The sequence below is a fragment of the Lissotriton vulgaris genome, chromosome 10 (assembly GCF_964263255.1).
Source record: "Lissotriton vulgaris chromosome 10, aLisVul1.2, whole genome shotgun sequence".
NCBI classification, from domain to species: Eukaryota; Metazoa; Chordata; class Amphibia; order Caudata; family Salamandridae; genus Lissotriton; species Lissotriton vulgaris.
Window position 1 is genome coordinate 1,151,105,568 of NC_141698.1, and position 72,089 is coordinate 1,151,177,656.

The window sequence follows — 72,089 nt, forward strand, 5'->3', positions numbered from 1 at the left end:
GTACAGAGTGACCTTCCACGGAAGGGGCGGGCTCTGTATTGACCAGTTCGAATCCTTTTTCGAGGGACTCATAGGGCGGCAGAGGTCACCGCCATCTGTAATCATAGTACACCTGGGGGGCAATGACATGTTGACACTCAGTAGGCGAGTATTACTCGAGCGTGTTTTATCCACCGTTAGCTGGCTGGCGAAGAGAATCCCGGGGTGCACGATTGCATGGTCTCACATGATTCCCAGGAAGGTATGGCGGGGGGGCCTTTCGGTATCAGCACTGAACCATTCAGTGAAGAAGGTCAACAACAAAATTGGTAGGTTGTTTCGCTCTGCGCAGTTGCACAGTATTCCGCATGGGTGTATTCGGGGTGATTGCATGTATCTAGATGATGGGGTTCACTTGTCCCGGGAGGGGAATGTCTTACTCATAGGAGACTTCATAGCTTGGCTAAGGTGTTTGAGGAAGCATGACCTTTAGGAGGAGTTTGTGGGGGGGCCGGATAGCCGGTCAACTATCCGGCCTGTGGCGGTAAGGTCATGATCGGTGAGCAGTAATTTCAAGGTCCCTAGAGGGGGGCGCCACCCACTATGGATGGGAGCGCCCGGGGGGAGGCAGCCATTGGCCCCTCCCACGGGGAGGCGGCACCCACTAAGTATGGGTCGCCTAGGGGAAGACGGCCACAGGCCCCTTCCAGGGGAGGAGGCGGTTAGATGCCCCTCCTACGAATTTCCCGGGGCCCGGATATCCGCGACGGCAGATGTGATAGACAGTGTGGGGTGGGGGGGGAGTCCACGCTGCCTTCTTACAGACACCTCGCACGGGTCCTCGGACGGCTTTTAAGATGGCATCGAGTTGAAATGGGGGGCCCCCAACAAGACAAGGGAAATTGGAGTTGGCACAGAGGGTACAGTCCTCTGCGCGGCCGGCCACTCACACCATGAGGGCGGGTGTTTTGGTAGTAGGGATCTGACACCGGTTGCGACCTTGCCGTTGGCCCGTAATGCTAGGATGTACAATTTTAATTTAGAAAGTATGCATTGCAGGATGTTAGACTCGGCTAGGAAAACCTTTGTATTAGAGATTTGTTAAGGTTAGCCAATGGAAATGTCTTCATCGGATGTAATAAATGAAAATTGTACCTGATATGAAACTTTTATTTAATGTTTTCATTTTGTTTCATATTTTAATAAATACGGCCGGGAGGGTAACTCCCTCCCGCCTTCCAAAAGTTCAGAACTGCGTCCGTCTTCCCATCCTTGGGGATTGTGTTGGGAGGGGGTGACAGGCATCCCGGCCATATGGAAAGGGGCGACCACTCGGTCCCCCCGAACGTATGGTTGGGGGCCCGGATCCCTCCGGGAAACCATTTTGGGCGGGGGGCGTGTCACGGCTGGTATGCCCAAAGCGGCGTAGCCGGGGACGCGCCTTTTCCCGCCCAAGAGGGGTTGTCCTAGACACCTACACCGATGACCACGCCCAGTAGGCGTACCGGAGGAGGGTACACGCCCTCCTGAAGAGGAATAAAGAGAGCGGGAATCCGAAGAAGCATCCTCTTGTTCCCGTGCTTGGAAGCTGCACCCACTCGTTGCACGTGAGCCCTCGACGGAACAAGGAGCAATTTTGACACACCCACCAGCCCCTTATGGCAATGTTAGTTATGCAATAAAGTCTTTTTTCTCTGATTAACATCTTCTTCCCCCTGTGTTGCGGTATATGAGGTCTAGTCTATTAGATGATGTCTGTCCGAAGGGACTGTATTCTCTTGTAGTAGGGACAACTATTGCAAGTAGACAATATGTTTTTTCCCAAGTAGGTAATCAAATGTCGTATTTATTTTGGTCGGGCGGTAAGGTCATGATCGGTGAGCAGTAATTTCAAGGTCCCTAGAGGGGGGCGCCACCCACTATGGATGGAAGCGCCCGGGGGGAGGCGGCCATTGGCCCCTCCCACGGGGAGGCGGCACCCACTAAGTATGGGACGCCTAGGGGAAGACGGCCATAGGCCCCTTCCAGGGGAGGAGGCGGTTAGATGCCCCTCCTTTGAATTTCCCAGGGCCCGGATATCCGCGACGGCGAATGTGATAGACAGTGTGGGGTGGGGGGGGGGCCACGCTGCCTTCTTACAGACACCTCGCACGGGTCCTCGGACGGCCTTTAAGATGGCGTCGAGTTGAAATGGGGGGCCCCCAACAAGACAAGGGAAATTGGAGTTGGCACAGAGGGTACAGTCCTCTGCGCGGCCGGCCACTCACACCGTGAGGGCGGGAGTTTTGGTAGTAGGGATCTGACACCGGTTGCGACCTTGCCGTTGGCCCGTAATGCTAGGATGTACAATTTTAATTTAGAAAGTATGCATTGCAGGATGTTAGACTCGGCTACGAAAACCTTTGTATTAGAGATTTGTTAAGGTTAGCCAATGGACATGTCTTCATCAAATGTAATAAATGAAAATTGTACCTGATATGAAACTTTTATTTAATGTTTTCATTTTGTTTCATATTTTAATAAATACGGCCGGGAGGGTAACTCCCTCCCGCCTTCCAAAAGTTCAGAACTGCGTCCGTCTTCCCATCCTTGGGGATTGTGTTGGGAGGGGGTGACAGGCATCCCGGCCATATGATCAGGCTTTCGAAATTAAGCGAAAGTTATTCATTTTGTAATCAATAGAATTAGGAAACTAAACAAGGTAATTTATGATTTCAAATCAAATATTAGATGGAAGAGAGTAGTTAATCGTAGTAATTGTTGTGAAGTTTTCGCAGGAGAATGGATGCATAGTTAAAGTTGTGAGGCATTTTTTAATGAGGAGAGTTATTTTCAGGACAATGATTTGGTGCATGCAGTTGACACCAGTGGTCGAGCATATGAGGTAAAAGATGGTCGTCCGGTTGAAAAAGAAAAACTTGTGTCTGCAGATGCAGAAGAGGTGTTAAGTGATGAGGTTTTAGGGAGACGTCCTAAGGGACCAGTGTACACCTGGAAGTGTAGTTCTATTTGCAGTGTGCGACAGGATTCCATCAATTTGCTTTGTGATTTTGTACGGACATTTAATAAGAAATGTTTTAAACAAAAAATAAAGTTGTTGCAAGAATTAGATCCTTGCAGAGTGAGAGAAGTGACAGGTTTGCATCGTCATTCACTGGCTTGTCTTTCCAGGAGAGTATGCCAGAGTGTTTTTCATCATTTCAGGATGCTAGCAGTGCATCATAATAAAGTGAGGAAATTAGTGAGAATGTTGTATTATGCTAAGAGTCCAGCATTTATGCTTAAACAATTAAGCACTGCTCTTTTGCATGGTTCTGAAGTAGATGTGAAGAATATTTGTCAAGAAATTGAGCTCTGTTACTTTGCTGGTAAAGAGAACAATGTTGAAATTGACCCACTAGAAGAAGGTAATGTGGAAGAGAGTGTACTGATTTCTAATATAGATAAGTTTCACAAGTAAATTTTCAACTTTCAGGTGAAATCAAGTGAGAGGCCTAATTTCACTTGTGTGTGTTGTCGGCGGACTTATTATAAGAATCAGACTAAGTTAGTGGATTTATATGCAAAAAGTGAAATGGAAAACAATAGTGAATGGAAGGATTTTGCCACATACTTGATGGTAGAAAATTGTTTTGATTTGGGATCGGACCAACGTATGTGTACTTATTGTTTTAACCAATTAAACCAAAACCGGATGCCCTCCTAGAGCGGTTCATAATAATCTGGAATTGGTTGACATTCCTTCTGAATTGAAGGATTTAAATACTTATGAATCTATTTTGATTCAAAGTGTCCATCCCTTTCAGGCTATTGTAAGAATGGAGCCAAAGACAGGGAAATTGCCTCCATCAGATTTACAGAGAGGATTAAAGGGAAGAGTTGTTTATTTGCCTTTAGATTTGAAGAAAAACATTAATACAATTGGAGTAGAGAAAGTGGAAGAGGAACCTCTGGTTATCCTAGTTAATGGGGTTCCGACAAAGAGTAAGAAAATCTGGCAAGATTTAGTGGATGTTAGGAAAGTCAAAAAGGCAACATTGTATTTGATAAAAATTAATAAGTACTACAAGAATGTATGTGTTGCAGAAGAGGAAGCAAGTGAAGAAGAGGACAGCGATTTGTGTGCTTGTCAAATTGAGAAAGTAGAAGCCTCTAAAAGTGAAGAAATATATGAACATTATAGTGTTAATCCAAGAGGTGTGGCGCCACGGCTAGGGCCACTGACTCCGGAATCTGGGGATCACGGTTCGATCCCCGGGGCCGGCGGCAGATTAGCCCAGCACCTTGTGACTCTGGGCAATAGCTTGCTTAATCTTCCCGACGGCCCCCAGCGCCTAGAGAACCTTACGGGTGATCGTGCGCTATACAAATGTGGATTATTATTATTATTTATTATCCTTTGCATTCCAAGGAAGTCATGGGGAATGCTATTGAGTTGTTTCAAATGAAACAAGCCAAAGGGAGTCCCATTAGTGTTTGGGAGGAAAGTTTGGAAGCTCGGTGTTTCCCACAGTTATTTCCAACAGGTCGAGGAGGACGATATGATGAGCGACCTGATCAAATTCCTGCTTCAGAATACCGGACTTTACAATTGTATTCAGAAGATCCTAGGTTTCGTCAATGCATTCCCTATTTATTTCATCTAATGTTTGAAAGTGATCTGTCTGAACTGTCTTATGCAGTGAACCACATCTTGGAAAGTGGTGTACAACTGCGAAATATCTCGGCAAGGGACTTTATGGATAAAGTCAATGTGCAAGACAGTATTTTGGATTCTCACCTGATTAATCTGATGGCATGTCAGCGTGGTACTAATGAGTATTGGTACCGTCGTCATGTTGACTTAAAATGTATGCTGAGGAACTTAGGAACTCCCACATGGTTCCTCACTCTCAGCTGTGCCGAGTATGGCTGGGAAGACTTACTTGAATTTTTTACGAGAGGCAAATGGAAACATTGAAAATATCGAATTAAAGACACCCGGAGAACTGTGCTCTTTGGATCCAGTGAATGTATGCAGGTACTTCAATCATAGATTTGAAGCTATGATGTCTTTCATCACGAACAAGAAAAATCCACCTCTTGGAGAGGTGTTGGATTTCTTCCGGAGAAAGGAGTATCAAGCAAGAGGTGCACCTCATATACAAATGCTGCTAAGGATCAAAGATGCACCCAAATTTGGAACAGATCCGGATGACTTAGTGATGAGTTTCATAGAACAGTATTCTACATGTGCTGTTCCAAAGACAAGGGAAGATAAAAGTCTAAGAGAACAAGTTTTACGGTTTCAAAGCCATCGTTGTGGAAAGTACTGTCGTCGTAAATTCAGAAACAAGGAGAAGTACTACACCAAATGTCGTTTTGGATTTCCACGATCGGTGATATCTAAAGGAAGAGTGAACACTTTAATGTCTTCGCTGCGACATAATGTGACGAGAAAATCACCCAAAAACACATACAATTTGAAAAGAAACGAAGAGTCCAAGTACATTTAACAACTACAACCCAGTGATTTTGTCCATGTGGAATGCTAACATGGATATACAGTTTGTGGCTGACAACTGTATGGCTGTGGCTCGGTATGTGACGTCTTACATCACAAAAAAAGAAAAGACAGAACTGAAGGATATGTGGGAGGATATTTCCCATGAAAAGAGCCTCAGTAAGAAGTTGTACAGTTTCAGTCTGAAGATGTTGTCGCATCGAGAAATCGGAGCTTACGAATGTTCTGACCAGTTATCTTCAGTAAGTCTCTATGCCAAATCTAGGAGTATCATTTGGGCGAGTCTTGGTCTTGCTGCAACGCGTAATCGAGTTCTGAAACCTGTACGGGAAATTGAGTATTTGGCGGAGAAGGAGCCAAGCAGTACAGATATTTTGAAGACCAACATGTTGGATACATATTATCCAAATAGAAGCAGTCACCTGGAGAATGTTTGTCTGTATGAGGTTCTACAAAATTACATTTTCAAGAGGAACATCAAAGAAGATATTGATAAAGGAGTGTATGCTGTAATTGGAAGTGAGGGATGTCTGGTCAAGCAAAGAAAATGTCAATTGGTAAATCATCAAAAATTGAATTGCGAATCTCAAGAAAGAAAAGAGTTTTTCTATTTAGCAATTTTGCAACTTTTCAAGCCTTGGCGTGCAGAAGAGGAACTGCTTGGGAATTTCCTCTGTTACGAAGACTCTTTCAATGCAGCCAAGGAGTCCATAGAATGTCCTGTTTTTCCAAAATATCTAGAAATGTTGAATTCAGAAATCGAGCAGGAAGCAACAATTGCAGCTGAGATTGCTAGAGACAGTTCTCAGGACAGTCAGAGTTCTGTTTCATTGAGTCAGGATCCACTAGGAGAACCAGTTATCGAAAATGAAGCTGCCACTGCCATGATTGAAGTGGAAAGAGCCATGGCACATGCGCAGGAGGATGCGGTTAACTTAGAAGATTTGGAAAGACAACTCAACGTTGAGCAAAGGAAAATATATGACGAAGTTACCAAACAAATTAATCATGGATTCATTCATGAGAAGAAAGAGTGCTCATGTACGTCGTTGAAGCCTGTCAGACTGTACGTGAGTGGAGAAGCAGGAACTGGAAAAAGCTTCCTCATTAAAACAATTTCATGTTATCTGCAGAAAAGGACTGAGTCATCGCTGTCTTGTGTTGTCACCGCTCCAACTGGACTGGCAGCACATAACATTAAAGGTATTACTTTGCATCGGCTACTGATGCTGCCAGTGGAGCATGATAACAAATTACAATACCACAAGTTATCTGGAGATGCTTGTTGGGAAGTATCTAGAGTCCTGAAGAAGATGAAACTTCTTATCATTGACGAAGTAAGCATGGTTTCCAATGTCATGCTTGCCTTTGTGCATTTGAGAATGCAGGAAGTTCTTAAAACAGAGTATGATGTGTTATTTGGTAGCAAACACATCATTGTTTTCGGTGATCTTCTGCAGCTGACACCAGTGAAAGCACAACCAGTGTTTAAACTGCTTACGCATGACGACACCAGGAAGTGCCTAGGGAGCATAGGCAACGTTAACATATGGTTAAACTTCAATTATGCTGAGCTGCGTGAAAATATGCGTCAGGCGAAGGACGAAGATTACAAGAATATTCTACAAGATGTTAGAATCGGAAAAGTTACTGAGCGTGGAAAAGAAGCTTTACATGCACGATTACTGTCAAATTTGTATCCAGAAGAAGACGTTCTGCCAGAGGATATTTTTCAGAAAATTACTGAGAATAAATCTGGAATATGTTTGATGCCAACTCTTGCAGAATGTTACATCTTCAACAACAAAATGTTGAATTTAGAAAACCAAGAGATTGTGAAACTGGAAGCTATTGACAGAATATAGCATATGGGAGCAACAATTATTTTGTCAGAGAATTTGAAATCTAAATTGGATTCATTAGAGAAGACAATATCTAAAACAGCGGGTTTTGAAAAGACTTTGAATGTGTGCTTAAATTGCCGTATCATTTTGAGAAGGAATTTACATGTTGAAAGAGGTCTGGTAAATGGATCAATGGGTAATGTTGTTGATTTTGAGAAATACAGAAATAGAGATAAAATTGAATTTTTAAAAATTAAATTTGATGGTATTGAGGAAGTACAGCTAATGGGTCATTGCTCTGTTAGGTTTTTGCTTGTAAAAGGCTTATATGTTCGCCGTAAGCAGTTTCCTGTTTGCTTGGCATATGCGGTGACAATCCATAAATCACAAGGTTTAAGTGTAGACAGTCCTTTGGTGAATATTGGCAGTTCTGTGTTCAAAGAGGGTATGGCTTATGTAGCATTGTCACGAGTCAGAACTTTATCGGGATTGTACTTGATTGAGTGTTATGTCACAAACATTTGTGCAGATCTAGGTTGTGTTAAGGAATACAATAGGTTGAGAAGAGAGTATGCACCACATTTGCCTCAATATCCTTTGTTTGAGAAACGTGTGGTAAGCCGGAAACGAAGAAATATCAGTAATAGTAGGGAGGTTGTAGCAAAAATACCAAAAGTCGATGAACCGAAAATTGTAAGCAGAAAGAAAATGAATTCTGTTGAAGATGTTGTTGATTTTCAATTTGAAAATAGTTCTGGTGTCAACTGCTATGCTAATGTAGTGGTTAATGTTGTCTTTTCACTAGACACTTTAAAAGAACAGATTGTGATCAATTCGGAACAAAGTTTATGCTGTTTGTTGAATTCTGTGTTAGAGAAATGTAGCGCTGATAGAACAAGAGTAGAAAGTGTGTCTGAAATTCGTAATCTGTTAGATAAATGTTCAGGTCAAACGCAATTCTCTCAAAATATTCAGCAGGATTGTCAGGAGTTATTAATTTATATGCTTGATGTATTGCAAGATGAAGGTGTAGAAGTAGATTATCTGTTTGGCCTTTCTTATCAATGGCAGAATGATTGCGAGAACTGTAGGCTATCAAGTACTACTAGTGTAGACTCAAAAAGATTTATATATTTAACTTTGCCTGACAGTAAATCAGTATCCTTCAATAAGCTAGTAAAAGCAGCCGATCAAAACATGGAGTGTAGCCAATGTAAGTCTGCAATGCTGTCCACGTTAATTATACGAAGTTATGGCCAGTATGTCATTTTAATGTTCCAACGATGTAGGTCTGATGGAACTAAATTGACAACTTTAATTAAAAATTTAGTGGCTTTGCAGTTGTCAATATCAGGAAGGACTTTTCTAACTACAGCAATTATATATCATGACGGTCCTTCAACAACTTCAGGACATTACACAGCTTATTTAAAATCTGGAAACGGCTGGTCATTCTGCAATGATTCTGTTTTAACTTTCAAAAAAAGATTGCCTTTCCACCTTCAAAATTCTTACCTGTTGTTCTTACAACCAAAATTTTAGGAAAGGAATCTCGGGATTTGTTCAGAGGAATTTCAAGAGGTTCGAATGGCTCCTACTCTATATGGCCTTGTGGATAAGTGTAGTACAGAGCGAAAATTGTTTTTTTAAATACAAGCAGCAGATCAAAAGAAGGAGTAGAGGTGATGTAAGTCTGCAATGCTGTCCACATTATTTATAGAAACTTATCCGTGAAATGTCATTTTACAATTCCAACTATATAAACCGGATGTAAATAAGTTGTCAAGTCTAATTAAAAATGTTTTGGCGGCACAGTCGTCGATTTCAGGAAGAACATTTGTATCTGCAGCTATTATTTGACATGATGGTCCTTTGACAACTTCAAGATTTTACACAGCTTATTCGAAATTTAAAAAAGGCAGGTCTTTCGGCATTGATTAGAATTTCACTATGAAGCAATGTTGCCTTTTGACTTGTTTTCAGAAGTGAGAATTTAGGGTAGGTAACTGGATTATAATGATTCTAGGTGTTGCTGTAATTTAGTGTGCTGATTTAAATTGCTTTGTATGTCTCATTTTTCTTAAAACGATGGAGCTTATCTTTCAGAAAGTGGCGGGCAGAAAATAATAACAGCACAACAGAGTATAAGCTGTTTATAGGACATCCTTTGATGTCATGGAAAGTAAGTTACTTTTGAGGAGTTCCCTTTTCTGATTGATTATATTATATGGTTTTTTTTAAACACAATCATTTTGATTGTGTTTTTTTTTCCCGCTGTTTTATGATGAATACTTTCAACTCACTGTTTTCAGTGAAATTTGATATATTCTGAGAACAGCAAAAATAAACCATTTAATATGTATAATTAATTCTGTACTTTGAATTGTGATTTTTAATATATACTCATCTTGTCTCATGCTCACTCATCTTTTACTACTTTCTATCAATTTAAAAATGTTTGTTCTCTCATTCACAGATTGAAAGTATAAAAATAACACGTGACTAAATTAACGATAATTATAAGGTAAGTGTTTAGTACTCATTCTGTTACATCTCTTTTACATTTAACTTTTATTAGTTCCACTGCTTCATTTCTTTAACCCTCAGTTTCCTGCCTTTGCTACTTCCCTCATTCCTTTTTCTATTACTTTTTTACTCTACTCTTTCCACTCCTGTTCTCAGTCCCTCTTTAAACAGTATCTCAGTGTTACTCCCTCTAACTGTGTTTCTTTTAACATAACTCTCAATTTACTTACTCTTCTTTTTTAAAAAAAAAAAAACATTTTGAGTTCGCTGCCGGTTCGTGTACCGGCGCGCGAACCGGGAAGCAAACCAAAGGAAATAGAGGTTGTCAGAGTGCTAAACATTCTATCAAATTCTTATAAAGGGGAGGTAGTTCTGAAAAGAATTTTTTTTTATTATTTTTGTTGTTTTATATTTTTTTAATTAATTTTCTGAACATTTTTTTTTTATTTTTTGAATGGTTTTATATTTTTTTTGTTTTTTTGATGGGGGGAGAAACAAAAATGATTCATTATGAAGGGCTCAACAGGAGCAACAAAAAAAAAAGATAATTTATTTTTTGGGGCGTTTTGCACATTTGTGATTGTCGATTGCTTCATTAATTAAATTAATGCTGCTCTCTCTGAAGCAAATGAGTTGCCCACAAAAAATGCAGACGTGCTTGACATTGCCAAATTTCATTTGAATATTTGGGACCATCTCCCTCACCTCTGGTCCCGTCACTGCCTCTTCATTGGTGGATGTACTGGCCACAGGTCGAGGGTTATCCACCAGATCACGAACTTGTGCAGCACTGTAATTTATCGGGTGCCACCTTTCCATATGGCGATGCATGGTATAATTACCATAACTGTATTTCTTGTCTGTTCCTCTGGACAGTTCATCTTTACAGATCAAGCAGGTAACATACCGGGCATTTACCTTCTTTTGTCCTGCGGGAAATGAAAAAAATTGCCATATATAATTTTCTTTTATATGGGACTTCCTTGGCTGTTCAGGCAAAAATCTCACTGTCCCATGCTCCTCTTCCTCTTCTTCCTCTTCTTCCTCCTCTTGTTGTAGGATGACCTGAGGAGGTGGTCCTCTCTTCCTAGGAGGTGGTGGTGGTGGTGGGGGTCCACCAGCTGCAGCAATCATTGAAGCCATTTCAAGAGGAATAGAAAATAGGTCTTTCTCTCATAAAAATGAAAGTCAGAGTGAGGAAAAAAGGTGGAGCTTTCATCATTTGGGAAAAAAAAATGTTCTAAACCAATGAAAAGTGTTATTTTTAGGTCATACGACCAAGCCTTCCATCATTAGGAAACCAAAAGTAAAATGAACCAAAGAAAAGTTTTATAAACAAGTCACATGACCTGTTATGCTTACGTTACATGCTCCGCGCCGCGCCCCGGATCGCTTCCGGGGCGCTGAGCTTCGCGCCTCGGTTCGCGCCTCGGTTCGCGTTCTGGAGCGCTTCCGGGTGCGCTAACGCGACGCGTCATAAGACGCATTACGCGGTAACGTGATACGTTGCGCTTATGCAACGCGTCACGATGTTGCTTTCTAATGCGGTACTTGCGCTAACAGAACGTTTACCGGTTCGCGGACCGGGTCGCGGAACAAATTGAAGCTAACGGGAAGCTGCCCGGTTCGCGGACCAGCAGCGAAACAAAAAAAAATAATTAAAAAAAATATATAAATAAAATAATTATATTACAAAAATATAAAATATATTTTTGAATTAGAATAAGAATACATTTTACAGCTTTTAATATTTGCCATTAAAAAACCATTGAAATTCACTGAAAAAACTATAGGTTATAGACTATATTTAGTTAGGAATTAGCATTTACAAAACCTTGAAAATTCACTGAAAAAACCATAGGTTATAGACCATATATAGTTAGGGATTAGCATTTACAAAACCATATTTTACTCGCACAAAACCATTGAAATTCGCATATATAGTTAGTTGCACTAACTATAAATCGCGCACCCGCAATCCACTGCTGACCATGTCACATATTACATCATTCATGACATGGTCAGTGACATCACGGATGACATCATCCAGTGATTGTATGTTTCTGTAAAGTTAAAATATGTCTTACATATTGAAGAATGAGTGGATGTATAAGTGTCTAGATGGAGGATTTAGTAGGTGCATGACTGACTGTATGAGAGAGTGATTAAATGTGTCTCACTGAGTGCATGGGTTAATGACTAAACTGTCTTAATTTGTGCATCATTATGTCTGTTGTTCTGTAAACTGCTGCATGTGTTAATCAGTACCTATATGAGTAACTATATGGGTTATTGATTGGTTGCCCAAGTATTTGTATGGGAGACTGAGTATGTGTGTGTGGGTGGCTGGGAGGTGTGTGACTCTGTGCAAAGATGTGTGAACAGTTGATTCACTAGATGTATGGGTTCAAAACTGCATGTGGAAACAGCTGTATGAGTGGTTGACTGTGTGCATGAGTGTATTGGTGAGTGAATGGATATTTTAGTGCTACATATCAAAGTAAGTACATATGTAAAACACAGTACATGTGAAAGTTGACATATATAAATTACTGTGTATAAGAGCCAGTGAATGTGTGACTGGCTGCATGGATCATTGAAAAATTGTATCAGCGATTGTATAAGAGAGTAAATATGTGTTAGAATATGTTTGAATAAGTAAGGTGTGTATAACTGTATAGTTGAGGAAATGGATGTGTGATTGATTCTTTGCATGACTGACTGGGTGTATGAGTAACACCACGGATGAGTGACACTGAGTGTATCCAAGGTTATATTAGAGTCTGAAGAGGTTCATCGTATTATCACATGAATGATGTCATCAGTGATGTTGTCAGTGATGTCATTTGAGTTGTCATCAGTGATGTCATCAGTGATGTCATTTGAGATGTCATCAGTGATGTCATCAGTGATGTTATTTGAGATGTCATTAGTGATGTCATCAGTGATGTCATTTGAGATGTCATCAGTGATGTCATCAGTGATGTCATCAGTGGTGTCATTTGAGATGTCATCAGTGATGTCATCAGTGATGTCACTGACCATGTCATGAATGATGTAATATGTGACATGATCAGCAGTGGATTGCAGGTGCGCGATATATAGTTAGTGCAACTAACTATATATATGCGAATTTCAATGGTTTTGTGCGAGTAAAATAAGGTTTTGTAAATGCTAATCCCTAACTATATATGGTCTATAACCTATGGTTTTTTCAGTGAATTTTCAAGGTTTTTTAAATGCTAATTCCTAACTATTTATGGTCTATAACCTATGTTTTTTTCAGTGAATATATATATATATATATCTATACTACTATTATTAAGAGAGAACTGTCTCCTTTGAGCCAGGTAAACTCGAAAAGTACACCACCAATCCAAACACCCAAGACATCTTTGAAAACCTCAGGAAAAGCATAAGGACATAGGCTATATAAAAATAACAAATATACTCTCTTTAAAAAATGTAGGAATAAAAAAAAGTAGTCCCTTGCAAGTAGCGCCGGCCGCGACCTGCGTGATGACATCGGGAGCGCGGGGAGGAGCGGCGTTCAGGAGCAAGAGGAAGAGCGGCGCACATGAGCGTGGGGAGAAGCTGCAAACAGGCGGGGAGGAGCGGCGAGCGGCGGACAAGCAGTGAGGAGCGGCGAGAAGCCGAGGAGCAGTGGAGCGGTAAACTCAGCAGCGCGGGGAGGAGCGGCGGCTGAGGTAAGTGAAGCAGCTTCGGGTACGCACCAAGGGACGGGCGGGGGCGATGAGTGCTCACAAGCCGTTTACTCAAAGTTGGGACATTGGGGGAAACAGCGGACAAGAGCCGCGGGTGTGCACCGAGGGACGGGCGTGGGCCATGAGTGCTTGGAAGCCTTTTCCTCAAAGAACGGGATGTCGAGGGAAACAGCGGACACAAGCCTGGGCAGAAGCGGCCAGGACCAACAAAACCGGAGCAAGGAAACACTGTAAGTACGTTCTGCTGCTCCCGGCCGCTATGCTGCACCTCTCCTGCTGCGATGATGCCCCCAGCCCCCTTCTACCCCGGGCAACACCAGGGTGGGCTCGCAGTATCTATATAGTTACAAGCAGCCCGTCCTGACGTTGTCTGGGAGCAAAAGGCTGCTTCTAGGCCCCCGCCCGCCCCGACGTTAAGGCTGCTTCTCGGCCCCCACCCACCCTGATGTTAAGGCTGCTTCAGGGCCCCCCCCCCGACGTTAAGCCTGCTTCAGGGCCCCTGAGCAGTGGGAGTCTTTCTTACCTGCCCTTGAGTACCCCGCTCTGCCGCTCCTCACCGGTCATCACCGCTCCTCCCCGCTTGTCCGCCAGTCCTCTCCGCTCCTCCCCGCGCTCACGTCCCCCGCTATTCCTCTTGCTCCTGTACGCCGCTCCTCCCCGCGCTCGTGATGTCAGCACACACGTGGCGGCTGGCGCTTCTTCCTAGGGACTACTTTTTTTTTATATACATTTTTTTATATAGCCTATGTCCAACTCCCTGCACTGACGTTTTCAAAGATGTTTTGGGTGTTTGGATTGGTGGTGTAATTTTCGAGTTTACCTGGCTCAAAGGACATACTTCTCTCTTTATAATAGTAGTATAGATAATCCCCCCTAGAAGTTATACACTGTGGTCACTACAGTCGCTGAAATTTCATTGCTTTCTCAGTGGTGAAGGGAAGATCAAATATTTCTTACAAACACCTATGGGTATTGTCTTGGGAGAGCAGTGTGGATGAGGGAAGTGTTATGTTTTGAATTTATGAAATCCTGGTCTGAGGGTTTTTTCGTATGAGGCTTTACAGAAAGATGTTAACAGGATATTATAACACGTCCTAGCTTTCTTTTCTGTGTACATTTTTTATTTGATTAAGAACATCGAAACATGGCTTATGCCTCAGTGATATGTAGTCATCATGTTCCGTTCCGTTGCTTTATTTTGTTCTGCTGTTTACATGGCTGCTGAGAATGCAAAATAAAGAAATCAGAGCTGTGTGAATAATAACTGCGTCAGCCCCGTTCTGAGGTGCATCATCAGAGATGTGTGAATAATAACTGCGTCAGCCCCGTGCTGAGGTGCATCATCAGAGCTGTGTGAATAATAACAGCTGTGAGCCGTGCCTGAGGTGCATCATCAGAGCTTTGTGAATAATAACTCTGTCAGCCCCGTGCGTGAGGTGCATCATCAGAGCTGTGTGAATAATAACAGCTGTGAGCCCGTGCCTGAGGTGCATCATCAGAGCTGTGTGAAAAATAAGTGCGTCAGCCCCGTTCTGAGGTGCATCATCAGAGCTGTGTGAATAATAACTGCGTCAGCCCCGTGCTGAGGTGCATCATCAGAGCTGAGTGAATAATAACAGCTGTGAGCCCGTGCCTGAGGTGCATCATCAGAGCTGTGTGAATAATAAGTGCGTCAGCCCCGTGCGTGAGGTGCATCATCAGAGCTGTGTGAATAATAGCTGCGTCAGCCCCGTGCTGAGGTGCATCATCAGAGCTGTGTGAATAATAACAGCTGTGAGCCGTGCCTGAGGTGCATCATCAGAGCTTTGTGAATAATAACAGCTGTGAGCCCGTGCCTAAGGTGCATCATCAGAGCTTTGTGAATAATAACAGCTGTGAGCCCGTGCCTAAGGTGCATCATCAGAGCTTTGTGAATAATAACTCCGTCAGCCCCGTGCGTGAGGTGCATCATCAGAACTGTGTGAATAATAACAGCTGTGAGCCGTGCCTGAGGTGCATCATCAGAGCTTTGTGAATAATAACAGCTGTGAGCCCGTGCCTAAGGTGCATCATCAGAGCTTTGTGAATAATAACTCCGTCAGCCCCGTGCGCGAGGTGCATCATCAGAGCTGTGTGAATAATAACAGCTGTGAGCCCGTGCCTGCGGTGCATCATCAGAGCTGTGTGAATAATAACTGCGTCTGCCCCGTGCGTGAGGTGCATCATCAGAGCTGTGTGAATAATAACAGCTGTGAGCCCGTGCCTAAGGTGCATCATCAGAGCTATGTGAATAATAACAGCTGTGAGAAACAGCATATTCTTGCACACACTCTCGCTGCTCACCAATTCAAAGTTTGCTAAAACAATTATGCAACGCATTGTCATACACAATGCCAATAACTCAAACTTTTAATGCTGCGAGACCAATTGCATTGTAAATGCTTGTTTTGTTTTTGTTATTCTGCTTCAAAGTACTGTCACTGTTGTACTGGGAACGCAGAGTTCAATAGCTATTTTGTGAAAGTGTGTTAGAGTTTCAAAACCGGCAAATGCGACCTGTTTAATGAAGATGCTATTTTCTGGAATGGTCTTTCCTTCTTTTACGTTTTGTATCCCTTGAATAATGTTTCTGTTTCGTTTTTTTAATTCTGTGCGCAAGTACAGAGACTGTTACAGTGATTAGGGCCAGTTGTGTTAACTGTGGAAATCGTATTTTTTTGGTTGAGCTTTTAATATTGTCCGCAACATCCGTAATTAGTCGTAGTTTTGGGAGGAAAGTCTCGTGAATGTTCACTCGATTGCCTTTCTCCGGTAAGAAATGGCCGCTTCTTTTGTTCTGGTTCATCCCCCTGGAACGTCGTTGGCGAATGGTTAAAGAGTTGTTATTTATTTTCACTGAAGTCGTGTGTGTGTTAATTATTGTGGGTTGTGATTGGTGTACTGTGTGAAGCAAAGCGATGATAGGTGGTTCTCATTAATAACCCTGCCCCCAGTGTCACGTCATTGTTATTAAATCCGCGACGATGGAAGGCACGGCCATTTTTTCATGTGTGTTAATTATTCTGCGTTGTGATTGGTGTACTGTGTGAAGCAAAGCAATGATAGGTGGTTGTCATTTGTAATCCTGCCCCCTGTGTCACGTCATTGTTATTGAATCCGCGAGCACGGAAGGCACGCTCATTTTTTCATGAAATCCGACAAATGCGTCAATGTTGTCAGGGTAACGCTGACCAATGTGCGTATGTTGATGTTAGTATATTTGTGATACCGCACAAGTCAAGTCAAGTCATAGGATTTGTATAGCGCACTACATACCCAGAGGGTTTCAAGGCGCTTAGGAAGGGAAGGATGATTACTTGTCAAATATCCACGTTTTAAGTTGCTTTCTGAACGCTAGGTGGTTTTGGGTAAGGCGAAGGTAAGCGGGGAGTGAGTTCCATGTTTTAGCAGCCAGGTATGAAAAGGATCTGCCTCCCATGGTGGTCTTGTTGATGCGAGGTACAATGGCGAGGGCTTGGTTGGAAGAACGTAGTTGGCGGGAGGGGGTGTAGAAGGACAGTCGTGAGTTGAGGCAGTCTGGTCCGATGTCGTAGAGTGATTTGTGTGCGTGGGTAAGCAGTCGGAAAGTGATCCTCTTATTGACGGGTAGCCAGTGGAGGTCTTTAAGGTGACCAGAGATGTGTTCGTTGCGTGGGAGGTCTAATATGAGCCTGGCTGAGGCGTTTTGGATTCGTTGGAGTTTCTTCTGGAGTTTTGCGGTAGTACCCGCGTAGAGGGTGTTTCCGTAGTCCAGTCGGCTCGTGACCAGAGCGTGGGTGACTGTTTTCCTTGTATCGGAGGGAATCCAGCGAAATGTTTTTCTGAGCATGCGAAGAATGTTGAAGCAGGAAGAAGATACGGCGCTGACTTGTCTGTTCATTGAGAGTGAAGAATCCAGGATGACGCCTAGGTTCCGTGCGTGGTCTGTCGGGATGGGTGCTTTTCCGAGGGCTTCCGGCCACCAGGAGTCGTCCCATGCCGAGGGGGATGTACCTAAGATGAGGACTTCTGTTTTGTCTGAGTTCAGTTTCAGACAGCTTTGTTTCATCCATTCGGCAACTTCTTTCATTCCTTCGTGTAGGTTAGTTTTGGCGGTGCTGGGGTCATTGGTGAGAGAGAGGATCAGTTGAGTGTCGTGCGCGTAAGAGATGATGTTGAGGTTGTGTTGGCGTGCGATGGCCGCGAGGGGGCTCATATATACGTTGAAGAGGGTGGGACTGAGTGAGGATCCTTGTGGTATGCCGCAGATGACTTCAGAGGCCTCGGACTTGAATGGAGGAAGGCGGACTCTCTGGGTTCTTCCGGTGAGGAACGAGGTGATCCATTCAAGTGCTTTTCCTTGGATTCCGATGTTATAGAGGCGTTGTAGGAGGGTGCTGTGGCAGACTGTGTCAAAGGCTGCGGAGAGGTCGAGGAGGATGAGGGCGACTGTGTCTCCATTGTCTAGTAGCGTTCAAATGTCGTCTGTTGCTGCGATGAGGGCGGTCTCAGTGCTGTGTTTTGCTCGGAAGCCAGATTGTGAGGGGTCGAGGGATTTGTTAGCTTCGAGGAAGGCGGCGAGCTGGTTGTTGACAGCTTTCTCGATTACTTTGGCCGGGAATGGGAGAAGCGAGATGGGGCGGTAATTTTTGAGTTCGGTGGGGTCCGCTGTTGGTTTTTTCAGAAGGGCGGTGAGTTCAGCGTGTTTCCAGTCTTCCGGGAAGGTGGCGGAGTTGAAGGAGCAGTTGATGACGTCTCTGAGGTCTGCTTTGTTGAAGATGTGGTGAGGGCATGGGTCTGTGGGGGATCCTGAGTGGATTGAATTCATAAGGCGGATGGTGTCCTCAGTGGAGATTGGGTTCCAGTCGTTGAGAATGTTCACGGGGGGAAGATTATCAGCAAATGGTAGGGTGGGTTGATTTCCGGGTTGGTTGTCAAAGCTGTGAAGATGGGGTCGAGTGTGTGACCTGCGATGTGGGTGGGGGAAGTGACCAGTTGTTTAAGTCCGAGGTTGGCGAGGTTGTCCACGAGGGTGGCGGTGTTGCGGTCGTTGATATTTTCAAGGTGAAAGTTGAGGTCTCCCAGAAGGATGTACTCTTTGGAGGGGAGCGCGTGTGGAGTGATGAAGTCCGTGATGTCTTCACTGAATTTTGCGCGGGGTCCTGGTGGTCTGTAGAGGAGAGTGCCTCGGAGTGTGGTTTTGGGGTCGATGTGGATCTGGAAGTGAAGGTGTTCAGAGTTGGCGAGGTTGGCGTCAGAGCTGGTTGAGATGCGGATGGATTTCTTATGGACGATAGCGATTCCTCCTCCTGTGTGGCTGGTGCGGTCTTTGCGAGTGATCTTATAGTCTTCAGGGATGGCAATGGTGATGTCTGGTGCGGAGGAAGTGTTCATCCATGTTTCCGTAAGGAAGGCGATGTTCGGAGAAATGGTGTCTAGTAGATTCCATAGGTCAATGGCGTGCCTGTGGTTTGAAAAGCATGTTATAAACTCATTGAAAGCACATTCCCGCTATGTATGTAGTTGTAAGTGTGTGGTGAAGTGTGTAGCTTGCACAGTGAAATGTGGTAACGCCGACGAATGTGCGTATGTTGATGTTAATATATTTGTGATCCCGCGCACCTCTGTTGTCGAATTTGCAAATGCGCGTTATAAATCCAGTGAAAGCGCAATTCAGTGAAAGCGCATTCCCGCTATCTGTGCAGATCGTATTGTGTGGTGAAGTTGCTTTGCCTTTGTTTGTTCTTCGCCCTGTAAACGCCAACATTTGTTCTTTGACACGCCCATGTCCACATTCTTCTTACACACGACCACGCCCACGCTAACGCCCACAAGGGAATACTTTTCCACTTTTGGTGTTTTTGCTTTTTTAATGTATATGGTGTAGACATCTATAGAATATGTCTTTCTGCTACGTCTCCCCTTTCAAATGATGTATTCAGTGTAGTGATTGGTGCAGTACTTTTTGAGATTACCTGGCTCAAAGGTTTGTGTTCTCTCTTTATAATAGTAGTATATATATATATATATATATATATATATATATATATATATATATATATATATATATATATATATACATATATATATATACATATATATATATATATATATATATTCAATGAAAAAACCATAGGTTATAGTCCATATATAGTTAGGAATTTGCATTTACAAAACCTTATTTTACTCGCATAAAACCATTGAAATTCCATATATAGTTAGATGCGCTAACTATATATCGCGCACCCGAAATCCACTGATGATGATGTCACATATTACATCATTCATGACATGGTCAGTGACATCACTGATGACAACTCAAATGACAACTCAAATGACATCACTGATGACATCTCATTTGACATCACTGATCACATCACTGATGACATCACTCATGTGATAATACAATGAACCTCTTCAGACTCTAATATAACCTTACATACACTCAGTATAAACAGACACTCACAGACTGTCACTCATCCATGGAGTTACTCACACACCTAGTCAGTCATGCAAAGAATCAATCACATCTCCATTTCCTCAACTATACAGTTATACACACCTTACTCATTCAAACATATTCGAACACATATTTACTCTCTTATACAATCCCTGATACACGCTCACAGTGATCCATACAGCCACTCACACATTCACTGGCTCTTATCCACAGTTATTTATATATGTCAACTCTCACATGTATTGTGTTTTACATACTTACTTACTTGCACATGTAGCACTGAGATATCCATTCACTCACCAACACACCCATGCACAGTCAACCGCCCATATAGCTGTTTCCACATGCACTCTTGAACTCATACACCTAGTGAATCAACTGCTTACACAACTATGCACAGAGTCACACACCTCCCAGCCACCCACACACACACTCAGCCTCCCATTCAAATACTTGGACAACCAATCAATAACCCATATAGCCACTCTTATAGCTACTGATCAACACATGCAGCAGCTTACACAACAACAGACATACTGATGCACAAATTAAGACAGTTTAGTCACTAACCCATGCACTCAGTGAGACACATTTAATCACTCTTTCATACAGTCAGTCATGCACCTACTAAATTCTTCATCCAGACACTTATACATCCACTCATTCTTCAATATGTAAAACATATTTAAACTTTACAGAAACATACAGTCACTGGATGTTGTCATCAGTGATGTCATCAGTGATGTCACTGACCATGTCATGAATGATGTAATATGTGACATCATCAGCAGTGGATTGCGGGTGCGCGATATATAGTTAGCGCATCTAACTATATATGGAATTTCAATGGTTTTATGCGAGTAAAATAAGGTTTTGTAAATGCAAATTCCTAACTATATATGGACTATAACCTATGGTTTTTTCATTGAATTTCAATGGTTTTTTGAAAGCTAATATTTGTATCTGTAAAATGTATTCTTCTTTAAATCTTAAAATATATTGTACATGTTTTTTATACATTTTTTAAAAAAAAAAAATGTTGTTCCGCTCCTAGTCCGCGAACCGGTCAGCTTCCCGTTAGCTCAATTCAAAGCCGCGACTTGGTGCGGGAGCCGGTAATCGTTCCTTAAGCGTAACTGTTACGTTATCATGACGTTTTGCGTTGTCGCGTAATACGTTATCCGACGCGCCAAGTTAGCGGACCCGGAAGCGGATTGGATAGCGGCGCAAAGCGCGAAACGTAAAGACAGCAGGTCATGTGACTCGGTAATAACACTTTTCATTAGTTCATTTCATTTTTGTTTTCCTAATGATGTAATACTAGGTCATGTGATCTAAAATTAACACTTTTCATTGGTTTAGAACTTTGGCTTTTCCCAAATGATGAACACCCCTCCTTCTTTCCTCACTCTGACTTTCATCTTGGTGAGAGAAAGACCCTTTTACATTCCAGAGAAATGGCTTCAGTTGTTGCTTCTGGTGGTGTTCCCCCACCACCACCCCCACCTCCTCATGGAAAAAAAGGACCACCTACTCAACCAATCTTTCAAGAAGAGGAAGATCAGGAAGAGGAGGAAGAGCCTGAATATTTGCCAGAGGAGCCCAGGAGGTACAACAGGAAGGAAAATTTCATCTGGCAATTTTTTAAAATTCCACCAGGGCAAAAGAAAGTGAACGCCAGATATGTCTTCTGCCGTATCTGTGATGATCGCCTTTCAAGGGGGACGGACAAAAAATATAGTTTTGGGAATTTTACAATGCACAGGCACATGAGTAGGTGGCACCCAAATAATTATAGTGCTGCTCAGCTTCGGGACGAACAACAAAATTCCCCAGCAATAGCCAGAAGATCAGTCGTGCCAGAAGTTTCGGGACCATAAGCAAGGGAGTTGATCCCGAATATTCAAATGGACATGGGGGAAGTGAAACAACTGTGCGTGTGGTGCAATCAAATATTATGCTACCGAGAAAGTAGCATAACTCTTATAATAAGAGCAATCAAAAATCATGTATGTCCAAAACGCCCCCAAAAATAAATTCTTCTTTTTTTTGTTGCTCCTGTTGAGCCCTCTTCAATGAATCATTTTTGTTTCCCCCCTCCCCCCAAAAAAAAAAAAAAAAAAAAATGTTCTGAAAAAATCAAAAAAATATAATAAATGTTCAGAAAAATAATAAAAAAAATTTAAAATAACAAAAAGCCAAAAAAAAGTTCTTTTCAGAACTACCTTCCCATTATAAAAAAAAATTGGTAGAAGTCTTTGAACTCTGCCAAGCTCTATTTCTTTTAGTTCGCTCCTAGTTCGCACTCCGGTACGCGAACTAGGAGCGAACCAAAAAAAAATGTTTAAAAAAAAGAACAGTAAGTATAAGGAAAGGAAACAGACAGTTATGTTACAAAAAAGACAGCTATAGGGAGTAAAGAAAACATACTGTTACCCGCAATTCACTTCTGATCATGTCATATATTACATAATTTTTGACATAGTCAGTGACATCATCAGCAGTGGATTGCGAGTAACAGTATCTTTTGTTTACTTCCTATAGCTGTCTTTCTTGTAACATAAATGTCTGTTTCCTATCCTTATACTTACTGTTCTTGTTTTAAAATTTTTTGGAGATCATTCAGAAACAGTAACATTAATAGAGACAGAATTAGTGAATAATAATGAAGAAGTATGAGAAGAGAGGGAGTGAAAAAAATACTGGAAGGAGTAGAATAATTAAGTAATAGAGAAAGGAATGAGAGAAGTAGCAAACACAGGAAAGTAAAGATTAAAGAAATGAAGCAGGAGAACTGATAGATGTTAAATGTGATAGACTAAATGATTGATTGAGGGTCACGATAAGGTGTGTCCTCTCTAAAAGTTTTTTTAAAGTGAACCGTACTCAGGGTTGCATATCAAAATTAATGCTTGTTGAAGAATACAGAGGAGATAATAGATGTCAAGACCTACCATTGTAGTAAAACATGCCCACTTCTTACATCATTCATAACATAGTCAGTGACATCATCAGCAGTGGAATGCGGGTTAAAAAAGTACAAAACATTTACCTTATAATTCTTGTTAACTTTTAAAGAAAATTTTTCATACTTTCAATCTGTAAAAGAGAGAACAAACATTTCCAAAAATATTAGAACATGTATTTAAAAATTAGAAAAAAGAAGGGAAAAGGATCAAGAAGAAACAGTTTTTAAACAACTTTGACACAGACAGAAGCCTCTGCTTCTCTACGCCCCGTACACAATCCTAAAGATATATATTTTAAAGTAACAGTATCTTCATGCTGATGAAATGAGGCCTATTTTGGAACATGGTGCTTCTTTTGCATTGCTGATGTCTCACAATAGTGATGCAATAGCAGCACAAAAGAGATGTAAAGCTATCATAAAATTGTGTCTAACATTTTAAATGATTGTTTCAGGATGCAAATAAGATGTGTCCTTTCAAGAGGTTTCTTTAAGGTGAGGCCTATTCAGTTTTAAAAAAAAAACAGTACACAGAAGTACAGCACTGTAAGCATTAAAATTGACACTTACAGAAGACTCAGTTTCTCCATATCTACCTCACATTTCTAAATGTATTTCATAAGTACAAAAAACAGAACATTAATTATACATGTTAAATGGTTTATTTTTGCTGTTCTCAGAATGTATCAAATTTCACTTAAATCAGTGACTTGAAGGTATTCATCATGTAACAGCGGGGAAAAAAAAACACAATCAAAATGATTGTGTTTAAAAACCCCATACAACCTAAGAAATCTGAATTCAAAACTCCTTAAAATTAACTTACTTTCAATGACGTCGAAGGATCTCCTATGAACAGCTTCCACTCTGTTGTGCTATAAATATTTTCAGCCCGCCACTTTCTGAAAGAAAACCTCGATCGATTCGAAAAATATGTTACATACAAGAAAAGACTTCTCTCATTCTATCACATGTTTCCACTAGGCCAAATCATGTTGCCGCGATTCGCAAGTCTTGTAATTCTTCCAATCAAATCCCGACATTTTCTATTTTCGCAACTTTCAAAAAGAATACATTTAAGATTATTTTCACAATCCTGGACTACTAATATCTTACCCTTCTTTGTCACTCATGTTATCCTTTTCCTATGACACTGATACTGCTTACTATGAAGCAGACTTACTTGCATCAGGTTTATATAGTTGGATTTTTAATTTGACATTATAATTAAAAGTTTTGCACCAATAATCTAGACAGCATTGCAGACTTACATTCCCTCTACTTCATGAACCTTTTGCAATTCTTCACAGGAAATCCCGAGATTCTTTCATTAAAATTTTGGTTTTAAAAACAGCAGGTAAGAATTTTTAAGGTCAAACGGCAATTTATTTTTGAAAGTTACAACGGAATCATTGCAGAATGACCAGCCGTTTCGAGCCTTTAAATAAGCTGTATAATGTCCTGATGTTGTTGAAGGACCATCGTGATAGATAATTGCTACAGTTACAAAAGTCCTTCCTGATATTGAAAGCTGAGAAGCCACAAATTTTTTTATTAAAGTTGACAATTTTGATCCATCAGGCCTACATCGTTGGATCATTAAAATGACATACTGTCCATTTCTACGTATAAATAATGTTGACATCATTTTAGATTTACATTGGCTACACTCCATGTTGTGATCCGCTGCATTTACTAGCTTATTAAAGGAGACTGATTTACTGTCTGGCAAAGTTAAATATATAAATCTTTCTGAGTCTACACTAGTAGTACTTGATACCATACAGTTCTCGCAGTCATGCTGCCATTGATAAGAAAGCCCAAACAGGTGATCTACATCTACACCCTCATCTTGCAATACATCAAGCATATACATTAAAAACTCCTGACAATCTTGCTGATTATTTTCAGAGAAGTCTGTTTGACCTGAACATTCATCTAACAGATAACGAACTTCAGACACACTTTCTACTTTTGTACGATCAGTGCTACATTTCTCGAAAACAGAATTCAACAAACAGCATAAAATTTGTTCTGAATTCAACAGAATCTGTTCTTTTAAACTCTCTAGTGAAAAGAGAACATTAACCACTACATTTGCATAGCAGTTGACACCAGAACTGTTTTCAAATTGAAAACCGACAACATCTTCAACAGAATCCACTTTCTTTCTGCTAACAATTTTCGGTTCATCGACTTTTGGTCTTTTTGCTACAACCTCCCTACTATTACTGATATTTCTACGTTTCCGGCCTACCACACGTTTCTCAAACAAAGGATATTGAGGCAAATGTGGCGCATACTCTCTTCTTAACCTATTGTATTCCTTAACACAATCTAGATCCGCACAAATGTTTGTGACATCACAGTCAATCAAGTACAATCCCGATAAAGTTCTAACTCGTGACAATGCCACATATGCCATACCCTCCTTGAACACAGAACTGCCAATATTCACCAATGCACTGTCTACACTTAAACCTTGCGATTTATGGATTGTTACCGCATATGCCAAGCAAACAGGAAACTGTTTACGGCGAACATATAAGTCTTTCACAAGCAAAAACCTAGCAGAACAACGACCAATTACCTGTACTTCCTCAATGCCATCAAATTTAATTTTTAAAAATTCAATTCCATCTCTACTTTTGTATTTCTCAAAATCAACAACATTACCCATTGATCCATTTACCAGACCTCTTTCAACATGTAAATTCCTTCTCAAAATGATTCGGCAATTTAAACACACATTCAGAGTCTTTTCAAAACCCGCTGTTTTAGATATAGTCTTCTCTAATGAATCCAATTTTGATTTCAAATTCTCTGACAAAATAATTCTTGATCCCATATGCTCTATTTTGTCAATAGCTTCAAGTTTCACAATCTCTTGCTTTTCTAAAATCAACATTTTGTTGTTGAAGATGGCACATTCTGCAAGAGTTGGCATCAAACATATTCTGGATTTCTTCTCAGTAATTTTCTGAAAAATATTCTCAGCCACAATCTCTTGTTCGGGATATAAATTTGAAAGCAATCGTGCTTTTAAAGCTTCTTTCCCAGGCTCGGTCACTTTTCCAATTCTAATATCTTGTAGAATATTCTTGTAATCTTCATCTTTTGCCTGACGCATATTTTCATGCAGTTCAGCATAATTGAAGTTTAACCATATATTGACGTTGCCAATGCTCCCTAGGCACTTCCTGGTATCTTCATGCGTGAGTATTTTGAACACAGGTTGTCCTTTTACTGGTGTCAGCTGCAGAAGATCTCCGAAAACAATGATGTGTTTGCCACCAAATAACACATCATATTCAGTTTTAAGTACTTCTTGCATTCTCAAATGCACAAAGGCAAGCATGACATTGGAAACCATGCTTACTTCGTCAATGATAAGTAGTTTCATTTTCCTCAAGACTCTTGAAACTTCACAGCAAGCATCCCCAGATAACTTGTGGTATTGTAATTTGTTGTCATGCTCAACCGGCAGCATCAGTAGACGATGCAAAGTAATACCTTTAATGTTATGTGCTGCAAGTCCAGTAGGAGCGGTGACAACACAAGACAGCGATGACTCAGTCCTTTCCTGCAGATAGCATGAAATTGCTTTAATGAGGAAACTTTTTCCTGTTCCCGCTTCTCCACTCACATACAGTCGGACAGGCTTCAACGATGTACATGAGCACTCTTTCTTCTCATGACTTAATCCATGCTCAATTTGCTTGGTTATTTCATCATATATTTTCCTCTGCTCAACGTTGAGTTGTTTTTCCAAGTCTTCTAAGTTAACTGAATCCTCATGAGCATGTGCCATGGCTCTTTCAACTTCATTCATAGCAGTGGCAGCTTCATTTTCGATAATAGGTCCTCCAAGTGGATCTTGACTCAATGAAACAGAACTCTGACTGTCCCGAGAACTGTCTCTGGCAATCTCGGCTGCAATTGTTGCTTCCTGCTCAATTTCCAAAGTTAGCATTTCTTGATATTTGGGAAAAGCAGGACATTCTATGGTCTCCTTAGCAGCAGTGAAAGAGTCTTCGTAACAGAGGAAATCTCCAAGCAGTTCCTCTTCTGCATGCCAAGGCTTGAAAAGTTGCAAAAGTGCTAAATAGAAAAACTCCTTTTTTTCTGGAGATTCGCCACTCAATTTTCGATGGTTTACTAATTGGCATTTTCTTTGCTTGACCAGGCATCCCTCACTTCCAATTACAGCATACACTCCTTTCTCAATATCTTCTTTGATGTTCCTCTTGAATATATAATTTTGTAGAACCTCATATAGACAAACATTCTCAAGGTGACTGCTTCGATTTGGATAATATGTATCCAACATGTTGGTCTTCAAAATGTCGGTACTGTTTGGTTCCTTTTCTGCCAAATATTCAATTTCCAGGACAGGTTTTAGAACCCGATTTCGCGTTGCAGCAAGACCAAGACTCGCCCAAACAATACTACTGGATTTGGCATAGAGACTTGCTGAAGACAATCGATCTGAACATTCGTAAGCTCCGATTTCTCGATGCGACAACATCTTCAGACTGAAACTGTACAACTTCTTGCTGAGGCTCTTTTCATGGGAAATGTCCTCCCACATATCCTTCAGTTCTGTCTTTTCTTTTTTGGTGATGTAAGATGTCACATACCGAGCCACAGCCATACAGTTGTCACCCACAAACTGTATATCCATGTTAGCATTCCACATGGACAAAATCACTGGGTTGTAGTCGTTGATGTACTTGGACTCTTCGTTCCTTTTCAAATTGTATGTATTTTTGGGTGATTTCCTCGTCACATTATGTCGTAGTGAAGACATCAAACTGTTCACTTTTCCTTTAGAAATCACCGGTCGTGGAAAGTTGAAACGACATTTGGTGTAGAACTTGTCCTTGTTTCTGAATTTACGACGACAGTACTTTCCACAACGATGGCTTTGGAAACGTAGAACTTGTCCTCTTAGGCTTTTCTTCTCCGTTGCGTTTGGAACAGCACACGTAGAATACTGTTCTATGAAATTCATCACTAAGTGATCCGGATCTGTTCCAAATTTAGGTGCATCCTTGATCCACAACAACATATGTATATGAGGAGCACCTCTTGTTTGGTACTCCTTTCTCCAGAAGAAATCCAACACCTCTCCAAGAGGTGGATTCTTCTTATTTGTGATGAAAGACATCATAGCTTCAAATTTATGATTGAAGTACCTGCATACATTCACAGGATCCAAAGAACACAGTTCTCCAGGTGTCTTGAATTCAATGTTTTCAATATTTCCATTTGCTTCTCGTAGAAATTCAAGTAAGTCTTCCCAGCCATACTCGGCACAGCTCAGAGTGAGGAACCATGTCGGAGTTCCTAAGTTCCTCAGCATACATTTTAAATCACCATGACGACGGTACCAGTACTCATTAGTACCACGCTGACACGCCATGAGATTAATTAAGTGAGAATCCAAAATACTGTCTTGGACATTGACTTTATGCATAAAGTCCCTTGCCGAGATATTTCGCATCTGTATACCACTTTTTAAGATGTGGTTCACTGCATATGACAGTCCAGACAGATCGCTTTCAAACAGGAGATGAAACAAATAGGGAATGCATTGACGAAACCTAGGATCTTCTGCATACAATCGTAAAGTTCGGTATTCAGACGCAGGATTTTGATGAGATCGCTCATCATATCTTCCTCCTCGACCTGTGGGAAATAGCTGTGGGAAACACCGAGCTTCCAAACTTTCCTCCCAAACACTAATGGGACTCCCTTTGGCTTGTTTCATTTGAAACAACTCAATAGCATTCCCCATGACTTCCTTGGAATGCAAAGGATGAACACTATAATGTTCATATATTTCTTCACTTTTAGAGGCCTCTACTTTCTCAATTTGGCCAGCACACAAATCGCTATCCTCTTCATCACTTACTTCCTCTTCTGCAACATACACATTCTTATAATACTTATTATTTTTCTTCAAATACACTGTTGCCTTCTTGACTTTCCTAACATCCACTAAATCTTGCCATATTTTCTTATTCTTTGTCGGAACCCCATTAACCAAGATAACCAGAGGTTCCTCTTCCACTTCTTCTACTCCAATTGTGTTAATGTTTTTGTTCAAATCTAGAGGCAAATAAACAACTCTTCCCTTTAATCCTCTCTGTAAATCTGCTGGAGGCAACTTCCCTGTCTTTGGCTCCATTCTTACAATAGCCTGAAAGGGATGGATACTTTGAATCAAAATAGATTCATAAGTATTTAAATCCTTCAATTCAGAAGGAATCTCAACCAATTCCAGATTATTATGAACTGCCCTAGCAGGCATCTGGTTTTGGTTTAATTTATTACAACAATAAGTACACACACGTTGATCCGATCCCAAATCAAAATAATTTTCTACCATCAAGTATGTGGCAAAATCCTTCCATTCACTATTATTTTCCCTTTCACTTTTTGCATATAAATCCACTACCTTAGTCTGATTCTTATAATAAGTGCGTCGACAACATACACAAGTGAAATTAGGCCTCTCACTTGATTTCATCTGAAACGTGGCAATTTCTTTCTGAAAATTATCTGTACTGTAAACCTGTACATTATCTTCAACATTACTCTCTACTTCAGGGTCAATTTGAACATTCTCATCTTTACTACTAAAGTAACAAAACTCAATTTCTTCACAAATATTCTTCACATCTATTTCAGAACCATGCAAAAGAGCAGCACATAATTGTTTAAGCATAATTGCTGGACTCTTTGCATAATACAACATTCTCACTAATTTTCTCACTTTATTATGATGCACTGCTAGCATCCTGAAATGATGAAAAATGGCAAGGGGCGACCAATCGGTCCCCCCGAACGTATGGCAGAGTACCACGATCCCCCCGGGAAGCCATCTTGGGCGGGAGGCGAGTCTCGGCTGGTATGCCCGAAGCGGCGTAGCCGGGGCGCGCCTTTTCCCGCCCTCGAGTGGGTTGGCCTAGACACTAACGCGGCTGGCCACGCCCTTGGGGCAGGCAGGGGCGGGTTTACGCCCGCCCTGAAGACGGATAAAAGGAGAAACAAGACCAGAAGGCATCCTCTTGTTCCTGTGCTCTGAAGCTGCACCTCCTCGCTGCACGTGAGCTCGAGACGGAACGAAGAGCCAATTTTGAGCGTTGTAATCCTCTTGTTTGTTTTCTAGATAATCTGCTGGAGAATGCCGAAGAAGGAGGGAAAGCAAATGACTACCGACCAGATGCTGCGTGTTCTCATGAAAGAGGTGACCGACCTGAAGAGGCGAATGGATAAAAATGAGGAAGGGGGCCCGAAACGTCCTTTGGAGGGAACGGCCCCGGAAGGAAAAGGCAAGAGGCCCAGGAGGGGAGCAGCTGGGGGAGATATCCCGGGTCCCAGTGTCCCGCTCGAAGCACCCACTCCTGTGCCGGAGGAAGGGAATCCGATTCCCGTGGTGGTCACCCCCGTGTCCGGGGAAGATATGCCGCCCGAGCTGGCAGCACAATTAGCAGCGTGGTTGGGTAAAGGTAGCGAGGGCGCCACGGCTGTCGACGCGCAGGTGTTGATGAAGCAACTGCGGGAAAATCGAGAAGCAGCGAGGGTATCCGCGCCGGCCGCGGCTGTAGAGAAGTCACAGGGGACGGTTTTAGTCGCAGAGACAGCGTCCGGTTCAGGTAAGCGGCCATTGCCGATTGCGAGGGAAGAGTCGGCACCCTCTCGAAGGGAGAGGTTGGGTCAGCATGTCCCTTTAGCTATTAAAGAAAAGATATGGGCAGGGGAATATGTAAACATCTTCTCGTTGCTTACTGATCATTATGAGATGGAGCATGTTAAAAGTCAAAAGGACCTCATGCATCCGAGTGTTTGGCGCGCAAAGATGGCCGCCTTTAAGGTTAATGAAAACATTGGCAATTGGGGCAAGGCGTGGGGGATTTTCACATCGATTTTGGGAGAACGGAGGCCTGAATTGCTACCCGAATTGCCGAGTTATCAGTCACGGATCATGGGGTACTCGGTATCACACGAGGGTAATCATTGGTTTTGCTATGATAATCTTTTCAGAAAAGTGAAAGAACATGATAAAAACTTAACGTGGGATTGTTATGATTCCGTGTCCTGGTCCAAAATGAAGGATACTGGTATGTTGAAAGTGCCATTAGTAGGGAGTACCGTGGGCGAATCTTCCCGTCAGTATGCGGGGACGCCCTTTCGATCAGGCACGGGTACCGACAATCACTCGAGGCCTACCGGTAATGCAGGTAAAAAGGGGGTTTGTTGGAACTTTAACAGGGGTAAATGTACTAGGCCCCAGGGATCGTGCAAATTTAGACACGAATGTAGTGGGTGTGGGCAATCATCCCATCCTGAGTCCACGTGCAGAGCCAAAACGGGTGATAACGGGGGTAGAGGAGGTGCCAAACAGGTCTAACATAGTCCGAGGGGCGCCTTTACCTACCCCGATTGATACCTTGGCAATGATTCCCTGGCTCAGTGAATACCCGGATCGTGCTTCTGCTGGGGTGTTGCGGAATGGGTTTTCGTATGGTTTCCGCATCCCAGTGGGGGACTTTCAGGGTGTGGAAAAATGCAAAAATCAGATGTCGGTCTTGCAGCATACGACCGTGGTACAGGAAAAGATCCGGAAGGAGGTTACTCGAGGTCGAGTCGCCGGTCCGTTTAGTGTACCCCCGGTGGCTAACTTTGTTTGTTCGCCTTTAGGAGTGGTCCCCAAGAAGGACCCGGGTGAGTTTCGGCTGATACATAATTTGTCAGCACCACGTGGTCTTTCCGTTAACGAAGCGATAGACCCGGAAATGTGTTCGGTACGGTACACATCTTTCGATGAGGCCGTAGCCATTTTGAATCGCCTGGGGCCCGGGGCGCTGATGGCAAAATCTGATATCGAGTCAGCGTTCCGGTTGCTCCCGGTACATCCAGACGATCAGCGTCTACTGGGTTTCATGTTTCAGGGTCAGTATTATATGGATAGATGTATGCCGATGGGATGCTCAATTTCTTGTGCCTATTTCGAGAAATTCAGTAGTTTCCTACAATGGGTCTTCACAAAGAAGACGGGTTTTCAACATGTGATGCATTATCTCGATGATTTTTTGTTCCTGGGGGCAGCCGGGGATCCGGAATGTGTGCAAGCTTTGGCTGCATTTTGTGTTTTAATGAATCAGTTTGGCGTGCCATTGGCACCAGGTAAGACGGTGGGTCCTTCGACTTGCCTCGAGTTTCTGGGGATCGAGTTAGACTCCGGAGAAGGTTGTTTCCGTTTACCAAGTGATAAAGTGTTAAAGTTCAGGGCATCCCTGCAAATGTGTTTGAGTGAAGCTAAGGTTAAGCTGCATCAGTTACAGCAGTTAGTGGGCCAGTTGAATTTTGCCCTGAGAGTTATACCTATGGCCCGCCCCTTTTCCCGTTCGATCGCTCAAGCCATGGTCGGATTGAAGGAGGGCCATCATCGCACGAGGCTCTCGGCCGAGGTCCGCCAGGACATGCGCATTTGGTTGGCATTTCTGGCGGATTTCAATGGTCGAGTCATCTGGAATAAACCAGCCGTGTCCTCTGAGGAGCTGGGGCTGTGGACAGATTCGGCAGGGAGTATAGGTTTTGGTGCCATTTTCGGTACTCGATGGTCTGCACAAAAATGGCCGGCATGGTGGCGCGACAGTGGACTGACAAGTAACATTGCCTTCCTGGAACTCTTCCCCATTTTGGTGGCCCTGAGAACGTGGCCTGAAGGGTTCAGAGATCACTCTGTGGTATTCTGGTCTGACAATATGACCGTGGTTGAGTGTATCAATAGCCAGGCAGCACGATGCAAATGGATTTTGAGACTGCTCAAAGAAATCGTATTATTGTGTATGCAATTGAATGTGCTATTCAAAGCAAGACATGTCCCGGGGATAATGAATCAGGCGGCTGATGCCCTTTCTCGTTTTCGTATGCAGGCCTTCTGGGGTTTTCTTCCCACAGCGGACCCGGAGCCAGCACCCTTTCCCGAAGCTCTCTGGTCTCTCGGTGCCCCGAACTTCGTAACCTCGTGGGAGAGAGTTTAGCACCCAGGACGAGGAAGGCATATGAAGGGGCGTTCCAATCCTATTTAGCCTTTTTGGGGACTACTAGAGAGGAGCTTTGGGGTCAGGAGGAATGGGTAGTGAACTTTCTGATGTCTTTACACCTGGCAGGGAAATCGGTGGCCACGGCCCAGAGGCATCGGGCTGCCATTTCCTTTGTTGCTAGGGCTCATGGGATACAGGACCCGACAGCGTCTTTCGTTGTGCAAAAAGCGCTACGAGGGTGGCAACGCCTTGAGGGTCGCAGAGTAGACGAGAGGCGCCCGATAGGTTTGGATAGGTTGGCCCAGTTATTATCCAGACTCCCTACAACATGTTCATCTCACTTTGAGACAGTATTATTCCGAGCCGCTTTTACGCTGGCATTTTATGGAGCTATGCGGGTAAGCGAATTAGTGGCAAGGAACAAGCAGGATGTTACGGGAGGGCTGTGCGCAGAGCACGTTCAAATCAGAGGGGAGACGATGACTGTCTCGTTTGTAAGGTCCAAGACCGATCAAAGCGGGATGGGCGACTGCATAATTATACACAGGATTCCCGGGTCGTCCATGTGCCCAGTGAAGTGTTTAGAGGATTATTAACATGAAGGGTGGCATCATGGGGGGGGACCTTGTTGAGACACGCGGACGCCACCCCACTGACAAGGTTTCAGTTTCAGCGGGTGCTTGCGATGTCAATTACAGCTGCGGGCTTGAACCCGGGCGAGTTTGGGACCCATTCCTTTCAGATAGGGGCTGCTACAGAGGCTACAGCCAGGGGTCTGAATGTAGAACAAGTTAAACGTGTGGGGCGTTGGTCCTCCAATTGTTATAAAAGGTATGTGCGTTTGCACATGTTGTGAAGCTGTAATGATGTACTCACGCTTCTTGTTTTGTTTGGTTTTCAGTTACGCAAGCCTACGAGGCGGGGCGGACTATGCAGTCGACCCAACACCGGGACAGCGGTCAGACATCACCGGCTGTGAAAACGGAGGTGTGGGTCGTGGGCCACTCATACGTGAGGCGTGCCGCGGACGTATTCAAGGCAGGTGACATGGTGCACATGGCTGGGGAATACGGGTACAATGTGTCCTTCTACGGAAAGGGCGGTCTCTGTATTGACCAGTTTCAATCATTTTTCGAGGGTTTGCTAGGGCGGACAAGGTCACCGCCGTCTGTAGTCATAGTACATCTTGGGGGCAATGATTTGGTCACCACTGGTAGACGACTTCTCCTGGAGGCGATGCTTTCCACTGTAAGTTGGTTAGCGAGGAGAGTTCCAGGGTGCACAATTGCGTGGTCCCATATGATCCCACGAAAAGTGTGGCGGGGGGCTATTTCTGTTTCTGCTTTAAATCACTCGGTGAGAAAAATTAATAACAAAGTGAGTAGGTTGTTCCGGTCCAATGCACTGCATTCTATTTCGCATGGGTGTATTAATGATGACAGTATGTATTTGGGGGACGGTGTTCATTTGTCTCGGGTGGGGAATGAGTTACTCATAGGAGACTTCGTAGCGTGGCTAAAGATGTTGAAACATGACCTTTAGATAGGAGTTTGGTGGGGGGTCCGGATAGCCGGTCAACTATCCGGACCTGTGGCGGTAAGGTCATGATCGGTGAGCACTAATTGGAAGATCCCTATGAGTGGGCGTTACCCATTACGGATGGGGGTTTACGCCCGCCCTGAAGACGGATAAAAGGAGAAACAAGACCAGAAGGCATCCTCTTGTTCCTGTGCTCTGAAGCTGCACCTCCTCGCTGCACGTGAGCTCGAGACGGAACGAAGAGCCAATTTTGACCCACCCACCAGCCCCTCAAGACAGCGAGTGGTTTTAATAAAGTTTGAGGGATAACTGTGATTTTCGTTTACAGGTTGTGGTGTTATCGTGAAGATTTTGAGTATGCAATAAAGAATGGTCGATTTGTGTTATGTTTTGCAAATAAGGTAATTCTGCGTTAGTGTTCATCAGTACGCATGTGTTTGAATAAAGTTGTTGTTGCTACTGTTGGTTAGATATAGTCATTTAGTATTTAGTTAGCTTGTCGTATTTATTTTGGTCGGGCGGTAAGGTCATGATCGGTGAGCACTAATTGGAAGATCCCTATGAGTGGGCGTTACCCATTACGGATGGGGGCGCTCGGGGGAGGTGGCCATTGGCCCCTCAACGGGGAGGCGGTCCCTTCTAAGGATGGGTCGCTGAAAGGAAAGGGAAGGCGGTCAAGGCCCCTTCATGGGTAGGAGGGGTTACAGCCCCCTCCTGGGGAATTTCCCGGGGCCAGGACGTCTGCGACGGCAGATGTGGTAAGTTGTGTGGGGTGTGGGGGGGGGTCTATGCTACCTTCTAGATACCTCACACGAGCCTCGTACGACCTTTAAGTGGCGTCGAGTTTTACTGAGGCCCCCGTCAAGTCAAGGGAAATTGGTATTTGCACTTGAGGTATGCCTCCGTGCCGCCCCTCACAAGGGAGGGGGATATGTCTGGGTTAGGGATCTTGACACCGGTTACGACCTTGCCGTTGGCCCTTAAACGTTAGGATGTACAATTTCAAAATTTCAAGTAAATGTTTTGTAGGATGTTAGTTCGGCTAGGAGAACCTTTGTATTAGAGGATATGTTAAGGTTAGCCAAACATCGCAATGTGGTAATGAAATTGTACATATTATGAAACTGTTATTTTAATGTTTTAATTTTGTTTCATATTTTAATAAATACGGCCGGGAAGGGTAACTCCCTTCCCGACTTCCAAAAGTTCAAGAACGGTTTCCAGTTTCCCATCCTTGGGGAGTGTGTTGAGAGGGGGTGGCGGGTATCTCAGCCATATGGCAAGGGGCGACCAATCGGTCCCCCCGAACGTATGGCAGAGTACCACGATCCCCCCGGGAAGCCATCTTGGGCGGGAGGCGAGTCTCGGCTGGTATGCCCGAAGCGGCGTAGCCGGGGCGCGCCTTTTCCCGCCCTCGAGTGGGTTGGCCTAGACACTAACGCGGCTGGCCACGCCCTTGGGGCAGGCAGGGGCGGGTTTACGCCCGCCCTGAAGACGGATAAAAGGAGAAACAAGACCAGAAGGCATCCTCTTGTTCCTGTGCTCTGAAGCTGCACCTCCTCGCTGCACGTGAGCTCGAGACGGAACGAAGAGCCAATTTTGACCCACCCACCAGCCCCTCAAGACAGCGAGTGGTTTTAATAAAGTTTGAGGGATAACTGTGATTTTCGTTTACAGGTTGTGGTGTTATCGTGAAGATTTTGAGTATGCAATAAAGAATGGTCGATTTGTGTTATGTTTTGCAAATAAGGTAATTCTGCGTTAGTGTTCATCAGTACGCATGTGTTTGAATAAAGTTGTTGTTGCTACTGTTGGTTAGATATAGTCATTTAGTATTTAGTTAGCTTGTCGTATTTATTTTGGTCGGGCGGTAAGGTCATGATCGGTGAGCACTAATTGGAAGATCCCTATGAGTGGGCGTTACCCATTACGGATGGGGGCGCTCGGGGGAGGTGGCCATTGGCCCCTCAACGGGGAGGCGGTCCCTTCTAAGGATGGGTCGCCGAAAGGAAAGGGAAGGCGGTCAAGGCCCCTTCATGGGTAGGAGGGGTTACAGCCCCCTCCTGGGGAATTTCCCGGGGCCAGGACGTCTGCGACGGCAGATGTGGTAAGTTGTGTGGGGTGTGGGGGGGGGTCTACGCTACCTTCTAGATACCTCACACGAGCCTCGTACGACCTTTAAGTGGCGTCGAGTTTTACTGGGGCCCCCGTCAAGTCAAGGGAAATTGGTATTTGCACTTGAGGTATGCCTCCGTGCCACCCCTCACAAGGGAGGGGGATATGTCTGGGTTAGGGATCTTGACACCGGTTACGACCTTGCCGTTGGCCCTTAAACGTTAGGATGTACAATTTCAAAATTTCAAGTAAATGTTTTGTAGGATGTTAGTTCGGCTAGGAGAACCTTTGTATTAGAGGATATGTTAAGGTTAGCCAAACATCGCAATGTGGTAATGAAATTGTACATATTATGAAACTGTTATTTTAATGTTTTAATTTTGTTTCATATTTTAATAAATACGGCCGGGAAGGGTAACTCCCTTCCCGACTTCCAAAAGTTCAAGAACGGTTTCCAGTTTCCCATCCTTGGGGAGTGTGTTGAGAGGGGGTGGCGGGTATCTCAGCCATACACTCTGGCATACTCTCCTGGAAAGACAAGCCAGTGAATGACCACGCAAACCTGTCATTTGTCTCACTCTGCAAGGATCTAAATCTTGCAACAACTTCATTTTCTGCTTCAAACTTTTCTTATTAAATGTCCGTATAAAATCACAAAGCAAATTGATGGAAACCTGTCGCACACTGCAAATAGAACTACACTTCCAAATGTACACAGGACCCTTAGGACGTCTTCCTAAAACCTCATCACTTAGCGCCTCTTTTGTCTCTGTTGTCACAAGTTTTTCTTTTTCAACTGGACAACCATCCTTCACTTCATAAGCTCGACCACTGGTGTCAACTGCATGCACCAAATCATTATCCTGAAAATAACTCTCCTCATTAAAAAATGCCTCAGAACTTGAACTATGCATCCATTCTCCGGAAAAAACTTCACAAAAGTTGCTACGATTTACTACTCTCTTCCATCTACTGTTTGTTTTGAAATCAGAAATTACCTTGCTTAGTTTCCTAATTCTATTGATTACCAAAATAAACAACTTTCGCTTAATTTCAAAAGCATGATCAATAATTTTCTCTACATTTTTCTTCTTCTTATAAAATGCCACTTTCTGTTTGCATTTCTTAATATTTTTTATTAAATTAACTATTATCCTATTACGGAACATTCGTTTTCGAATGTCCGTAAACTGTTCTTTCCTTCTACTATCATGCACAGAGTTATCTCTTCCTCTACCAGTAACATTTTTCATGGGTCTTTCCTTTCCATTTAAATTACTCTTCTTTTTCTGAACTGAAACATTTTGGCGATAAATACTTTTTTTACTACAAATATTTTTTAAGAAAGATTTTGTGCTCTTACCCGGAGCTTTCTTGGTGTTTTGATAAGTATTTAGGGAAGAGGACTGCTGCAATAAAACGTGCTGTCTTTGACATTTTCTAGCCTTTCTAATTCTATTTTTTGTAGGCATTTTCCAAACTATGAAGGAATCTGCAGTTGAATCTGTTGAAAAATATAATAAAAAATGTTAATAACCACTATTACCAAACAGTAAATGAATAACAGTCATCAAAAACTTAATGCCCTACTTATTATTTAACATAGCAAATCTTTTGCACCAGCACTGCATCACAAAAATGACACACAGTGCTACAAAACAGGCATACAACAGTCATAAATCTCTCCCTAATATTTTAAATGATTAATTCAGAATAACGATAAGGTGTGGCCTATCTACAGATTTATTTAGGCCCAGATCTTTTGACTGGGGTGAAAGTGTATCATTGATCCTCATTCAGTCCATCGCCTGTTTTGTTTATTTGAGGTGAGGCCAACACATGGTTGCAGATAAGATTTTCACTTAAGAAAACAAAGGAAATAATACATGTGAAGGCCTACCAATGAAGTAAGTCATTATTTGAAATCAATTACATTTCTGGATATGTACTGCTAAAGCTTCTTAGGTTGTTTTTGGTCATATTTATAAGACATATGAGTGTGTATGATGTTATTTTTCTTTTTTAAATGGAAAGCGTTCTCCATGGTGCAAGTTTCTTGTAAATACGCTCCCACCTGCGAAACGGAACTTTGCAATGCGAAGCTGATTGGGTCCCCGGTGTCTGTCAACATTCTGAACAGTCCGGAGCGGCCGCCATCTTATCTCTCGGTAGGATCGAGAGAGAAGAAGAGGTGAAAAACAAAGGGGGAATTTAATGAAAGGGGGCAAGGTATACCCCTGTTGACCCCCTAGGAATGTTGTTGGGATTTTTAAAGGGTCCCCTGGGGAAAATAAAAAAAATATATTTTTCACGGTAGAAGCGCTTCCCAAACACCGAACTGGGCCGCAAACTGCACGGGAATACGCCCATTTGTGCTTCGTTTTAATTAAATTACTAGGTATAAGGGGGTGCGGGAGACCATTTTGTGCTTCGTTTTAATTAAATTACTATGTATAAGGGGGTGCGGGAGACGTATCCTAATCCCTTATATTTTCTGAGGGTGGCTGAGGAGTCTCATATATGTTGATACATGTGTTCCAGCGGCTGTGCATGAGCTTTTTTTTTTTTTTTGCTGCGTGACGTCTGTTAACGTTCGATTCGAAGGAAATCAGGAAGTGTTGACCACCAATTTCTCAGTGCGATAAAATATTTTGGGGCATATTATCAAGCCTGTGCGCTAAAATTATCGCCGCTTTATATTGTCTTCACATCTAACATGCGCTTCGATTGGAATTCCATAGAGCATATTATCAAGCCCATTATCGCCGCTTTATCGGCCGTTTTCGGTCGATAAAGCGGCGATAATTTTAGCGCACAGGCTTGATAATATGCCCCGTAGTTTATAGCCCTAGCTGTAGAGAATCAAGACATGCCAACCCTCCCGATTCAGGCGTCAGACTACAGATTTCAGTGCTACTCTCCCGCATCCCGATTCCTGCAAACAAAAACCCGGGGGCATATTACCAACAACTAGCGATAACTTGTTTAGAGACAAAATTTATCGCCGCACATCTGCGATTTTTATCGTAGATAAACATTGCTATTAGCAAGGTTTATCGCAAATGCGATAAAAAACGGCCACAATGCATGAATATCGCTGAAAAGTCAGCGATATTCATGCATTATCCAGCAAATGCTCTTAACCATGTTATCCACCTCCCATTGGATAACATGGCTAAGAACTGCTCAGCACCATTTTTTGGACATTATTAACATGGCTATGTAACTCCCATAATCAAAATCTAAATTTGCCAAGCACACTTGTGTTACTGCATGCCAGAATGCTACACCGAATATGCAATTACAATTTCGCAAAGTAACAAAATCTATTTCTATATCACTACAGACAAAGCCACAGTTTAAAAACACAGCTTTCTTCATCATTTTCTCCTTAGCAAGGTTTATCGCAAATGCGATAAAAAACAGCCGCAATGCATGAATATCACGCTGAAAAGTCAGCGATATTCATGCATTATCCAGCAAATGCTCTTAGCCATGTTATCCACCTCCCATTGGATAACATAGCTAAGAACTGCTCGCAAATGCGAAAAAAAACGGCCGCAATGCATGAATATCGCTGAAAAGTCAGCGATATTCATGCATTATCCAGCAAATGCTCTTAGCCATGTTATCCACCTCCCATTAAATAACATGACTAAGAACTGCTCAGGGCCCCATGAGGAACGCTTTCCATTTAAAAAGGAAAAAATAACATCATAGAAAAGAATCGATTTTAAACACAGCATATAAATCAATTGTATACCTGCATTCAAGAGGAAATGACTGAAAATGTCCTTGAGACACATGAAAGCGTTTTCTGGAATGCCCTAGCACCATTTTTTCGACATTATTAACATGGCTATGTAACTCCCATAATCAAAATCTAAAATTGCCAAGCGCAGGTGGGAGCGTATTTACAAGACACTTGCCCCATGAGGAATGCTTTCCATTTAAAAAGGAAAAAATAACATCAAAGACACTCAAATGCCTTATAAATATGACCCAAAACAACCTATGAAGCTCTAGCAGTACATATCCAGAAATGTAATTGATTTCAAAAATGGTTTTTAAAAACAACATATCTGTTTCAGCTTACATAACAGACCATGGAATGCTACACCGAATATGCAATTACAATTTCTCAAAGTAACAAAATCTATTTCTATATCACTACAGACAAAGCCACAGTTTTAAAACACAGCTTTCTTCATCATTTTCTCCTTAAATCATACAATTCTCTATCTAAAATAAATAAATCTTTTCTCACCTTAGCAAATACTTTTTGAGTTTTGAAAACAGTCTCAGAAATACACCAAATTGTCTTCAGCAGAAGAAAAAGGATGCACTCCAGAGGCTGCAGCTATTGAAAGCACAGAAATACAGATATTCATTTCACATATCTCTCATATTAGCCAATCATAACTCTTCCCTCACTTTTTTCAAATCAAAACCCTTCCCCCCTCTGCCCTCTCTGCCTTTTTTCCATAGCAACGACCTCCTGGAAGACCTCTCATGTTTGCAAATTCACACAACAATGTTTCAATTGAACTCTGAACTCTCAGTGCACCTGCGTATCCAGTGCAATCTTTCATTAAAAGTTTCTTCCTTGACCATTCAAATTACATCTTTCAAAGAACACATCCATGCACCCTAACTTTCTGTTTTCAGAAATGGAAATGCACCAATCACTGCTAATTAATCATTAGCATTGGAAATCCACAGTTTTTTTTCTTTACAAACTCCTACTGTTTCAACTGCCCTTTCATTACCACACTTCATCTGACTGCAGCCCAACCTTCTCCCACCATGTTTAAGGTCTGGATTGTTGGACATAGTTACATCCACTGGGCTCAAAGGTATGCTGACAACAGAAATTTACACAACCTCAATTTACAAGATGTGGAAATTAAATGGTTGGGCCAAAGAGGATTAAATTTCACCAATTGATACCATTGGTGAAAACCTTTATGCATTTGCCAAAACCTGACCTGTTAATAGTGCATTGTGGAGGTAATGATTTGGGCACTTTAACAGGAGTTGGTCTGGAAATGCTTTTAAAGGACACCTTTGAGCAATTAATGGCACTTTTTCCTCAAACTGCCTTGGTATATTCCAATATATGCCAAAGACAGAAATGGAGGTGGTCCAACCAATTTGGTCCACAAATTGAAAAAGCGAGGAAGCATGTAAACAAATCTGTTTCAGCTTTCATGAGAGACCATGGAATGGGCTCCCTGTACAATAATAACTTGCGTTACTACATGCAAGATATCTACAGAGGAGATGGAGTTCACTTCTCAGATGAGGGCAACAGAATTTTCATTCTGAATTTAAGACTGTGCATTGGTACCTACTTATAAGTACCTAAATGTACCATAAACCCAAAAGCTCTTCTCAGAGCTACCCTTCATCTGATCACTCACAATTAATACTTTTCTCCAACTTATTTCTGTAATTTTCAACAAACTACGCTCAAAGAGCGCTACCCGGTACGCGAACTGGAAGCTAACCACCCAAAATTATTTAAAAAATGTTTTTTCTCCGCACATATGGTCCTCCTCAGCCACCCTCAGAAAACCTGGGGGGTCAAAATACTTGTACCGTGTCCCCTTCTACCCTTTCTGAACATTATTTACCCTCCATTTTATATCTTAATTCGACCGAAACACAAAATGGTGGACTCCTGTTACGCTTCTAGTTCGCGGACTAAACCGCTTCCCGGGAAGCGGTCCAAAAAAAAGGTGGGAAAGTAATTCACAGAAAAAGGACTGGAGACACTCTCACCAAATATAGATTAGCTTATACTACATAACAATCCCTTTCATTTTCACAAATTTGATTGAAATTCCATTTAGCCATTAAGCCTGTAGACCTCTCTAAATACCTTGAGGTAAATTACTTCACAAAACACATCTGAAGTGTTGGAATTGACAACCAATGAAAATGTTACTTTCATTTTCTACTTTTATTACCTGATATTTGATTGGTTATATACCTGAATATATATAAAGGAAGAGAAGAAAACACAGCCATTTTGACTACTACTTCTTGTTGTACATCACATTTCAATACTTACCTAACACTTCAACTTGTTTCTGAAGGTAAGTTGTTATTTTTAAAACTGAAGTATATTGTGCACTATAACTTGATATGGTAGACTTTTTCTGATAGATATACACTATCCCTCTGTAGTAGTTATGGATTTAGATAGACTTCTCTGTTATAGTTATGAATGGAGTTAGGCTTCTCTTCGTTAAATCACATACACTTTTTTATAGTCCTATTTCCACTCTGATACTATACACTGCCAAAAGATAAATTCACTGATAAAAACTGCCTATCTAAAATTAATCCCAACAGTGCCCTATCTCTACTAATATATATTTTTTTATTCAAAATTTCAGGCAAAATGGAAGGCGAGCAACAAGTTACATTTTCAATTGAACTGAAGGAGAGCAGCCAAGACAAAATTGATGACTTTATGGATGAAAGTAGAGACCACGAACTTCTACAATGTGTTGAAGCAGTGGACAACCTGCTTCAAAATGAAAAAAAGTTACACCCTATATTCAATTTTGACATTTCTGACAATGAAATGTTAGAAAGTTTAATAAAGTATGAAACACAATCATAATAAAAAAAAAATTAAAAATAAAGAAAACAAAAAAAACCCAACAAAAACAACAAATAATTAACATACAGTATTAGAAAAGTCTATCATTCTTTTATCCTTATAGTACGCTGCCCAGAACGCTTCCCGGTTCGCGTACTAGGCGCTCACCACGCAAAAATATATATATATTTTTTTTTTTTTTGCCCTGCAGGGACCTTTTACAACCTCCACATAAAACCTAGGGGGTCAGGGAGGATCTACTATGCCCCCTTATCGAAATGTCCCCCTTTGTTTTGGCCTCCTCTTGTCTCTCGATCCTACCGAGAGAAAAGATGGCGGCCGCACCGGACTGTTTAGAATGTTGACAGACACCGAAAAGCCAATCAGCTTTCCGTGCGCAAAGTTCCGAAACGCGAAAAGTACGCGAACGGGATCGCTGCCCGGAGCGCTGTTACAGATATATATCTTGATTTAAACGTTAATTTCTCAAAATCCACTGAAGCACATATATTGAGACCTAGCAAAGGCACATCGGGCTAACAGTCCCTACAATTTTGCCAAGTTTCGTGGAAATCCATTCAGCCGTTCGGGCTAAAAGTGAGTCCAACCGCCCTATGGAAATTAACATGAGAAAAACGCGTTTTGGGACCCCCCTTTTTTCTCGGCCCCCCCTTGACGAACCCCCCCCCAAATTTCCAGGAGCTGCTCAGAAACAAAATGTGCCATTTTCCTGAAAATTTCAGCCGATTCCGTCCACAAACGCCAAAGTTATTAGACATAGAATTTTCAGAAATCCCATAGGGAAAAAATCCTAACTATATATACCTACTGGCGACCGCCAGTAGGTAATATATATATATATTACCTACTGGCGATCGCCAGTAGGTATATATAGTTAGGATTTTTTTCCTATGGGATTTTTGAAAATTCTATGTCGAATAACTTTGGCGTTTGAGGACAGGATTGGCTGAAATTTTCAGGAAAATGGAACATTTTGTTTCTGAGCAGCCCCTGAAAATTTGGGGGGGTTTCGTCAAGGGGAGGCCGAGAAAAAAGGGGGGTCCCAAAACGTGTTTTTTCCATGCAATTTTCCATAGGGCGGTTGGCCTCACTTTTAGCCTGAACGGCTGAATGGATTTACACCAAACTTGGCAAAATTGTAGGGACTGGTAGCCCGATGTGCCTTTGCTATGTCTCAAGATATAGGATCCAGTGGTTTTTACGAAAATTAACTTTGAAAAATATATATTGGGCTACATTGGGCTATATATATGTTGGAGCCCAAATGTAGCCCAATGTAGCCCAATGTAGCCCAATGTAGCCCAAAGATGGCCACCAGAGACAAAAAAAACAAATGTAGCCCAAATATCAGCCAGATGTAGCCCAACTATAGCCCAATGACAGAATGTCCCAGAGTGTTCTAAAGAACAACTAGAGTGCTAACAGTCCTACTTATTACAAAGGTATGGCACACCTGAAGCCATCTTGATTGGAATAAAGTGGTAACTCTTAAAACATTTAATTTAAAAAGGAACAAAATGAGGGGGTTAATTTTGCCATAGAAAGTATGATTAGCGAATATATGACGAAATCCCGCATACCATCAGTCCGCAAAAAAAATCCCGCATGTACTATTAGGCCGCAAATTAAAATAACGAAAACTTTTAGAACGAATATGCCTTTAGCATACACTAAACAACTAAACTACCCTAAACCCTAAAACACTACCCCCAGCATGACCCTACACTACACAAACAGTACAACACTACCCTAAACCCTAAAACACTATCCCCAGCATGACCCTACACTACACAAACACTACAACACTACCCTAAACCCTAAAACACTACCCCCAGCATGACCCTACACTACGCAAACACTACAACACTTCCCAAAACCCTAAAACACTACACCCCAGCATGACCCTACACTACGCAAACACTACAACACTACCCTAAACCCTAAAACACTACCCCCAGCATGACCCTACACTACACAAACACTACAACACAACCCTAAACCCTAAAACACTACCCCCAGCATGACCCTACACTACGCAAACACTACAACACAACCCTAAACCCTAAAACACTACCCCTAGCATGACCCTACACTACGCAAACAATACAACACTACCCTAAACCCTAAAACACTACCCCCAGCATGACCCTACACTACGCAAACACTACAACACTACCCAAAACCCTAAAACACTACACCCCAGCATGACCTTACACTACGCAAACACTACAACACTACCCTAAACCCTGAAACACTACCACCAGCATGACCCTACACTACGCAAACACTACAACACTACCCAAAACCCTAAAACACTACACCCCAGCATGACCCTACACTACGCAAACACTACAACACTACCCTAAACCCTAAAACACTACCCCAGCATGACCCTACACTACACAAACACTACAACACAACCCTAAACCCTAAAACACTACCCCCAGCATGACCCTACACTACGCAAACACTACAACACAACCCTAGACCCTAAAACACTACCCCTAGCATGACCCTACACTATGCAAACACTACAACACTACCCTAAACCCTAAAACACTACACCCAGCATGACCCTACACTACGCAAACACTACAACACTACCCAAAACCCTAAAACACTACACCCCAGCATGACCTTACACTACGCAAACACTACAACACTACCCTAAACCCTGAAACACTACCACCAGCATGACCCTACACTACGCAAACACTACAACACTACCCAAAACCCTAAAACACTACACCCCAGCATGACCCTACACTACGCAAACACTACAACACTACCCTAAACCCTAAAACACTACCCCCAGCATGACCCTACACTACGCAAACACTACAACACTACCCTAAACCCTAAAACACTACCCCCAGCATGACCCTACACTACGCAAACACTACAACACTACCCAAAACACTACCCCCAGCATGACCCTACACTACGCAAACACTACAACACTACCCAAAACCCTAAAACACTACCCCCCAGCATGACCCTACACTACGCAAACACTACAACACTACCCAAAACCCTAAAACACTACCCCCAGCATGACCCTACACTACGCAAACACTAAAACACTACCCAAAACCCTAAAACACTACCCCCAGCATGACCCTACACTACGCAAACACTACAACACTACCCAAAACCCTAAAACACTACACCCCAGCATGACCCTACACTAAGCAAACACTACAACACTACCCAAAACCCTAAAACACTACACCCCAGCATGACCCTACACTACACAAACACTACAACACTACCCAAAACCCTAAAACACTACCCCCAGCATGACCCTACACTACGCAAACACTACAACACTACCCAAAACCCTAAAACACTACACCCCAGCATGACCCTACACTACGCAAACACTACAACACTACCCAAAACCCTAAAACACTACCCCCAGCATGACCCTACACTAAGCAAACACTACAACACTATCCTAAACCCTAAAACACTACGCCCAGCATGACCCTACACTACGCAAACACTACAACACTACCCTAAACCCTAAAACACTAGCCCCAGCATGACCCTACACTACGCAAACACTACAACACAACCCTAAACCCTAAAACACTACCCCCAGCATGACCGTACACTAAACAACCACCACAACTCTACACTACACTAACACAACACTACACTACACAACACTACACTACACTACACAAACACTAAACCACGAAAAAATTAACACAAACCCACTTACCTCTCTCGTCATCGTGGTTTTCACAACGCAAATGCATTTACCATACATGCCTTTAAGACGTAATTCTTTGTAAAGGCATGCGCGATAAATGCACATGCGTTTTGAAAAATTTTCAGGAAAATGGCACATTTTGTTTCTGAAATAGAAATATTTCCCTATGCCTCCGAGCTTGTTAGAGTACACACTGGTTCATGTACAAGTAAACCACAACTTATTAGTTTACCCAAAACAGTTTATGTTTTCAATTTATACTCAATTTACAAAAAAGAAATTCAGAAAAAACAGAACTAAGACCACTATCAACCTCATGTCTTAGCCATATACAATTTCAAAAACACTTTATACATATATACAGTGAACCAAACATATATTTGACATTTTGACAAAAAGTGACTTTTTACCATAAATAAATATCACCATGAATACATATATAGAACATGGACCGCATGACCTTGCACATTTGGACGCGTTTCGAATCCTGATTAGTGACTTGCAGGATTCTCGTCAGGGCAGTGTGAATCTAGTCCATGGGAACTTGTGTTAATCCTGCCCACAGTCAGTCCTGTTTACATGGGAATGTCGTCTAGGCTTTATGGTTTACGCTGCGTTATTCTTGGAATCTTTGCCACTCTGTGCGATGTCTTAACCCACTTGAGGTTCTGCTCGTATAATTTTTGGACACCGGTCCGCGGTGACCGCAGTAGGGGTTCTGATCTGTAACCGTGTTTATCCAGACAGTGAGCCGCTTAGTGAATCGCAAATGTTCATAAACCTCCGCTTAGTGTACTTGCTCCAGACCGGCAGACAAAGGGATGTGAATGTCCCTGGCAATGTTCAGGAAAATGGCACATTTTGTTTCTGAGCAGCCCCTGAAAATTTGGGGGGGTTTCGCCAAGGGGGGGCCAAGAAAAAAGGGGGGGTCCCAAAACACGTTTTTCCCATTCATTTTTCCATAGGGCGGTTGGACTCACTTTTAGCTCGAACGGCTGAATAGATTTACATGAAACTTGGCAAAATAGTAGATTTGGTTGGCCCGACGTGCCTTTGCTATGTCTCAATATATGTGCTCCAGTGGATTTTGAGAAATTAACGTTTAAAAAAATATATATATCGGTGACAGCGCTCCAGTTAGCGCCCCGGTTCGCATACCTGATGCGTAACGGAACTTCGCGAAGCGAAGCTGATTGGCTCTCCGGTGTCTGTCAACATTCTAAACAGTCCGGAGCGGCCGCCATCTTGTCTCTCGGTACGATCGAGAGACAAGATGTGGTGAAAAACGAAGGGGGAAATGAAGGAAAGGGGGCAAGGTAGACCACTCCTGACCCCCTAGGATTGATGAGGGGGATATTAAAGTCCCCCGCGATTTTTCGCGGTAGAGGCGCTTCCCGGTACGCGAACCGGGCAGCTAACCGGCAGCGTAACGGGAGTCCGCCATCTTGTGTTTTTGGAGCGTCCGGTTCGCGTACCGGGTAGCGTCCCGGTAAGCGTAACAAGGGGAAAACCAAGAGAAACAGTAAAAAAAAAAAGTAAGGCAATAGATTTCCAGCAAACTTGGCAAAATTGTAGGGACTGTTTGTTTGATGTGCCTTTGCAAAGCCTCAAGATATGTGCACGTGTGGATTTTGTCTAATTAAGGTTAAAAAAAAATATATATCTGTAAGCGTGCTCCGGCACGCTTACGTTACGGGTTTTGTTTGCGCTGCAGAGCCGATACGTCGCGGTTATGCGACGCGTCATGAGGCGTCTCACGTGGCTACGTGATACGTCACGTAATAAAGAATATATTTTACAGCTATAGATATTAGCTTTTAAAAAACCAATGAAATTCACTGAAAAAATCATAGGTTATAGACCATATATAGTTAGGAATTTGCATTTACAAAACCTTGAAAATTCACTGAAAAAACCATAGGTTAGAGACCATATATAGTTAGCTGGACATTTTATTGACATAAAACCAATGAAATTCCATATATAGTTAATTGCACTAACTATATATCGCGCACCCGCAATCCACTGCTGATGATGTCACATATTACATCATTCATGACATGGTCAGTGACATCACTGATGACATCACTGATGACATCTCAAATGACATCACTGATGACATCACTGATGACATCTCAAATGACATCACTGATGACATCATGACACACCAATACCAGTTACTACATACGCACTCACTGATTCCTACGTCTACACACACATTCACTCATTCACCCATACAATCACTCATACATACAGTCACTCATTATTACAACACTATCATATGCACTCATACACCTATGCAGACTCTCACACACTGCCACTCATCCATGGAGTTACTCACACACCTAGTCAGTCCTGTAAAGAATCAATCACACTTCCATTTCCTCATCTATACAGTTAAACACAGAACACCATACTTCAGTGACATCACTGATGACATCACTGATGACATCTCAAATGACATCACTGATGACATCTCAAATGACATCACTGATGACATCATGACACACCAATACCAGTTACTACATACGCACTCACTGATTCCTACGTCTACACACACATTCACTCATTCACCCATACAATCACTCATACATACAGTTACTCATTATTACAACACTATCATATGCACTCATACACCTAGTCAGTCCTGTGAAGAATCAATCACACTTCGATTTCCTCATCTATACAGTTAAACACAGAACACCATACTTTTCACACATATACTAACACATACTTACTCTCTTATACAATCACTGATACAAGTACACATTGTTATGCACAGAGTCACACACCTCCCAGCCAGCCACACACACACTCAGTCTTCCATACATCCACTCATTCTTCAATATGTAAAACATATTTAAACTTTACAAAAACACACAGACACTAGATGATGTCATCAGTGATGTCATTTGAGATGTCATCAGTGATGTCATTTGAGATGTCATCAGTGATGTCATCAGTGATGTCACTGACCATGTCATGAATGATGTAATATGTGACATCATCAGCAGTGGATTGCGGGTGCGCGATATATAGTTAGTGCAATTAACTATATATGGAATTTCATTGGTTTTATGTCAATAAAATGTCCAGCTAACTATATATGGTCTCTAACCTATGGTTTTTTCAGTGAATATATATATATATATATATATATTCACAGAAAAAACCATAGGTTAGAGACCATATATAGTTAGGAATTTGCATTTACAAAACCTTGAAAATTCACTGAAAAAACCATAGGTTATAGACCATATATAGTTAGGGATTAGCATTTAAAAAACCTTATTTTATTTGCACAAAACCATTGAAATTCCATATATAGTTAGTTGCACTAACTATATATCGCGGACCCGCAATCCACTGCTAATGATGTCGCATATTACATCATTCATGACATGGTCAGTGACATCACTGATGACATCACTGATGACATCTCAAATGACATCACTGATGACATCACTGATGACAACACCCAGTGACTGTATGTTTCTGTAAAGTTAAAATATGTCTTACATATTGAAGAATGAGTGGATGTATAAGTGTCTGGATGAAGGATTTAGTAGGTGCATGACTGACTGTATGAGAGAATGATTAAATGTGTCTCACTGAGTGCATGGGTTAGTGATTAAAGTGTCTTAATTTGGCAATCATTATTTATGTTCTTCTGTAAACTGCTGCATGTTTAAATCAGTAGCTATATCAGTAACTATATGGGTTATTGAATGGTTGCCCAAGTATTTGTATGGGAGACTGAGTATGTGTGTGGGTGGCTGGGAGGTGTATAACTCTGTGCATAGATGTGTGAGCAGTTGATTCCCTAGGTGTATGGGTTCAAAAGTGCATGTAGAAACAGCTGTATGGACAGTTGACTGTGTGCATGAGTATATTGGTGAGTGAATGGATATCTCAGTTCTACATGTCAAAGTAAGTACATATGTAAAACACACTCCATGTGAGAGTTGACATATATAAATAACTGAACATAAGAGCCAGTGAATGTGAGAGTGGCTGTATGAATCATTGTGAACTTGTATCAAGGATTGTATAAGAGAGTAAATATGTGTTAGTATATGTTTGAATAAGTAAAGTGTGTATAACTGTATAGTTGAGGAAATGGAGATGTGATTGATTCTTTGCATGACTGACTAGGTGTGTGAGTAACTCCATGGATGTGTGACAGTCTGTGAGTGCCTGTTTACACTGAGTGTATCTAAGGTTATATTAGAGTCTGAAGATGTATTATCACATAAATGATATCATCAGTGATGTAATCAGTAATGTCAAATGAGATGTCAGTAATGTCATCAGTGATGTCATTTGAGATGTCATCAGTGATGTCATCAGTGATGTCATTTGAGATGTCATCAGTGATGTCATCAGTGATGTCACTGACCATGTCATGAATGATGTAATATGTGACATCATTAGCAGTGGATTGCGGGTCCGCGATATATAGTTAGTGCAACTAACTATATATGGAATTTCAATGGTTTTGTGCAAATAAAATAAGGTTTTTTAAATGCTAATCCCTAACTATATATGGTCTATAACCTATGGTTTTTTCAGTGAATTTTCAAGGTTTTGTAAATGCAAATTCCTAACTATATATGGTCTATAACCTATGGTTTTTTCTGTGAATTTCATTGGTTTTTTAAAAGCTAATATCTATAGCTGTAAAATATATTCTTTATTAAGTGACGTATCACGTAGCCCGTGAGACGCCTCATGATGCATCGCATAACCGTGACGTATCGTCTCTGCAGCGCAAACCAAACCCAAAACATAAGCGCGCCAGAACACGCTTAAAGATATATATATATTTTTTTAACCTTAATTAGACAGAATCCACACATGCACATATCACAAACGTTCAAAAAACACAATATGTCGGACTCCCGTTACGCTGCCGGTTAGCTGCCCGGTTAACGTACCAGGAAGCACCTTTACCGCGAAAAATCGCAAATTTTTTTTTTCACCCCCCAGGGAACTTTAATAGCCCCCTCATCAATCCTAGGGGTTCAGGAGGGGTCTGGCTTACCCCTTTCATTCATTTACACCTTTTTTTTTCCACCTCTTGTCTCTCGATCCCACAGAGAGACAAGATGGCGGCCGCTCCAGACTGTTTACAATGATAACAGCCAATCAGCTTCTCCTCAGACTCCCGTTACACTGCCGGTTAGCTTCCCGGTTAGCTGCCCGGTTAGCTGCCCGGTTCGCGTACCAAGACGCGTCTCTACGGCGAAAAAATTGGATTTTTTTTTGGCCCCGCGTGGCTTTATAATATCCCCATCATCAATCCTAGGGGGTCGGAAGGGGTCTACCTTGCCCTCTTTCCTTCATTTCCCCCTTTGTTTTGGCCTCCTCTTGTCTCTCGATCCTACCGAGAGACAAGATGGCGGCCGCTCCGGACTGTTTAGAATGTTGACAGACACCGGAGAGCCAATCAGCTTCGCTTCGCAAAGTTCCGATACGCGAAAAGTTTGCCAACCGGAGCGCTGCCCGGAGCGCTGTTTACAATGTTGACAGCCAATCAGCTACTCCTCAGACTCCCGTTACACTGCCGGTTAGCTTCCCGGTTAGCTGCCCGGTTAGCTGCCCGGTTCGCGTACCAAGACGCGTCTCTACGGCGAAAAAATCGGAATTTTTTTTTTTTTTGGGGGCCCGGCGTGGCTCTATAATATCCACATCATCAATCCTAGGGGGTCAGAAGGGGTCTACCTTGCCCCCTTTCCTTCATTTCCCCCTTTGTTTTGGCCTCCTCTTGTCTCTCGATCCTACCGAGAGACAAGATGGCGGCCGCACCGGACTGTTTAGAATGTTGACAGACACCGGAGAGCCAATCAGCTTCGCTTCGCATAGTTCCGATAAGCGAAAAGTAAGCAGACCGGATCGCTGCCCGGAGCGCTGTTACAGATATATATCTTGATTTAAACGTTAATTTCTCAAAATCCACTAAAGCACATATATTGAGACCTAGCAAAGGCACATCGGGCTAACAGTCCCTACAATTTTGCCAAGTTTCGTGCAAATCCATTCAGCCGTTCGAGCTAAAAGTGAGGCCAACCGCCCTATGGAAAACTCAATGTTAAAAACGCGTTTTGGGACCCCCCTTTTTTCTCGGCCCCCCCTTGACGAACCCCCCCCAAATTTCCAGGAGCTGCTCAGAAACAAAATGTGCCATTTTCCTGAAAATTTCAGCCGATTCCGTCCACAAACGCCAAAGTTATTCGACATAGAATTTTCAGAAATCCCATAGGGAAAAAATCCTAACTATATATACCTACTGGCGACCGCCAGTAGGTAATATATCTCTATATATATATATATATATATATATATATATATATATATATATATATATATATATATATATATATATAGAGATATATTACCTACTGGCGATAGCCAGTAGGTATATATAGTTAGGATTTTTTCTCTATGGAACTTTTGAAAATTCTATGCCTAATAACTTTGGCGTTTGTGGACGGAATTGGCTGAAATTTTCAGGAAAATGGCACATTTTGTTTCTGAGCAGCTCCTGGAAATTTGGGGGGGTTCGTCAAGGGGGGGCTGAGAAAAAAGGGGGGTCCCAAAACACGTTTTTCCCATGTTAATTTCCATAGGGCGGTTGGCCTCACTTTTAGCCCGAACGGCTGAATGGATTTCCACGAAACTTGGCAAAATTGTAGGGACTGTTAGCCCGATGTGCCTTTGCTAGGTCTCAATATATGTGCTTCAGTGGATTTTGAGAAATTAACGTTTAAAATAAGATATATATCTGTAACAGCGCTCCGGGCAGCGCTCCGGTTCGCGAACTTTTCGCGTATCGGAACTTTGCGAAGCGAAGCTGATTGGCTCTCCGGTGTCTGTCAACATTCTAAACAGTCCGGAGCGGCCGCCATCTTGTCTCTCGGTAGGATCGAGAGACAAGAGGAGGCCAAAACACAGGGGGAAATGAAGGAAAGGGGGCAAGGTAGACCCATTCTGACCCCCTAGGATTGATGAGGGGGATATTACAGAGCCACGCCGGGCCCCAAAAAAAAAAAAAAAAAATCCGATTTTTTTCGCCGTAGAGACGCGTCTTGGTTCGCGAACCGGGCAGCTAACCGGGCAGCTAACCAGGAAGCTAACCGGCAGTGTAACCCAAAAAAAAAAAAAAAAAAATACGATTTTTTTCGCCGTAGAGACGCGTCTTGGTACGCGAACCGGGCAGCTAACCGGGCAGCTAACCGGGAAGCTAACCGGCAGTGTAACCCAAAAAAAAAAAAAAAATCCGATTTTTTCGCCGTAGAGACGCGTCTTGGTACGCGAACCGGGCAGCTAACCGGGCAGCTAACCGGGAAGCTAACCGTCAGTGTAACGGGAGTCTGAGGAGTAGCTGATTGGCTGTCAATATTGTAAACAGTCCGGAGCGGCCGCCATCTTGTCTCTCGGTAGGATCGAGAGACAAGAGGAGGCCAAAACAAAGGGGGAAATGAAGGAAAGAGGGCAAGGTAGACTCCTTCTGACCCCCTAGGATTGATGAGGGGGATATTATAAAGCCACGCGGGGCCAAAAAAAAAACAAAAAAAAAATCCGATTTTTTCGCCGTAGAGACGCGTCTTGGTACACGAACTGGGCAGCTAACCGGGCAGCTAACCGGGAAGCTAACCGGCAGTGTAACGGGAGTCTGAGGAGAAGCTGATTGGCTGTTATCATTGTAAACAGTCTGGAGCGGCCGCCATCTTGTCTCTCTGTGGGATCGAGAGACAAGAGGTGGAAAAAAAAAGGTATAAATGAATGAAAGGGGTAAGGCAGACCCCTCCTGAACCCCTAGGATTGATGAGGGGGCTATTAAAGTTCCCTGGGGGGTGAAAAAAAAAAATTTGCGATTTTTAGCGGTAAAGGTGCTTCCTGGTACGTTAACCAGGCAGCTAACCGGCAGCGTAACGGGAGTCCGACATATTGTGTTTTTTGAACGTTTGTGATATGTGCACGTGTGGATTTTGTCTAATTAAGGTTAAAAAAATATATATATATCTTTAAGCGTGTTCTGGCGCGCTTACGTTTTGGGTTTGGTTTGCGCTGCAGAGACGATACGTCACGGTTATGCGATGCATCATGAGGCGTCTCACGGGCTACGTGATACGTCACTTAATAAAGAATATATTTTACAGCTATAGATATTAGCTTTTAAAAAAACAATGAAATTCACAGAAAAAACCATAGGTTATAGACCATATATAGTTAGGAATTTGCATTTACAAAACCTTGAAAATTCACTGAAAAAACCATAGGTTATAGACCATATATAGTTAGGGATTAGCATTTAAAAAACCTTATTTTATTTGCACAAAACCATTGAAATTCCATATATAGTTAGTTGCACTAACTATATATCGCGGACCCGCAATCCACTGCTAATGATGTCACATATTACATCATTCATGACATGGTCAGTGACATCACTGATGACATCACTGATGACATCTCAAATGACATCACTGATGACATCACTGATGACAACACCCAGTGACTGTATGTTTCTGTAAAGTTAAAATATGTCTTACATATTGAAGAATGAGTGGATGTATAAGTGTCTGGATGAAGGATTTAGTAGGTGCATGACTGACTGTATGAGAGAATGATTAAATGTGTCTCACTGAGTGCATGGGTTAGTGATTAAAGTGTCTTAATTTGGCAATCATTATTTATGTTCTTCTGTAAACTGCTGCATGTTTAAATCAGTAGCTATATCAGTAACTATATGGGTTATTGAATGGTTGCCCAAGTATTTGTATGGGAGACTGAGTATGTGTGTGGGTGGCTGGGAGGTGTATAACTCTGTGCATAGATGTGTGAGCAGTTGATTCTCTAGGTGTATGGGTTCAAAAGTGCATGTAGAAACAGCTGTATGGACAGTTGACTGTGTGCATGAGTATATTGGTGAGTGAATGGATATCTCAGTTCTACATGTCAAAGTAAGTACATATGTAAAACACACTCCATGTGAGAGTTGACATATATAAATAACTGAACATAAGAGCCAGTGAATGTGAGAGTGGCTGTATGAATCATTGTGAACTTGTATCAAGGATTGTATACGAGAGTAAATATGTGTTAGTATATGTTTGAATAAGTAAGGTGTGTATAACTGTATAGTTAAGGAAATGGAGATGTGATTGATTCTTTGCATGACTGACTAGGTGTGTGAGTAACTCCATGGATGTGTGACAGTCTGTGAATGCCTGTTTACACTGAGTGTATCTAAGGTTATATTAGAGTCTGAAGATGTATTATCACATAAATGATATCATCAGTGATGTAATCAGTAATGTCAAATGAGATGTCAGTGATGTCATCAGTGATGTCATTTGAGATGTCATCAGTGATGTCATCAGTGATGTCATTTGAGATGTCATCAGTGATGTCATCAGTGATGTCACTGACCATGTCATGAATGATGTAATATGTGACATCATTAGCAGTGGATTGCGGGTCCGCGATATATAGTTAGTGCAACTAACTATATATGGAATTTCAATGGTTTTGTGCAAATAAAATAAGGTTTTTTAAATGCTAATCCCTAACTATATATGGTCTATAACCTATGGTTTTTTCAGTGAATTTTCAAGGTTTTGTAAATGCAAATTCCTAACTATATATGGTCTATAACCTATGGTTTTTTCTGTGAATATATATATATATAGATATATATATAGATATATATATATTAATATATATATTACCTACTGGCGATAGCCAGTAGGTATATATAGTTAGGATTTTTTTCCTATGGGATTTCCGAAAATTCTATGTCGAATAACTTTGGCGTTTGTGGACGGAATTAGCTGAAATTTCCAGGAAAATGGCACAGTTTGTTTATGAGCAGCCCCTGAAAATTTGGGGGGGTTTTGTCAAGGGGGGGCTGAGAAAAAAGGGGGGTCCCAAAACGCGTTTTTCCTATTCATTTTTCCATAAGGCGGTTGGACTCACTTTTAGCTCGAACGGCTGAATGGATTTACACGAAACTTGGCAAAATTGTAGATGTGGTTTGCCCAACGTGCCTTTGCTATGTCTCAATATATGTGCTCCAGTGGATTTTGAGAAACTAACATTTTAAAAAACAGATATAACTGTGACAGCGCTCCGGTTAGCACCCCGGTTCGCGTACCGGAAGCGTAACGGAACTTCACGAAGCGAAGCTGATTGGCTCTCCGGTGTCTGTCAACATTCTAAACAGTCCGGAGCGGCCGCCATCTTGTCTCTCGGTAGGATAGAGAGACAAGAGGTGGTGAAAAACGAAGGGGGAAATGAAGGAAAGGGGGCAAGGTAGACCCCACCTGACCCCCTAGGATTGATGAAGGGGATATTAAAGTGCCCCGCGGATTGATGAGGCGCGTCCCGGTACGCGAACCAGGCAGCTAACCGGCAGCGTAACGGGAGTCCGCCATCTTGTGTTTTTGGAGCATCCGGTTCGCGTACCGGGTAGCGTTCCGGTAAGCGTAACAAGGGGAAAACCAAGAGAAACAGTAAAATTAAATTTAAGGGAATAGATTTCCACCAAACTTGGCAAAATTGTAGGGACTGTTTGTTTGATGTGCCTTTGCAAGGCCTCAAGATATGTGCTCATGTGGATTTTGTCTAATTAAGGTAAAAAAAATATATATATCTGTAAGCGTGGTCCGGCGCGCTTACGTTACGGGTTTGGTTTGCGCTGCAGAGCCGATACGTCACGGTCATGCGACGCGTCACGAGGCGTCTCACGTGGCTACGTGATACGTCACGTAATAAAGAATATATTTTACAGCTATAGATATTAGCTTTTAAAAAACCAATGAAATTCACTGAAAAAACCATAGGTTATAGACCATATATAGTTAGGAATTTGCATTTACAAAACCTTGAAAATTCACTGAACAAACCATAGGTTAGAGACCATATATAGTTAGCTGGACATTTTATTGATATAAAACCAATGAAATTCCATATATAGTTAGTTGCACTAACTATATATTTCGCGCATTCGCAATCCAATGCTGATGATGTCACATATTACATCATTCATGACATGGTCAGTGACATCACTGATGACATCACTGATGACATCACAAATGACATCACTAACTATATATAGAATTTCATTGGTTTTATATCAGTAAAATGTCCAGCTAACTATATATGGTCTCTAACCTATGGTTTTTTCAGTGAATATATATATATATGTGGCGCGCTTGTAGTAAATAAACTACTGTGTGAGCTTAGGTACCCCCCCGAGTGCTGTCTTTTCTTCCTTGGGATTGCAAGGTTGTTTGAGCGCAATATATATATATATATATATATATATTCACTGACAAAACCAGTTATAGTTAGCAGGAAATTTTACTGACATAAAACAATTGAAATTCCCACGTTATAGTTAGTTGGACTCACTATTACTTGCGCGCCTGCAATGCACTGCTGATGACATCACATATTACATCACTCATGACATGGTCAGTGACATCACTCATGACATCACTGATGACACCATCCAGTGAATGTGTGTCTTTCTGAAAAATAAATTTGTTTTATATATGTATTTGTAAAGGTCGATGGAAGAATAAATGTTTAAATAAGTATGTAAATGGATGATTTTTAAAAAAAAATTGGTTGGTTAACTGGCTTATTAAGTGTATCTTAGTGAATACATATATTAGCGAGTATTGTTTAAATATTTAAATGTTTGTATCAGTGTTTCTCTTTGTGTATAAGTGGCTGCAGGGGTTGGTGACTGACTCACTGTTTGTATGTGTTTTGACGACAGCATATGTGCAGGACTGTATGGGTGGATGAGTGTGTATATGTGTGTGTTAGTGAGTGAATGACTGTCTCACTAGTGTCTTCATTAGTAACGACATATGTTTTAATCTAGTATATGTGAGTATTGATGTATATAAGTGAGTATAGTATATATAGTGAGAGATTGTAGGAGTTCCTGTTTAAATAAGTATGTGTTTCTATAAGTGATTGTTTAAGAGAGTAAGTATGTGTAAGTTTCCTTAGAAGTAAGGTGGTAGTGTGTGTATAAATGTATATGCAAATAAATGGATGTTCAATAGTTTATTTGCATGTGTGAGTATGTGTGTGAGTAACTTTTGGATGACTGCTGATGTGTAACAGGATGTATAGGTGTATCACTACATATGATGAGTGAGTATATATATGAGTGACTATATAGAACTGTTGGTGAATGAGTGGATGTGTATATAGATGGTGGAATTACTGAATTGGTTGTTGTTACTGGTTTGGGTACCTCCATTTTTTTGAAAATGTTTGTTTCTATTTATGAATATGTGTTTCAAGCGTTACATTACACTGAAATTAGGTCTGTCACTCTGTCACAAGGATGGTGTCATCAGTGATGTCATGAGTGATGTCACTGACCATGTCATGAGTGATGTAATATGTGATGTCATCAGCAGTGCATTGCAGGCGCGCAAGTTATAGTGAGTCCAACTAACTATAACGTGGGAATTTCAATGGTTTTATGTCAGTAAAATTTCCTGCTAACTATAACTGGTTTTGTCAGTGAATTTAATAGGTTTTTTAAATGCTAATTCCTAACTATAACTGGTGTGAAACCTATGGTTTTTTCAGTGAATTTCAAAGGTTTTTTAAATGCTAATTCCTAACTATAACTGGTGTGAAACCTATGGTTTTTTCAGTGAATTTCAAAGGTTTTTTTAATGCTAATTCCTAACTATATAAGACCTGAAAGCCCACCAGGAATCTCCAGTATGCGCCACGGGACTGCATTGCAGAGAGGTGTAATGAAGCCAGAACCCTTTTTACACCTCTCTGCAACGCAGCCCCAGTGCATGTTTGAAGAGGGGGAACTAATTCCCCTTGCATACTGGGGGCCCCTGGGGGCCAACTAGCCCACCTGGAACCTCCAGTATGCGCCAGGGGCTGCATTGCAGAGGTGTGATGAGACTATGCCCCTTGTTACACCTCTCTGCAACGCAGCCCACTGCCGCGTTTGCAGAGGGGGAACTAATTCCCCTTGCATACTGGGGGTCCCTGGGGTCAACTAGTCCACCAGGAGCCTCCAGTATGCGCGAGGGAGCTGCATTGCAGAGAAGTGTAATGAGGCCACACCCTTGTTACACCTCTCTGCAATGCAGGCCACTGGCGCGTTTGCAGAGGGGGGACTAATTCCCCTTGCATACTGGGGGTCCCTGGATCATATCTGCCCAAACACCGATATTCCGAACGATTGTAAATGACTTTTCTTGAGAAACATTTGGATTTGGATTATCATGTCCTATACTTTGGAATTTTTGAAAGACTGACTTTGAGGATGCTATAAATTACTCAAGTCTGCCCGAATTGTGTGGGTAAAATTGATACCTAGTCACTTTGAATAAGAATATACTTATGTCTCGTCTAACATTTGGAAGAAATATCTAGTTATATGACAACTGGATACCGACATAACTTGAAGGAAATAAGAACGCCCTGAAGAAGTTCTGTTGTACAGAACGAAACCTTTCGGCTGGCTGTGGTACATAAACTTAAGGAAAATAAAAGCATTTGAATATACACCAAGATTCAGCGCTTCAATAAGGACTCTAAGTGATATGATTTGATTGGACTCATTGTGAAAGTGGTGCTGTGCCAAACTTTGGAATATTCTCCACTACTCTCTACTACTTACTCTCTCCGACTCCACTACTCTCAAATACTCACTGTCTACTACTCATTCTCTACTACTCTACTACTCTCTACTACTCTCTCTCTACTACTCACTCCCTACTACTCGCTACTCGCTACTCCCTACTACTCACTATCTACTACTCACTCTCTACTACTCTCTCCCTACTACTCACTCTTTACTACTCACTACTACTCTCTACTACTCACTCTCTACTTCTCACTCTCTACTACTCTCTACTACTCACTCTCTACTACTCTCTCTCTACTAGTCTCTACTACTCACTCTACTACTCACTCTCTACTACTCACTACTATTCTCTCTGCTACTCATTCTCTACTACTCTCTACTACTCACTCTCTACTACTCACTCTCTACTACTCACTCTTTACTACTCTCTACTACTCACTTTCTACTGCTCTCTACTACTCACTCTACTACTTACTCTCTACTACTCTCTACTACTCACTCTCTACTACTCACTCTCTACTACTCTCTACTACTCACTCTACTATTCACTCTACTACTCTCTACTACTCACTCTCTGCTACTCTCTCTACTGCTCTCTACTACTCTCTACTACTCACTCTCTACTCTCTATTACTCACTCTCTACTCTCTACCTCTCTACCTCTCTCTTCTTCTCTCTCTACTAATCTCTACCTCTCTACTGCTACCTCTCTACCTCTCTACCTCTACACCTCTACCTCTCTACCTCTCTCTACACGCACACATATACACATATATGCATATATATATGCATATGCATTTATATATGTATGTGTATGTATAAAAAAACAACAAAACATTTTTTTTTTAAACAGCTACTTATAAAACTGTCATTCTTTTTCCCCATGGTACACTCCCCGGTGCGCGCACCGGTGCGCGTACCGGGCGCTCCCCCCGCGAAAATAAAAAAAAAAATATTTTTTTTTTTGCCCCGCGGGGCCCTTTTATGGCCCCCACATCAAACCTAGGGGGTCAAGGGGGGGTCTACTCTGCCCCCTTATGGTCATTTCCCTCTTTGTTTTGGCCACCTCTTGTGTCTCGATTTTACCGAGACACAAGATGGCGGCCGCTCCGGACTGTTTAGAATGTTTACAGACACCCGAGAGCCAATCAGCTTTCCTCACGCAAGTCGCGTGGCGCGCACGGTACGCGCACCGGTGCGCGTACCGGTGCGCTGCTATAGATATATATATTTTTTTTAACCTAAATTACTCAAAATCCAGTGGAGCACATATCTTGAGACATAGCAAAGGCACATCGGGCTACCAGTCCCTACAATTTTGCCAAGTTTGGTGGAAATCCAATCAGCCGTTCGGGCTAAAAGTGAAATCGACCGCCCTATGGAAATTAACATGGGGAAAACGCGTTTTGGGACCCCCTTTTATCTTGGCCCCCGCTTGACGAATCCCCCCCAAACTTTCAGGGAAGGACCGGGGCGCCGCGAGGCCATTTTCAGGAAATTTTCAGGCAGATTCGTCAACCGGTGCCAAAGTTATTCCAAATAGAATTTTGAGATTTAACATTGAAAAAAATCCGAACTATAACTACCTACTGGCGACCGCCAGTAGGTAATATATATATATATATATATATATATATATATATATATATATATATATATATATATATATATATATTACCTACTGGCTATCGCCAGTAGGTATATATAGTTAGAATTTTTTCTCTATGGGACTTTTGAAAATTCTATGTCTAATAACTTTGGCGTTTGTGGACGGAATCGGCTGAAATTTTCAGGGAAATGGCACATTTTGATTCTGAGCAGCCCCTGAAAATTTGGGGGGGTTTCGTCAAGGGGGGGCCGAGAAAAAAGGGGGGTCCCAAAACGCGTTTTTTGCATTGAGTTTTCCATAGGGCGGTTGGACTCACTTTTAGCTCGAACGGCTGAATGGATTTGCACGAAACTTGGCAAAATTGTAGGGACTGTTAGCCCGATGTGCCTTTGCTAGGTCTCAATATATGTGCTCCAGTAGTTTTTGAGAAATTAACGTTCAAACCAAGATATATATCTGTAACAGCGCTCTGGGCAGCGATCCGGTCCGCTTACTTTTCGCTTATCGGAACTTTGCGCGCAGAAAGCTGATTGGCTCTCCGGTGTCTGTCAACATTCTAAACAGTCCGGAGCGGACGCCATCTTGTCTCTCGGTAGGATCGAGAGAGAAGAAGAGGTGGAAAACGAAAGGGGAATTTAATGAAAGGGGGCAAGGTATCCCCCTCTTGACCCCCTAGGAATGTTGTTGGGGTTATTAAAGGGTCCCGTGGGGAAAATAAAAAAAAAAATGATTTTTCACGGTAGAAGCGCTTCACGGGCCGCGAACTGGGCCGCAAACTGGTAGCGAAACGGGAATTCGCCATTTTGTGCTTCGTTAATTAAATTACTAGGTATAAGGGGGTGCGGGAGACGTATCCTAATCCCCTTACTAGTTATAAGTGGGTGCGGGAGACGTATCCTAATCCCCTATGTTTCCTGAGGGTGGCTGAGGAGGCTGATATATGTTGATACATCTCTTCCAGCGGCTGTGCGTGAGCTTTTTTTTTTTTTTTGCTGCGTGACAGTCCGGAGCGGCCGCCATCTTGTCTCTCGGTAGGATCGAGAGAGAAGAAAAGGTGAAAAACTAAGGGGGAATTTAATGAAAGGGGGCAAGGTATCCCCCTCTTCACCCCCTAGGAATGTTGTTGGGGTTATTAAAGGGTCCCGTGGGGAACATAAAAAAAAAATGATTTTTCACGGTAGAAGCGCTTCACGGGCCGCGAACTGGGCCGCAAACTGGTAGCGAAACGGGAATTCGCCATTTTGTGCTTCGTTAATTAAATTACTAGGTATAAGGGGGTGCGGGAGACGTATCCTAATCCCCTATGTTTCCTGAGGGTGGCTGAGGAGGCTGATATATGTTGATATATCTCTTCCAGCGGCTGCGCCATCTTGCCTTTTTTTCGAATGGCACAATTTTGTCGTGCACGGCAGCCATTTTAGATGCCAGGCTGGTCCCAGGATATCACCTAACCCTGCGGATGTAGTTTATGGCCCCAGCTGTAGAGAATTCAGACATGCCAATCCTCCTGATTTAGGCGTGTGACTACTGATTTCAGTGCTAGTCTCCCGCCTCCCGATTTCTGCAAGCAAAAACCCGGGGGCATATTACGAACAACTAGCGATAATTTTTGTCTCTAACTTGTTTAGAGACAAAAATTATCGCCGCACATCGGCGATTTTTATCGCAGATAAACCTTGCTATTATCGCAGAAAAGTCAGCGATATTCATGTATTATTGACCTAATGCTCTTAGCCATGTTATCCACCTCCCATTGGATAACATGGCTAAGAACTGCTCAGGGCAGGTGTTAGATTTTGGAGATATTCGCGCTTAGCGCGAATATCTCCAAAAGTTGGTAATAGAAGGTAGCGATGTTAGGGACTGTTTCCAGTCGCTAACATCTTGGCACGCCACTTTGCATGTCATTAGTGATAAATATCACTGACATGCAAAGCGGGGCCCAAGATGGTCGCTATCTCCTTTTAGCTGTCACTAACTGGTGTTAGCGACAGCTTGGTAATAGGGAGATAATTTTATCTCCGCTTTCATGGCTTTTAAAGCCAAAAAAGCGGAGATAAACCCCCTTGATAATATGCCCCACGATTCCTTGGGGGTTTCAGCCGACAGGGCTTGCTATTGTGTTACATGGTAATTTTTCCATGAAACGTCAGAGGGTCGATGCAGGGGTTCTAGAAGAGGTGATAAACCATTTAAGCCTCATGAACAAGCGCATGGTCTTTTAAAGATTTGTGAAGTACTCGGGGCGGCGGTGTCTGTGTGCCCTCTTTCAGGAGCGGGCGGGGGGGCACTGCCAGCAACTTGCCAGGTCAGGTAGTGTTCAACACGTGCATCACCCTTTCTCTGCCTGCTATTGCGCTCCATGCTTCGGAAAGGTAAGAAAAAGAACGTGCATTTGAGTTTGAAATGTCCGATCCTGCAGCAGCACACTTCCAAAGCCCACACATGACAATAACCTGATTCAAGGCCCCATTCACCCGTTTTTCAAAAAATAGATAACACTCCAACAAATTAAGGTTATAAAACTTTATTAACTTTTAACGATAATGAACAGAACAAAAACTAAAAACATTTAAACATTTCTTAACACAAAAAGCAACAATGGTTAGAAGCTGTCTTTTGTGCGAATAGTCCCAAGGCAGCACAACGTGCAGAGTTCTGGACGGCACCCAGGTGATGTCGCCTGGGTGCCGCACTGGTTTAGGGATCCTACAATGCTGCTCCGAAAATTGGCGTGGGGCGTCCCGGGTGGGGCGGGGGGAGGCCTCGTCAGTAGCGGTCTGTTGTGCGAATAGTCCCAAGGCAGCACAACGTGCAGAGTTCTGGACGGCACCCAGGTGATGTCGCCTGGGTGCCGCACTGGTTTAGGGATCCTACAATGCAGCACAGAAAAACAGCGTGGGGCGTCCCGGGTGGTGCGGGGGGAGGCCTCGTCAGTAGCGGTCTGTGTCCAGTGTCACATGGCTGACACAACATGTACGACAGGCACCCAGGTGATGTCCAGTAAACTGCCGCACTGGTTTTGGTATCCTACAATGCTGCTCCGAAAATTGGCGTGCGGCGGCCCGGGGGGGGGGGGGAACGGGCCTCCCCAGGTGGCGGCCATCTAGCTGAGTTGCGCTCGCTCTTGCGGCCACAGCGTCTCGCTCACCATGTTGTGGAGTTGCTCCCACTCTTGCAGTGCAGTGATAGGCGGCTGCCACATGGCTGTCAAAATGGCGGACGGCTCCTCGGTTTTGGGCCTGGTCCACTGAAATGGCCCTGGGACACCTTGGAACTCGGACGCTTGCCTGCTAGGGCTTGGGCTCCATTCTCGAAAAGCGTCCCCTCAGCCGTGAAGATTGTATAAAAGTCTTGGGGGCCCCCGACTTCGCAGTCTTCCGGTGGGGAGCGGCTGCCATGATTGCTCGCGGAATGACCACGACGGAGCCACGAGATGGTGGTGCTCTCATGCTGACGCCAGCTTCAGTCTGAATGATCCAGAAACAAGGTGGGGCTTTCATCGTTTGGGAAAAAAAATGTTCTAAACCAATGAAAAGTGTTATTTTTAGGTCATATGACCAAGCCTTCCATCTTTAGGAAACCAAAAGTAAAATGAACCAATGAAAAGTTTTATAAACAAGTCACATGACCTGTTCTGCGGCATAGGGCTACAAAAAGCGTAGAAAATCCGTTGGCACGTGAGGCGGCGTCAGTAGCGGACCGATGTGCGAATAGGCCGAAGGCAGCACAACGCGTCGAGATCCGGATGGCACCGAGGTGGTGTCCAGCAAATTGCCGCACTGGTGTGGCCATCCTACAATGCTGCGCCGAAAGACGGCGTGTCCAGCTGAGTTGCGGTCACTGTCAGTAGCGGACCGATGTGCGAATAGGCCGAAGGCAGCACAACGCGTCGAGATCCGGATGGCACCGAGGTGGTGTCCAGCAAATTGCCGCACTGGTGTGGCCATCCTACAATGCTGCGCCGAAAGACGGCGTGTCCAGCTGAGTTGCGGTCACTGTTGCGGTACAGTGACTCGAACGCGCCGAGATCCGGATGGCACCGAGGTGGTGTCCAGCAAATTGCCGCACTGGTGTGGCCATCCTACAATGCTGCGCCGAAAGACGGCGTGTCCAGCTGAGTTGCGGTCACTGTTGCGGTACAATGACTCGAACGCGCCGAGATCCGGATGGCACCGAGGTGGTGTCCAGCAAATTGCCGCACTGGTGTGGCCATCCTACAATGCTGCGCCGAAAGACGGCGTGTCCAGCTGAGTTGCGGTCACTGTCAGTAGCGGACCGATGTGCGAATAGGCCGAAGGCAGCACAACGCGTCGAGATCCGGATGGCACCGAGGTGGTGTCCAGCAAATTGCCGCACTGGTGTGGCCATCCTACAATGCTGCGCCGAAAGACGGCGTGTCCAGCTGAGTTGCGGTCACTGTTGCGGTACAGTGACTCGAACGCGCCGAGATCCGGATGGCACCGAGGTGGTGTCCAGCAAATTGCCGCACTGGTGTGGCCATCCTACAATGCTGCGCCGAAAGACGGCGTGTCCAGCTGAGTTGCGGTCACTGTTGCGGTACAATGACTCGAACGCGCCGAGATCCGGATGGCACCGAGGTGGTGTCCAGCAAATTGCCGCACTGGTGTGGCCATCCTACAATGCTGCGCCGAAAGACGGCGTGTCCAGCTGAATTGCGGTCACTGTTGCGGTACAGTGACTCGAACGCGCCGAGATCCGGATGGCACCGAGGTGGTGTCTAGCAAATTGCCGCACTGGTGTGGCCATCCTACAATGCTGCGCCGAAAGACGGCGTGTCCAGCTGAGTTGCGGTCACTGTTGCGGTACAGTGAGTCGAACGCGCCGAGATCTGGATGGCCAAGTTTCAAGTTTCATCTGGCAGTTTTTCTCCATCCCTCCTGGATCAAAGAAGGTGAATGCTATGCTGTCCTATGGCAACATGAGCATCAACCTGATGAATACGGCATTCGAAAATCATAAATGCCCTAATGCACCCAAGAAGTAAATTTTTTTTTGCTCCAGTTGAGCCGTTTTCAATGCCTGTTTTTTGTTGTTTCCCCTCCATCAAGAACAAAACAAAAATACAAGGCGCTAAGATCCGAATGGCAAGTCCTGGATGTTGAGTGCCTCAGTTGAGAGTTCTGAGCAGTGCTTGTAAGACTATCTGAAGTTTATTATAAGAATCAGAGTAAGTTGAAGACTGTCTGAAGCTTATTTGCACCTGCTGCAGCTTCACTAGGTCCGGCGGAACTTTTTGCCTTTTCTTTTCTGCTTCTTTTCCTACAATGCGTTTCATCTGAAGACACGACCAGGTCCCTGAATGTGTGCAGGGGGACGCTATTGATTGAATGAAAATGGCGGCTTGACACAAAGCTGACTCAAGCGTTACTGTTGGTGCTATACAGACAAAAATTGGTTTTCAGTTTGTACATTCTTCAGGTTTTTTTTTTCCATTCAAGTCTGATTGAGAGTTTGTAGAAAAATGGCTTCAGATTTACCACATACTACTCTTCAACATTCTTCCTAAATGTAACAATGTGAAACTCGAGAACGGCTGTTTCTGTTTCCTTTCAAAATGCTGCCACCAATATTTTCTGAATGGAAGACACCATCTTGTAGCATAAAGGGCCGAAAGGGGTTCTGGTCTGGCCGATGGTTGGTGGAGACATTTTGACTATATCTTGGACCTGCCCGGCCTCGCCCAAAATGGCGCCGGTATAAATGGGACTCGTAACTCCTTGCCCGCAAATGTATATCTAGAAAATGTTATTGTAAGGGGCCCTGTCGTATTTTAATTACAAAATGTACGTCCACCGATTCCGCAACTGTTAGACACCTTTGTTCTTGTCACCTAATGGCCCGCTCGTTAAGTTCTTCTACAGTGTAAATGTCTCCTCATCATATACGATTTCAGTTTGCTCCGTGGCCGGCCCACGTGGTTATAGGCCCGTATTTGTATACTGACATTTTCACAATAAAGGTTTTTAAAACAAAACTCGGTAGTAGTATTTACATTTGTAAAGTTTTTACTTTTAGTGACTGTTTTCGAATCAGTAAAAGGCAAGTGAAATAAAGCAGTCCAATTACATGACGTATAAAAGGTATAATATGTAGGAACGCAGTAAAGATAAATGGTCAAGGGCAGTTGTGTTTTCCACTCCTGCAACATAAAGTGATCGATAAGAATCTGATAATCAGGCGTATCGGCGACTAAGATAGCAGGCCGAATCTCTTTTACTCAACGGCTCCGTCATGGAAGGAAGAAACGCCCTTTTTCTCGAAAAAGGAATATATTTTACTTGCAAGACAGTTGTAAATTTTCCGGGAAAGTACATTAGCCTGGAATATTATAACATATGTTTGAAAAAAAAATATTGTTCGAAAATAATAAAAAGCGTAATTTTTAGGTCATATGACCAAGCTTTTCATCATTAAATTAACAAAAGTAAAATGAACCAATGAAAAGTTTTATTAACAAGTCACATGACCTGTTATGCTTACGTTACGCGCTGCGCGCCGCGCCTCGGATCACTTCCGGGTGCGCTAACGCGGCGTGTCATAAAACGCATTACGCGACAACGTAGGTCAAGAATATAGTCAAAATGTCTCCACCAACCAGCGTTCACAACACAACCCCTTTCAGCAGTCCAAAAAGTTCTGTTAAATGACAACAGAGGGGACAGGCAACAAGAACCATCAGTCAAAGAGGGGAGGGCAAGTTCTTCTCTTCCGGGTCATGTTGGGGCGCTACCGGAACTGATCGAATTGGTAGTCTACAGTGTTTCTGGATGTTTCAGACTAAAGCTGGCGTCAGCATGAGACCACTACCATCTCGTAGCTCCGTCGTGGCCATTCCACGAGCAATCATGGCAGCCGCTCCCCACCAGAAGCCTGCGGGAGTCGGAGGCCCCCAAGACTTTTGTAGAATCTTCACGGCTGAGGGGACGCTTTTCGAGAATGGGACCCAAGCCCTAGCAGACAAGCGTCCGAGTTCCAAGGTGTCCCAGGGTCATTTTAGTGGACCAGGCCCAAAACCGAAGAGCCGGCCGCCATTTTGAGAGTCCTGTGGCAGCCGCCTATCGCTGCACCGCAAGAGCGGGCGCATCTAAACTACACGGTGAGCGAGACGCTGTAGTCGCAAGAGCGGGCGGTAAACAGCTGAATGGCGGAAGAGGCACAGTGTAGCAAAAGCGGGCGGAATGGCAACTAAAACGATAAAGGGGCGCCCCACTACAGCTTGTCTTCAGGTCAAACGGATTGTGGGACAAGGTCCAGAATTGAAGAGTCATCAAAAGGCAAAAAGTTCCGCCGGACCCCGGGAGCCGGTCGCCTATGTCGGGGGCGATCTCAGGCTACACCAGTGCTATAAGACTTGGGGAGGGTGTCGGAGCCAAGCGTCTTCTCCGAGTCCATGGCCATCACACCGCCCCTCAGGGGCCTCCGTCAAGCTGTTTAGGAAGGTAACATATCACATTGTTTTCTAATGCAGTCAGGTCCACAAACGACACTCACTTACTTTGAGAATAGTGAAGCTGCAGTAGGTGGAAATAAGCTTCAGACAGTGTTACAAGCAGTGCTCAGAACTCTTAACTATGGCACCCAACATCCAGAACTTATGCTATTTGAGAATGGTAGTGACATCGAAGCATCTCAGGGACCAAAACCATTAACGTACTTTCACGTATGAAAATCTTACTTGGGGAGGGGGCAGGAGCGAAGCGCCCCCTCCCAGTCAGCGCCACCACACCGTATGTTGAAAATCTGAAGCCATCGTTCTACAAAGTCAACCAAACTTGGATTGAAAAATCTAGAAAAATGTACAAACTGAAAACCAGTTTTGGTCTGCATAGCATCAGTAGCAACGCTTGAGTCAGCTTTGTGTCAAGCCGCCATTTTGATTCAACAAAGCACAGGCATTGAAAAAGGCTGAAATTCAGAACTCTAAACTATGGCACCCAACATCCAGGAGCTTGCCATCTGAATCTTGGAGCCTTGTGCTGTTTTCGATCTATTCACACATCGGTCCACTACTGACATCATCTTATAAAACAACGTTATGTAAATAGTTTTTTAATAAAATGTTTTACCCTGTTTCTTTGCTGGTGTGTTGTCTATATTTTTAATATTTGCATAGGGTTTGTCGTTATTTTGTGCGGTATGGGTGATGGAGCCGAGCTGTCTTGCAGCCCTCATGGTGTGGAGCTCAGTTCATCTCACTATTTTCGTATTTCTCATGAAGGGTTGTTCCTAATATTTCTATTTTAGCGAGGTCAAAAAGAGATCTAATTAGTGGCCTACTGATTTTGCTCGATTACTTTTATTATTTTACACGATTTTTCACTATCTGCAAAGACTAAACAGAGTATTGCGACTTTGTGCTTGTTTGTAAATAGAGAATGATCCAAAGAGAACCAATTCTAAAACAGTAAATGCTTGGACAACAATCAATCAAATGGAGAGACAAGGAGGCACGACGGATTACAACGGGGGTAAAGGCCTGCGTTAACTACCCTTCAGTATCTGCAAAGAGAGAGTACTACTAAGACAAAAGAGGGGGGGGGGGGTGCAGCGTTCAAAGCACATCAGCGTGCATAAATACGAAAATGTTTTTATCTATCACGTACTTGACATTTTAAAGCTTTTCATATTTGCTATTAAAAAACCAATGAAATTCACAGAAAAAACCATAGGTTATAGTGGATATATAGTTAGAAATTTGCATTTACAAAACCTTGAAAATTCAATGAAAAAACCATAGGTTATAGGCCATATATAGTTAGGAATTAGCATTTACAAAACCTTATTTTACTCGCATAAAACCATTGAAATTCCATATATAGTTAGAAGCGCTAACTATATATCGCGCACCCGCAATCCACTGCTGATGATGTCACATATTACATCATTCATGACATGGTCAGTGACATCACTGATGACATCACTGATGACATCTCAAATGACATCACTGATGACAACTCAAATGACATCACTGATGACATCTCAAATGACATCACTGATGACATCACTGATGACAACTCAAATGACATCACTGATGACATCTCATTTTTCATCACTGATCACATCACTTATGTGATAATACAATGAACCTCTTCAGACTCTAATATAACCTTACATACACTCAGTATAAACAGACACTCACAGACTGTCACTCATCCATGGAGTTACTCACACACCTACTCAGTCATGCAAAGAATCAATCACACCTCCATTTCCTCAACTATAAAGTTATACACATCTTACTTATTCAAACATATAATAACACATATTTATTCTCTTATATAATCCCTGATACAAGCTCACAGTGATCGATACAGCCACTCACACATTCACTGGCTCTTATGTTCAGTTATTTATATATCTCAACTCTCACATGTATTGTGTTTTACATACGTACTTACTTGCTCATGTAGCAATGAGAAATCCATTCACTCACCAACACACCCATGCATAGTCAACCGCCCATATAGCTGTTTCCACATGCACTCTTGAACTCATACTCCTAGTGAATCAACTGCTTACACATCTATGCACAGAGTCACGCACCTCCCAGCCACCCACACACACACTCAGCCTCCCATTCAAATACTTGGGCAACCAATCAATAACCCATATGGCCACTCTTATAGCTACTGATCAACACATGCAGCAGCTTACACAACAACAAACATACTGATGCACAAATTAAGACAGTTTAGTCACTAACCCATGCACTCAGTGAGACACATTTAATCACTCACTC